The sequence below is a fragment of the Cyanistes caeruleus genome, chromosome 3 (assembly GCF_971803275.1).
Source record: "Cyanistes caeruleus chromosome 3, bCyaCae1.hap1.1, whole genome shotgun sequence".
Classification (NCBI taxonomy): domain Eukaryota; kingdom Metazoa; phylum Chordata; class Aves; order Passeriformes; family Paridae; genus Cyanistes; species Cyanistes caeruleus.
This window is the reverse complement of record NC_141703.1, coordinates 57,987,437-58,059,525: the sequence shown is the minus strand read 5'-3', so window position 1 is coordinate 58,059,525 and position 72,089 is coordinate 57,987,437. Positions and strand designations below refer to the sequence as shown.

Genomic DNA, 72,089 nt, shown 5'->3' with positions numbered 1-72,089 from the left:
ATCTGTGTGAATGTATTTCATTGTGAAATCCCTTGGACTACCCTAGCTCTAGTACATATTGGCAAGTGGGTAGCCAATTGCACCTGCCATTTGCATTGCTGTGGGAAAGAAATTCTTGTCCTTTCCTGTGCCTGGGGGCCAGAGTTGAACGCTGAGAAGCAGACAGCAGCCACAGGCTGGGGTTGCTAAGGCCGTGCTTTGAACAGACACATTGCTTAAACAATCTTTTCTGGACTGGAACCCATTTCTGGATGGCTCCTGGCTGTTTGGGGAAAGGGAGTTGTGGCTGTCCTAAATATAGCAGGTGTTTCTCACAGGTATCCATTGCAAGCCCCTGTTTTCATGGTCTTAATCATTCTTTCAGATGACTAAGGGAGTATTCAACAGAGGAAGATGTGAAAATTTAAATTTGGAAAAAAAAAAAAAAAAGAAGTAAGGAAACTGCTAGAAACTGATTTAAGGCTATATTTCCACAGCCTTTCTCTACCACGAAGGGGAGAGAAGCCTATGACATGGCATATAAAAAAGAAAGCAAGGGAGACTGACATATTAATCCCTCTTGTAAGCAAAAGAGTAAAGAAGTGTCTAGAGAAGTGCAGGGAATAATCAAATCTTTGACCAGGAACAAAAGGGAATAAACTGCTTTGTGAAAGGAACTAAAACAGATCAAAAAGAGGAGCAAATGGTCATGGCTGAGTCATTGTCTGTTTACTAGTTTGCCCCTGGGTTTTTACAGCTCTGAGTCAGAAACCCTAGAGAAATGTAGGAAACAAGATTTTACACAGCCTTTCCATACTCTATTGACACATTTCTATAACTACTGAATTTAGTGACAATCAAATCCTGAAAATTTTAACTTTGCTAAATGAAACACACAAACAAAAAAAAACGTTTTGCCAAAGTTATTTTAAATATAAACAGATTTCAAGGAGTATGTAGGCAGACTCTACAAACTGAATTTGAGATCCTTTATTTTAAAATCACTGTGTAGCACCTGGTGTTAGATACAGTTAAGATACATCTGATTAAATGAGCTGAAGACTGGGAACAAGACAGCTTACAAGTATAACAAATGTCTAGTTAGGTTTTAGAAAGCACTGATCAAAAAGCCCAGTTTAATTATGCACCTCATTATTTCTTTCTTTAACTGTTGTATCTTTCCGCATGTTTTAAATAAAATTGTTGAAATAAACTGTTTTACCAAAGGGTGCTTGAGTGTACAAATATGGTACCAGATGCCCCAGGATACTTGAGACAGGCATGATCTTGGCAGAGGCAACACAGGACTGCAGGAAATCCATGTCTAGACATCTAGACATCTAGACATTCAGCTGGAAGCCTGAAAGGATGACAGAAGGGTCCTAGCCTGTTTCTAGCCAAAAGCTTTTAGGCAACTGATTCCAATGCTGTATCAGGCTGACTATCATTATAAAGCATATAAAGTATAAACTTCATTCCCATATTTGTAAAGATTTAGGTCATAAGTGGCTTTAAATTGAAGAGGTTTATATGGTTTAAGTGAGCCAGAATTTGACAGTAGTGTTTTCAACCCACCACTTTTCTTTTTTCAACTATCTACAGCTAATCCAAAGTTGTATGTTGAAGTGTTTTTGCAAGTAGGAGAGATGGAGGAAGCTGTGGTCAAAAAAAAATCAGGTAAGAAAGGCCCTCCTATTGTGTCTTAATTCTCATGGCTCATTGTTCCTTGTTGCCATCCAACACCTTCAGTGCTGCCATGGTTCAACCATGGTGGACAGCTAAGAACCACACAACTACTTGCTCGCAACATTTTCTCCCCGCTAACCGCAAAACAAACCAAAAAAATTCAAAGAAGAAAAAAATAATTTCTCCACCAGTCCTCCCAAAACAAAAATACAAAACCCCCAATACCCACAAAACAAACAAAAAACACAAAAAAAACCCAAAAAACCAAACCAACAACACTAAAAACAAAATAACAAACAAACAAAAAAACAAAGCCAAGAAAAATAAAGCAAGATAAGAAAATACAACTGTTTCCCCATCAGCCAACTGGTGCCCAGAGAGCATCCAAGCCCTCACAAACCTCTCCTCACATCCCAATTTTTATTCCTGAGCAGGATGCCTTTTAGTAGGGATGATGCCATATGGTATTATTTTCATTTGGGGTCACCTATCCTGGCTGTGTTCCTTCCCAGCTCCTTGTGCACCCCACAACCATCTCACTGGAGGGGTGGGCTGAGAGGCAGAAGAGGCCTTGGCCCTATGTCAGCACTGCTCAGCAGTAAGGAAAACATCTGTGTTATCAACAGTTTTCAGCACAGATCAAAAAAATACACCCATAGCAGCTACTACAAAAGAAAAAAAACAATCCCAGAATTGTATCTTTCCCAGCCTAAGCCAGTGTTTATGGCATGTCCACTGCAAATCTGCATTCAATTACTCTTGCTAATATAATTTATGCAGCTTCTGAATTTAGGAATTAAATGGTTTCCATGCAAAAATAAAAGCTATCTTCTACCTCCTGTTTTTTACTGCTTCTACTTTTTACCTTAATTTACCTATTCTTTCTGGAATTTTCAAATTTCTTTAAAGGTTTTTTTTCCTTACATATATAAATATGATTCACATTCTTTGTTAAAGTACTTTGCTCTCTATTTCCCTGGATGGATTATATCAGAGTAAATTTTAATTGTCAGTTCTTCCATTATTTCAGTCTCCCTAGAATGTTTCCTCAGTGCTATAAAATATCAGTCAAAGTTTCACTGACTATTTCACATTCCCTCATAGTCAGACTTTCGAACATCAAACCTAGTGCGCTTCTTTCTCTGCTAAGAAGTCTCATAAGTACCCCAAATCTGAAGGGGTTTTTTTGCTGCATAGTGCATGTTCTCAATATCAGCTGTGTTTATACCTCTCTCACGTCATTGCTTTATATACAGAACTGCCTCTAACCATGCAGGCTATTTAGCAGAAAAACAAAACCAAAAGAACTAAATAAAAACAAATAGTCTTTTCCCATAACCTCCCTCCCAACAATTTATAGTTCCTTGGAAAAAAAAATCCCCTTAAATTTTTTGCTTAGTTTCCTTCAAAATCAGTATCAAGGTAATTACTTTTCCTTTGATAAAGATTAAAGCCAAGCTCTTAGACACCATGCTGAGTGTACTGCCATATCTGCTCTCACTGCCCAAGAGATCTGTAGCTACATCAGTGAATTACCTGACTGCCTTTATTATCCAAATTTCTATCAAAACTTTCTCTACTGTCATTCCAAGTGTTTATGCCATTTTTCTCAGCAGATTCTATTTCATTTCTCAGTAATGTTGCTATTCTTGCCTCCTGTTTTTTTTCTTATCTGTGCCTTATATCCTGACACTTTAAATCATCATGTTCTGTATTGATTCAGTAAAGTACACTGTTCCACTCATTCCATATTGTACATATAAGTGAAAATCAACAAAAGTGTTTATGGGAAGTGAGGAGGACTGACAAATATGTCATTCTCACTTCTCAAGTTTTGCCCTGATTAATGGGTGAGGACTCAACAATATGAATAACGATCGCTGGTTTCACAACTGTCTGTAGATGCCTGGCTGAATAGGATTTTGGTGCCTGAGTCCCTGGCAAAATCAATGAAAATTAGAATTGTTGCCCCTAAATAGCTTGGTATTCCTGGCTGCTGTAATAGCTACCAATAGGACAGATACAGGTATCTGTATGATATTTAAATATGTGTGAACCAAACTCATTATCTCATAAATTTGTAATGAGTTATGAAATGAGAAGGATTGTTAAGAACCTGATCCTTCAAAATCCTATGGTTGTTTTGGTCTATAATAATAAGTAGATAATTTTTTTGATTTTGATCACAGTTTTTCATCTTGTCTTTTAGACTCTCATGTAGACAGTGTTCTTCTCGGAAGAATTCTTATACTGTCTGTACCCTAGAGATGAAGTCTCATCATCACAAGACCTCAGAATCCTGCAATCTACAGTTCTTATGAGGAAATTAAAAGCTTCAGTGGATGGAAGTATTACCATGATGTTGACGTGAAAGAAAATGTTCTATATACATTCCCCTAACAGAAAAGTAGAGGGAAGAAAAAAAAAAAAGTGGCAATCTGACATTTACCCATGAAAAATGTCAATATCAAGGAAAAGACACATTCCACATTCAGTAGATTTTGATGTAAATTTATCAAAAAGTTCTATTAAAAATTTCAATATATGAAAATGTCCTTAAAAGGACAGACTAAAACTTCCAACCAAGATAGGTTTATTTTAAAAAATGCAAAACCAGTATGTATGTAAAACAAGAGCAATACTTTACTACACTAATTAAAAAAAAAAAGATTTTTTTTTTTTACAAAAAGCTTGGTTTTATCATATAATTTCACATCTCTTTTAATCTGTCAAATTAGTGTGCAAGGATTGCCATCCTCAATTTTTCACTGAGTATTGGTAACACACTGCCAGTTGTCTTTTTTCCTGAGGATAGGAAGCAATTGCAGTTTCAGGGGTTTCTTTTAATTATTATTTTGAAGCATCTCTTATATAGTTGCATTTGGTTTTGTTCAATACAGAGGTGCAGATCATTTAATTGGACATCTGCAACAAATTTGACCTGAGGGAGTAAAACAGCAACCATAAGATGCATGCTCCTGATAAAGCAACATAACTATATTATTGACTATTAAATGTAAACATTTATCTCCATGGTTACTGCTGCATGGCATCTTACTCTCCACATCTATTTATAATTCTATATTAAAGGTCTCTTAGGAAAAAAAAAATTAGAAAAGTAATACTTTTTGTATCTATCAACTTTTTAAGTGAACATCACTGTATTACCTATTCTGAGGCAAATAATTTCTCAGCAAAAAAAAAAATAAATTTCTAATACAACTTCATCAGCAAAAAAAAGGTGTTTTATGTTGACTATTTGTTTATGTTATGCACAGTCATTAATGCCTGTGAAAAGTGGGTTAAAAAGAGATGCAAAACTGTGATAGGGTGCCCATTGAGATGCTGGATGCCCCATTCCTGTAACCATTCCAGTCTAGGTTACACAGGGCTCTGAGCAGTGTGAGGTAGCTGAAGATGTCCCTGTTCATTGCAGTGGGGTTTGACCAGATGATATTTAAAAGTCCCTTTCAACCCACACCACTCATTCTGTTATCCTATAAATGTTCTACACCTATACAGAGAAGATGCAAGCAGCTACAACTACTGCAATGCAATAGGAGGCCCAAAGGATTACTTCCCAGTGGTGTTCTGTTGCTAAAAAACTAATGTTTATGCAGTGAGAACAGCTTCAGACCCAACGAAGATCTGAGTGGATGGTTAGTTAGTAGGTGAATCATTCAGAAGGAGCTTCCTGTTTGTGCCAGTGGTAGGGTTAAAACGTGGACTGAGCTTCGGTTTTCTCCCTCAGGATCTACTTGCAGCTGTTCCCAACCCTGTAGAAGTTACAAAAATAAGTAAAACCTCAGTTGCACTGCTCACTGCTCCCAGAAGCTTAAAACAACGAAGCATCTTTGTGCATTGGCTTCTTGCCTCCAAAAAAAAAAAGGTGGCCCATTTTTTAAGTCTCATACTCTTTTCTGAAATATGAGAGATATTTATTTAGAAGAAAATATTTTATGTTGGTCTAATAATTCTACACTAGTCCCTAAAAGCTTAATTTCATATTGTACTTTGTTCATTTCTGTTTAAGATTTGTGGCTGAAATATATAAGCTATACCAGCTTAATAAATTGCATTCAGCAGCTGATCCTCTGTTAATGTATGTGTACTCCTAACCCAGCCCACTGCAACACGACACAATTTATTGCAAATTTCAATGGAAAATATTGCATGTAATCTATATAATTTGGAAACCCAGCTAGGCCAGGAAAAAGTGTCTGGGCTGTACCTTACTCTGTTATGTCTGATTTATTTAATCACGGGTGTTTGATCCTTCTGGAAATGCCAAATACCTATTTAAATTTCATGTTTGTGATCACGAAAAAGGTATCAAGTACATATCAAATTTTCTAAGAAGATGATGCCAGCAAAACATACAGTTAAACCTTCTCTATTTCCTTTTTTCTGTTCATAATTTCACATTTCTCCACTTATTTCCTGGAACAATGCTGTTTTCATCATTGATCTAAGAGTTATACAAGATTCAGAACATGAAGAGTTAACTCATTTCCTTAATATATTCCCTTCTCTTTTTTTATCACCTCTCCTTACGGTCACTGGTCTTTATGTCAGCTCGTTTCTCTTATGCTATGCCTTTAATACACTTACCCTGCCACTTACATGACTGCTCATCTTCCTCTGTCACTTCTCCTAAGTCTAAAAACAGTCATGTGTGCCATCAGTGAAGCTCACATATTCATTTATCATTTGGAAGCAGACTGGGTTTTTTTTCTAAAATCTGATCCCTTAGCACTACAGCCAACCAGTTCTTGCAGTAATCATTTCCCACATTCTCCCCTCTAAAGAGGATTAATCCTATCTTTAATACTTTTCCCTTCCTCTGATAAATTGTAGGGGAAAAGGCTGTTTGTGGTCAGCACTCCTCAGGCTGGCAACTCTGCAATCTGGTTCAATTTCTTTTTCCTTCTTTTAAACGCACAGGTGCTGTATAATGGTTAGGCTCTACGAGCAATCAATCCCTTTTCAGCCAAATTGGTAGGGGAAGATATTTTTTGTTGGGACATTTAACTGGTACTGGAGAAGTACACATTTTGTTGCAGATTTTTCTGACTGACTGTGAACAGCTCATCATTTCTCTGTACCTCAGTTCCAAGTCAATAACGTAAAAGAAAAATATTTTCTTCTTCTCATCTTTTCTCAGAATGTTCATAGAAAAAAATCCACTTTACCTCTAATAACTATTAGTTAGAACTAGAAAGCAAGTATTAAATATTAATTACAATTATCTGCTCATTTCTCGAGGAGAATAGCAGCCGTGGTCTTTTCTGCCTACTTTTCTTGAAGCAATTTTAGAATAATGAGCAGTATTCTTCCTTGGTTTTTGACACAGAAGAGTTATATGAAGATACTTCTTCCACAAAATAATCCTTACCCTTTTCCACAAAAAGATGAAAAAAGTTTAAATAACCTTTTAAATGAAATATTGCAATAGTCCAGCACTTTAAGGATGAAAGTGCAGTTTTCTAAAAGGTCAGTTCAGTCCCTGAAAATGTTTTCAGTTTAGACAACACATTATGAACTCTGTAGTATCTAGTCAAAAATTTCAGCACCACTAACAATAGGAAGTAAATTCCAGTCACTCACAGTAAGATGGCAATGTGGTGACATTTGATGCTTGAATATGTGTGCTTTGAGTTACTGCGAGAACTGGCCCGCTGAGAGGAGAGAATCTTTCCCCAGCTAACTGCATGAATTTTAGATATAGGTGGAAAATAGAACCAGAACTTGTTATAAAGTGATTGCAAGTCATCAGCCCGCGTGGCAGTTTCCCCCACCTTCATTTAGCAAACAAGAATTGAAATTTATCAAATTAATAAATCCCAATGAAACCAATAATCTCACATTTTCTGTACAATTTTATTTGACAGATCTTTTTATCTTTTTCTTCCAGTGAGCCACTACCATTATGTTTTATTTTCCAGATATATGTCCTTGCTCTTTTAAAACTACAGCAGTTCCACTATGCAGTAAAGCTATAAATTTATGGAACATTTTTCTAAAGTGCCTTCTTGTTTCATAATTCCACTTCCATATCTTTAGTTGTTCTAAAATATATTGAACTGTCAGTGTGAGGGTCAGGAGATTAGAACACTTTGTAGCTACTCTGCCAGTGCCTTTGTTTAACTTGGAAAACAAGCTACACTACCAAGGGAGTGATGAAATAAAGGATACACGCAGTCACAAAGGCATAAAAATTTTAAACACTGTATACCACAAATATTTCTTAAGAGCCAGAGTGCTGTATCCACACGTATTTACTTTGGGCACCCACCAGTAAATGGTCTTAATTAAAACTTTTAAAGAATACAAAACAGCACACAAAGGTTTTGCAATTAAAAAAAAATAAAAAAGTTACTCTCTGCTCTCAGAGTTCCTGTCTCAAATAACCTGCTTTTTGACCTTGATATATTATGCACATTGTCTGACCCTGGTTTACCGTAACTTAGTTTAAATTTCATATAATCATTTTCTTTTACCTGGAAATCAGCAAACCTCATGGGACTGTCTTGGATTTTTTTGAGTCCTTTCTGGGTTCTCATAATATTGAAGGCAAACATTACATGTTTTCTTATCATTTCTTAGGAAACAGACAGAATGAATATAAAATGTCTCACAGAACTCCTAAAAGGACAAAAGATCATAGGATAACATTTATTAATATCTAACTTCAATTTATACTTAAAAATATGCTTATACTGACAGATAAAACTCCCCCTTTCAAATTAGAACAATATTATGAACATTGATAATGAGTTAGAAAGCCAGAATAAGGTGTGAAGTTGAATGGTTTTGTTTTGTGGGAGACCCGATAGTAAAATACTGCCAGGGAAAGAGACCATTTGTGATGGACATTTGCCAAGCCCAAGAGATCAAGGTGTTCTAAGAGGCAAGAAGAAAGGTGAATATTTTAGCTTATGTTAAGGTATATGTGACTTTGTGGTGACAATCCAAGACTTGTTATTTATGAAGTTTCACAAAACTTCTAAAGCCCCTGCCTTATTCTGGGAACAGTTTTTGGTTCACAGTTTGTCTAAAAATTATGAAGCTCACAGTCCAAGTACACTGGTGGAGCTTAGGAGTAGCCAGAAAAATTACAAATCAAGATTTACTCTTGAATAGACTTACCAGACATCTGCCTGCCTGCAGTATGTCATGCAAAGCTCAGATCACAGACCACCTCAAACAAATTGGAATCATCTGAAAATGCCTCTTCATTCTGAGGAATACATCCGAATCACAACACAGACAAATGATGGTTAGTGCCTCCCTCCATTTGTATCTAGGCTTGGGAAAAACATCTTTATGAGTGGTTATTCTATAATGAACTTCAGCTATTTTCCCTTTTTTTCTTACTTTACTTCTTGTCTCCTCTTGAAACATTTATAAATGTAAAACAATTAAAATTAGAAGAATTAGAATTCATTACAAGAATGAGACTTAGAAATCACGCACTGAACAAAGACCAGTGTGATTTTCCAGTTAGCTTAGTGCTGAAATGCTAAGTACTCTGAGGGAGGAAAGAGTGAACAAAGCCAAGTTCTTACTTAAACTTGTCTCCTATTCGTACCCCTAGAAATCTCTCTGAAAATGCTTAAATATAGTACATGTACTTTTTGGCACAGTTTTTACAAGATAAATCTTGATTTTTTTTAAAAAATGATTTTTACATCTCCTCCATATGGTGATCCTCTTGAATAGATGACATTGCCCTTTTATTTGTATTTTAGTGTTTCCCTGACCACACCCAGTAAGAGCCATTCTGCAGAGGTACCCTTTTTAGTCCATTGCTTTGAAGAAGTCACCTTTCTCAGAACTGTAGGTTTAGCTTCTAGCTCAGATCTGTCCATAGCACAATTCCTACACTTCAGACAATCACTTCCAGGCTTATTCCTTACCTGTATCTCATACTTAGCAGGAGGTCTTTATACAAATCCCTGTGGCTGATATTTCTACTTTATTCAGTATATATATTCTCCAACCCTTTTTGTCTCTAAACACAGGTGAATTACAAATCAATAAACACATGTAAAATATGTCACTTTAATTCTGTGCATTTCCCTATTGACTTGCATAGATATGTGCTGAGGATAAGTGTATGTATTTTGAGGTCCAGTTTTTGCCTAATCTGAAGGTGAGGAAAGACTTTGAACTTGCTGGATAGATGGAAAGCCATTATAAAGAGAGAAATTTGGTTTGTACTGCAGCAATTTAATACTGTGCTTTACTCAGAAAGTAATTTTACACACAAATCACTGTAAGCAAAATGAGTGTGTCTTGCAAGAAACAAATGTTCTGCAGGGCAGGTAATTCAGAAAGCTGTTCTTATTCACATTTTGATTCTAATGCTTGCTTTTTTTTTTTAATTGTCAATTTTCATAAGGTTAGTATGTAATTTGGCCCTTTGATCCTTTTTATTCTTTTTTTCTTTATGGCTTACTAGATTTCAATGGGACATCTCAAATCAAACAAAAGCACACACACAAAAAAAACACAAACAAACAAAAACAAACAAAATAAAAACACCAGCAAACAAACCAAAACACTTAATAAACAAACCAACAAAAAACCCTATGCAACTAACCAAAAAAACTTATAAAAGTGTCTATGATATTAATTTAATTTCCCCAACAGGAAACAATTGCTTCAACACGATGTAAGGCAGATATTACCAAATAAGTACAAATAAAGAGATTTTTAGTATCCCACTAGACATATATCTAATATAAAACTAGAGAATATTTCTCTTCTGATTCCACTTAAATATTGAGACAAACGAGTTATACCACTCAGTTTAAACCTCAGGACTAGATCCAGGCAGACAGACCAGTGAATAAGTTTTCTCAAAGCCTAGAAAGTAGCAAAAGTAAAAGTGCCCCAAAGGAAGGGAATTCTCACCAGGAGTTCATGTAGAGAGAAGAAAAAAAAGAGAGTACTCAAAAGAGACTTCTGATGCCATAGCAGAAGAAAGGATCTAAAACTATTGCTCTTAACTTTTGACCTGGCACTACAGTCCTTTGGGACCTCTACCTTCTGGATGAAAGAGAAAGAGAATGAAAAGATGGTTCTTAGTCTCACCTGGACAAATAAGTCTACTACATTCTTCAATTCTGTGACCTTGGCTGTGTGAAATTCCTTGCTGAGTAAAATGAGCAGCAGCAATATGTGCATATAAAGAAGATGTCAAAGTTCAGGCAATAGTGAAATAATTTAGGATTTCTCTAGATTTAAGCTTCTAAATAATGCAGATTTCTAGCTACCCGGATTTTTTTTAAGCAGCATTATTCTCAAATCACACTCATAAGAAGGCCAGAATCTTCAAACATCCACTAAAGCACTTCATTTTGGACATACAAATAGTTTTAGAAATCTGTCTCACTGAAAATTACTTCAGAGATTGCAGCTCAGCTTTCATTTGGGTGTTTGTTTATATGTAATCTGGATTTTTCTTTTCTAAGTAATTGTGTAATCCAGGGACAACATACTATTTATCTACATATCTAATCTTACTTACATAATGTAGTGCATTAATCCATTAATATGAGCTTATTTTGTTCTACTCAAACTAAAGAGATGTTAAGGATACCTGGTTGGAATTTTGATTCTGTTGAGGTTTACTTCAGCAGAGTGCAATCAGTTTCCATGTGTTTGTGCAAGACCTTGTGTCCTATATTTCTTTAATTTCCTTAAATTAACATTTTTTTAATTTGTCTGGAATTCAAATTTTATCTTTCTTAATAAAAAAAAAAAAAGAAAGTCAATATTTTTTATTTTCTGTGTATGAAGCTTACTTTTAATTCATTAAGCTATTATGTCATCATAACATATATTGGACTTTTAGGTAGCAATAAGAGGCTTTCTATACCTATACAAGTGAGAAAGAAAAGGGTGAAGAAGACATGTCCTGTTGCCTAATAATACCTCACCCCAGAACAAAATTCAATAAGGGATTTACGCTTGAGAGCTGTTAGTTATGCTGCTGATTCAAAGGCATGTCCTGCCAGACTAGAATTATAGTGTAAAATAAAAGGTGGAAGATTTTGGTTTGGTCTCTTAATATGACTCTCTTCAAAGGCTAAAACTTGTGATATTCATCAGTTCCATCTGAGATGATGGTCACAGAATCACACAACGCTTAAGATTAGAAGACAGCACTGCAGGTCAGTCTAGTCCAACCTCCCTGTAATACATCACTCAGGACTGTGCTTTGGATTTCTCCAGGGAAGGAGATATTGCCAGAATCTCTGAGGAACCTGCACAAGTGCTCCATCATCCTCACAGGGAAGTTCTTTTTTTATGTTCAGGTGGGACTTCTTGGTCCTCTTTGTTATGGGTGAGCTGGCTTTGGCTGGGGTAGAGTTAACTTTCTTCACAGTGGCTGGTGTGGGGCTGTGTTTGGGATTTGTTCTGAACACAGGGTTGATGATACAGAGATGTTTTTGTTATCCCTGAGCAGGGCTTGCACAGAGGCAAGCCCTTTTCTCTCTTCATACTGCCACATCAACAAAGAGGTTGGGATGTATAGGAGCCTTGGAGAAGACACAGCTGGGACAGGTGACACAAACTGAGCAGAGAGGTACTGCAGACCATGTGACCTCATGCTCAGTACATAAAATGGAGAGAAGTGGGGGTGAAAGGGGCATTTAGAGTGATGGTATTTGTTCTTCCAAGGAACCATTACACATGAAGGGGCTCTGCTCTCCTCGACATGGCTGAACACCTACCTGCTCATTCCTCATTCTGCTTTGCTTGGGTGTGCAGTTTTTGATTTCCCTATTAAATTGCCTTTATTTCAACCCATGAGTTTTCTGGCTTTCACCCTTCCAGTGTTCTCTGATCCTGCTTGTGGGGCTTGATTGCTGGCTGGGTTTAAACCACATCTATTGGGTTCATTGAACCCAAGAGAAAAGCTTCTTATAGTATTGAAATCTTAGATAGAGAATCTCAGAATATGTTGACCTGGAAGGGACTCACAAACATCAAGTCCAACTCCTGGTCCTGCATCATCCCCAAGAGTCACACACTGTGTCTGAGAGCATTTCTTAAACTTTGTCACACTTGATGCTGTGACCACTTTCTTGGGGCGCCTGATCCAGTACCCAACCACTCTCTGGGTGAACAACCTTTTTCTAATATCCAAATTGAACCTCCCATGACACAACTTCAGGCCATTCCCTCAGGTCCTGTCACCAGTCACTACAGAGAAGAGATCAGTGCCTGTCTCTCTTTTTCCTCTCATGAGGAAGTTGTAATGAGGGCTCTCCACAGTCTCCTCCAGGCTGATCAGACCAAGGGACCTCAGCTGCTCCTCATACAGCTTCCCCTCAAGGCCCTTCACCATCATTGTTGCTCTTCTTCAGACACACTTTAATAATTTACTGTCTTGTTTACACTGTAACACCCAAAACTGTCCCCAGCACTGGAGGTGAGGCTGCCCCAGCTCAGAGCAGAGCGGGACAGAGTGGGACAATCCCTACCTTGCCCAGCTGGCCATGCTGTGCCTGATGTCCCCCAGGACAGGGTTGCCCCTCCTGGTTGCCAGGGCACTGCTGGCTCATGTTCAACTTGCCATTGACCAGCACCCCCAGGTCCCTTTCCATAGCTCTGCTCACCAGCCTCTCTTTTCCAATCTGTACAAACATCCAGGGCTGCTCCATAATTGTCTGTCATTGAAGGAATTTGAAACCACATCTTCAATACAGTGTATGACTACAAATGAAATAATTTCCAATCTTAATGCTCATTTTGGAGTTGCTCCAAAGAAAGGTCAGATGGTGGATGAAAGGAGTGAAATTTTGGTCTGTCCATAAGCCAACATCTGTACTAAGTCAGCACAATATAGTTGATAGCCAATGGTTACACAAAATGTAACTGCAAACTGAGAATGGTGTTTCAGATAAGACCCTGGCTGTAATTGGGCACTTTTTTGAGATGGACTGAGCTCACAGAGGACAGAGCTGTGCTAAGGACTAACTGGAAGGGCAACTGCAGTGCTACTCCTTGGGACTCTGCTCTGGCCTGTGTGATTTTACTGCAAGCCAGCACAGTGTAAAAGTAATGAGAATGTTCAATGTAAGAAAAGGGGAATATACAAGTTGTTGAAAGTCCAGCTAAATAACTTTGTGTTTAGCACTGTCTGTGCTAAACTGAACTTCTTCAGCTGACCTTTATTTATATCTTGGGGGCTTTTTGCCTGTGTTTTAACCAAAGAGATAATTTATCCAGGATGCAAGATGGCATTTCAGTTTCTTTAGAAAATAATAGATAACTAGAAAAAGAGAGAAAACATCATCTGTTTTTGCTCTATTTTTTTAAAGCAGGATGTTTTAGAAACCTTATCTTAGTAAAACAAATAACCTCCTCCTTCAGCTGTGAACAATAGCAACAAAAAGAGCTCTACCATAGTCTTAAAATCTGCAGAATAAAAAACTCATTTATAGTCAGAAAAAATTGTAAAGCTTTAGAAGATGCAATGACTGAAGCTCCAGCCCTCAGTGAATTATGATAAAAAAGGAATATCCTAGTGTCCAGCTTTAATTGTTGTTCATTACCCTGAAAATGCCACATAAATGTGAAAGATTCAGCTACTGGATTAGCTATGTATGTTTAATTAAAGACACACCAGTTATTACTAGTTTCAAGTTGTTTCCATAAGAGGTCTTAAAAGGGAAATGCAGCTTGATTTTTGTGCCACAGATGGCTCCCAGTAAAGACTCTACAGCTACTGAGTTGGCTGCAGACCTGTCAGACCTGCCTTTTGCTCCATCTTTCCAGAAGTCTGTTTGCTTTGTGACAGATAAGAATGGGGGTAATTGTTGTTAACAGGCAAAAAGGAAAATCAGGGTATAAGTTTTGCTTATGATGTGCAATTTCTATTCCATCTTTTTCCCTTTGTTTTTACATTCAGTTTTTCTTTGGGTGCCCTTACCAGTTTCACATGCTCACTCTCCTCCATTCTTGTTTACCTGTGCAGAATGAATAACAAGTTATGCTGTAAGAAATGCTTCACCAATTCCCTGAAAGGTCAAAATGCTAGAGAAAATGTTGTCACTGAGCTCTAGCACTGAAGAATATCTTTGCCATCAACTTGGAAGATATTCTGAGGCAGTTATTTCATCATTTTTCACATTGCATAGAATGCAAGGGGTGAGTGAAAAAAAAATAACAAAGTAATTGCTATAAAATTAGTTTTCTTCACTTTGATTAAAAGTTCAGCTCCAACAAAATTTTCAAAGTTTCAAAGCTAAAGTTTCAAAGACTATTTTTTTGGCTCTAAAGGGAAGAAGTACTGAATATGTCCTGTGTCAGCTTATGTCTTAAAAGTATTCAGGAAGGACTATTCATGAAGTCCTACTTATGAATGTTGTAGACTCAAAATGCCTTAAAGGGAGAGATTATTTAACCTGAGTATATGTCATCCTGGGTAAATACCTAAGCTTCTAGATAAAATCTCTTTTGAATATTTTAGAAGCTTTTTCTGTTTTTCTCATTGTTTTTGTTTGTTTTGGGTGGGGTTTTTTTGGTGGTTTTTTTTTTATTTGATGAACCATTTGAGACAATAATCAAATTCCTCCTTTTTTCCCAGAAACTCTTTTTGTGAAATCAAAGTGAAATATCTATCCTAGTTATAGGCACTATCAAAAGTCCTTTTTGGCTTGAGCCACACCCTTTGGTCTTAATGAGTGGTCTTAACTTCCCCATTGAGTTTTTAAAACCAGCACATTGTCTAATAGATACCTGCTATATGTAATATTTAAATTTATTTGACATACAATTTTTTCTTTGTGGTTTTGAGTGGAGTTCAAGAGGGCTTTTGTCTGTTTAGGGTTTTTTTGGCAGAAGAAAGTTACTGGGGTCAACTTACAAGATTCATAAGTGACATTGATGTGCAGAGAGATGTTCACATATGTAGCAACATTATAATTGTATCTTTCATTGGAACTCCATCAATCACTGACAGCTCTGTACACGGTCTGGAGGAACATAGCAGGGGTTTTTCATCCATTTTGACAGCTATGTAACAGACAGCAAGATGTTATCTTTCAAAATCTGATTCTCCTCTTATTTATACCAATGTGGTTCCGAGGGAGGGAGGGAGGGACGGAGGGAGGACCTTAAACAAAAAGGTTGCTGCTCTGAAGTCAGGCTGCCTCTAACTTTGTATTTTACCTTGATCCCATCTCACTGTATCAAGGGTATAAAGAAAGGACTTTCCAGGTAAGGGATTTTGTGTTCATATGCAAGTGCATTGCTGAAAACTGGGACAAGAACATCCTGTGGTCCTCCAGCAGTTTTGGAGGAGGTTGTAGATCAGGACAATCTGAAAATCCTAGTGAGCAATTGAGCTCATTCTTAGCTTAGGTAGACTTTTAAAGGCTGGACCTTTGATTTGCTCTCCAGTCTTCATTAGCTGTATTAAGTACATAGGAAATGTATATATTTATCTTTCCTTTAGACACCTACATTCAGGGAAATTAAATCTAGATCTAAATTCCATTTCACCAAACTATTCTTACTAGGCTTATATCACTATAAGCATTGAATATTATGAAAAGGAAATCTGCTGCTAAATAACTACTACAATCAGGATTGTCTTGGCTTTTACAATGTGAAGACACAAATTACTTCTATCCCTGTATAAGCCTCAAAAAACATGGATAATCCTCTCCAGCAAAGAGAAGCCAACTTGTCCTTAGCTGTCTTATTGCTTATTTTTTAGAAGGCAATAAAATCAGACACAAGGGGGATGGACTTTTAAAAGTTGGTTTCTTTTGAAATAAACTTCAAACTTCAGACACACCATAGCTCCAGATGTTGAATTCCCATGCTTGCTGATTGGCAGAGTGAAGGCAAAAGCATGTTTTAAAGAACTTATTTTTTACTTAATACAAAAGGACACCTGTGTCTTCCTATCTCCTAAAAATATCCACCTTTTAACTCCCTTTCTGCTCATCTTCACTTCCATTTTGAAATGTGCTGCTCTTTTTCCATAAGTTCATCCTGACCACCATCCATCTCTCCATGAGAGTAAAGAACAGAAGCTCAGAAATCTCTGGAGTAGTAGAGCTGCCAGAGGAACTAAAAACAGATTTTAAAGACTGGCTTGCCCAGGGAGTCTATATGTCACATAAGACTTCCAGCAGGTCTGCTGAAATGTACCTTTGTGAGAGGAAAAGAGCTGCTTGGGGAGAAATCAGGATCCCAGTGAAAGATCTTTCTGTTCAGACCAGCTGCTGGGGTAGTCCTCAGAAAACACTGATGGGATTGTTTCAAGTTTTATGCACATTTGCCTAAAGTATTGGATGGGCACTTCTCTCAACAGAAAAATGAATTAACAAAATCACAAATGATTAAGAAACAAATAAAATAAATTTTTTGGTGGGACCTCATCCCACCTGCACTTGGATATGCAGATGTATATTTTAGTTCACCAGCAGCTGTCCTGGCAAGGGAAGTCATCAAAGCACTGTAAGGGTAGGTGACAGAAACAGGATACACAAAGCTCCCTTCTCATTGTGAACTGTAAATGCTAGAAGCTCCCATACAAAGCATTTTTACAGTTTAGACCTGGGACAGCTACTTTGATTACCTGTCTGTTGTTTTTTTTAAAAAAAAATCCAGGGTAAGTCAATATTGTCTTTCTACAGATTGGTTTCTCAATACAGAAAAGTGAGAAACAACTTCCTTCCTTTCATTTCTTCTGTTATTCTGGATTTGGGTTTTTTGTTTATTTGAGGGTTTCTATGTGTTGGAGGTTTTTTTGTTTGGTTTGGGGTGAGTTTCTCTGGTTTAGTGTGGTTTTTTTGTTTGTTTGTTTTTTGTTGTTGTTGCCTTTTTTTGTGGTTTTGTTTGGTTTTGTTTTTTTTAGTTGCAGCATCTCCAGACAGGAAGTGTAGTAAACAGTGGATTTTAATTTTGACAAATTCTACAAGCTATGGTCAAACAGCAAATTGTTGTTGTTGTTGTTGTTAGGAAAAAAGAAAAGACAAATTTTTATGAAAGACTATATGTCAAACTTTATTTCAAGGACTGAATTATCTAGCTGTTTCTTTTTAGTATTTATGTCAGAGGACAAATACTTTAAATTAAAGTATTTGTATTTTATTTCTAGTTTCAGATATTCAACTTCTGTAAAAGACACAGGCTGATATTTGGAGGTATCTGTGTCTTTACTCCCAAAGTTTTTTAGCTGAAGTTAATCAGTAAAAGGGTTCTTTATCAAAACAAACTTAAAAGAAAACAGCCCACCAACGAAACACCCAAAAACCCTGCAAGAAAAGACCTTTCAAAAAACACCAGCAAACTAGCATGAAGCTAAATTGAAGAGGATATATTTCCATGTGGTTTTGACAGCACTTGTCATAAGAAGCTCTATGGGAATGTAGTCTCTGATTCACTAGACCAGAATGTGTCTTCTTTGAAAAGGGGTGGTGGGATGGGAAATTCTCTGCAGCTAGTCTGTCCCTTTGATAAAACTGCTGAACTGTGGCATCTTTGCTAAAAGCTTACTGCTGTTTCTAGTGCTGCATGTCTTACTCCAGAGAAAGAGGCAGCTGTGAACTCCACTGCTACATGCCTGCTGTGTGATTGCAGCTATCTATGATCATAGTATTTGCTTTTGTCCAACTTTAACTTTTCAAGGAGTTTTCCTTTTTAAGGCAATTTTACAAAAGAAGGCGCTCATAAACACTGTCTGGGATTTTGTTTTCTTTTTTCTTTTCTTTCTAGCTTCCTTATTTTCTGCCCTGTGACATGAAAATAAAATCATACTTCCTCTGGTATGATGTACATAGAACATGATCCCAAAGATGACACAGAAAAGAAAAGACAAAATCCCCTTTAAGAAACTGATTTTTATACCATTCCTGGAATTCAAATCAATTATTAGGTCATTAGCTCTAAATGCTTTGTGATTATTCATATTTGTAGAGCAGTTATGATCCTATCAGTAAATCTGGACTTTCCTCCTACTGAGTTTTCTTTTAGTTCAGCAACACAGATGCATATTTGTTTTGCAAAAAAGTGTAGCTTCTGGCGCTAACAAACAAAGCAAACATTTTCTGCTCCTCTGGACTTGTTTTGGTGCTTTTTGTTTTGAGACAATCAAGAATTTAAGTACAGGAAGCAGTTGCTGCTGGAGGATGTTGTGTTTCTCTTTCTTTCCTGCCCGTGCCCAATACACCCCTTGTGGTAATAATCAAGGGAAACAAGACCAAAGAGAATAAGAAAGAGAAAATGAAGTGAATTGTAGAACTTGACAACTCTATGATTGCAGATACTCCACAAGAGCCATTCACAGCTCAGATCATTAGCACAAAGAAGAAAGGGATGTGAAAAGTTGTTCATTTGTTTTAAATTGGAATGGGGAAAGCTGATCTGTTAATCTCACAGTACACTGAAATTTCCCCTGACTTCAAAAAAATATGCTCCTATGATGAATTGATAGAAACATAAAAAAGAATTAAAGACAAAATGCTCTGAAACCACATCAGGGATTTATAGCTGGAGTAAGCACTAGCTGCTGTTAACTGGGGAAAAACAGGCATTCAGCTGGTGACAGATGGTTTGTGCAAACAAGTCTTAAAGGAAGAGAGCTCCTCAGGCTCTAGTAGTAGAGCCTTAGCCATTGATGGAATGAAGAGGTGCTAATAAGGACAAAGAGTGACTCAGGTCAGTTAGACTTTGGTGGTTAACTGTATATTCATTTTGACAGTTTTCTGTCATGAACGACTACAAATCACAGTCAGAGCTCAAGATGCCAGCACACCACAGGAAGGTGAAACAACTTAGTGAGTCACAGATTTACTGGGATGGCTAATGCATCTGAGATTTGCTGCCCTGTGGCCTCTTAGCTCTGAATCATGGCATACGTGTGATGCAGACTACATGAAACGGTGACAGCCGTGTGCCTGAGCAGCTAGTCTGGTTCAGACTGTGGAGGTATTTGGCTGAGACACTAATATGAAAAACAAAAATTGGTGTAGTCAAACTATGTAAAATAAACATTGTCCTAAATATTCTTGGAGTATAACACAGTTTAGGGGAGCAGCATCAAGGCTATTTGGAGGATGTGTAACACAAGGTCCAGTTAGAGAAAAACTGACTCAGAGAAAAACTAACTCAGATTATGCGGAGTAACCTGAATTATAGCTCATCATATTTGCAGTGTAATACCTACAATAGGATAGAAAATCATCTCTTTTAAGGAAGATATTAATATGAGATAGGTTTGAGCGGTTGCAGTGTCTGCCATATCTATGTTATATCAACATAATATTAAGTTCAGCCATAGCAGAGTACAATAAACATTTGTTTCCTATTCCTGCCATATCTAAGTCCTTTGAAAAATATCCTGTGTCAATTTTTCCATTGCTCAGAATTAAGGCTTGGACATTTTTTGGAGTAACAGTGGATAAAGTCAAACTTTGTTAACTTTTGCTTATTGTTGTCTTCTGAATTCAAACTGCATAAAATGTGCATTTGCTCAGGTTTTCATACCACTCAATGGAGCCAGTGCAATTCAGAGACTGCAGCATATCCTAACTATTTCTTCATTTTGCACAGGTGAGACAAAACATGCTGTGGAGGTTGAAGTGCTACAACCTTTTTATTGCATTTATTCATCTGGAAACTTTACTGAACTAAATAACTAGGATGCAACCACACAGGGCCTTAACATTTAACACTGAATACATTGAACCGAGTCCACACCAGCTGGCAACCAGCAAAGAGATCAAAACAGCAGTTAAGCAGAAATCAGAATTATTCCCATATAAATATGAAAAAGCAGGAAGTCTGTATTTTTCAAACCGGACAGACAAATTTTTCTGCATTCTTTATGTGTGATAATTCTATACATTGTTTTACCTACCATTCTTGCTGATGAGCTGGGTAGCTTAGATTACACACCAGAAATACATACTAAAAGGAGTTACATTAAAATAAATGAGCCTATTCTTTTTCAGAGATGTTTGAGAGAGAAAGGCTTAAACACTCACAGCAGGTGGAACTACCTTTTTCATTTAAAAATATTGCCAGGGAAAAGAATAATCTAATGTCAGGAATGGGTTATTAGGAATATTACATCTGGTATCAACTTTGGACTTTCAAAGAAACCAGAAAGACCTCAGTATCTACATTTCATTTACATTCAGACCTGACTGGTAACCTATTCTCTTTTGTTCCCTGTGTCATCCTTCCATACATGCTGCCCCTGATGTCAAATATCTTTTCTAGGGTAAATGTCAGAGGAAGATTTTTCTTACATGGAAAGTTTCATTGCCTACTTCTCCCTAAATCTGAAATGTCATCTGTTTTGCTTTCTGGTTAAAATGGAAAAAAAAAAAAAAATTAAATTTTTCCATGTGTCAATTAAAACACATATTTCAAAGAATCATGGGGTTGAAATTATGTCATAAAGAGTTGGAATCTCTGCATTTATGGGAACGTTCATAGGTGTATTTTGCCCTCCCAGAGGAAGCACACTAACCTCTGAGAATTGCTTTTATGTTTGAAGGCTCCTTGCATGGAATACAGACAGAATGTGCTGTTACCCTGTAGCCCTGTAACAGAGCACTACCATTGTAAGAAATAGACCATAAGATTTGCAGCGAGTTTGCAAAAACCTCGGGACTGAGGCTCGTCAGGCCTGGTTTGCATGAACTGGTCTTGATCTGCCTGCAACATTTATTCCCTCAGTTTAGCTGCAACATATTCTAATGCAACTCTGTAGTGTAGAAAAATGCAAGCCTGATAGTACAGCAGAGTCCCTGAAATGTGGGAATGCAGAATGCAGAGTAGAAGACCACAGAAGTGGGATGATAAGGCATTGAGTGCAGGCTGGTGCTGGAGATCCCACAGGAATAAACAATTCACTCAGTTACAGAAAGGCAGACCTGAAGCCATGAAAACTCAGTTTAGAGGTAGTAAACACACTAAATCTAACTGTGAAGTAATAAAGGAAGAGGAAAGGTGTTAAAGTATATTCCCAAACATAGGAAAATTACCTCAAGTGGACCTTAGAATAAGGAGAAAGACACAATTAGTATGAAGGTCACATTTCTTCTGGAAAAGGAGTTCAGCTGCTGCTGATTCAGTATTATAACCACTCTCCTTCACACACCAGAATGAAACCACAAACCTTAGGATTTCCAAGAACAAGGAGGAAGTGACAGCACTACCAGGAAAAGGGCTAGAAAATAGGAAGTGCACATATAGAAATTTCAACTATATATCTATTCTTTCCTTTTCCATAAAAAATATAAATCCTGACTAATAGTGACTCTATTGTTAAGATTTCAGTTAACAAGTTAACTTTAACAAGAAATTTTTGTCTTTATATGTGCTCATGTTTGGTCAAAACAAGGTTTTTGTAGATGCAGATGCATGGCATCGCTTTTACATTTTCACCAAGAGCATGCAAAAGTGGCCACGTGTAAATTTAGTATTTACAAAGAATGCCTGTCAGTGTCCTGCCTGTGGAGAGAAAATCAGCCATCTTCCAAAAAGAGAGTGCAGCTAAAGCAAAAACGCTGCTCTCTTTCCAGTGTGATTCATTCCAGTTGACAAGGATCATCTCAAAAGTGAGAGGTTATTTCAGTTTCCACAACCCATTCATCACTTGGCCTGCCAGCATCACAGCCAAAAAGTGTGCCAATTAGTGTGATATATTTCTATTAATTTCAGCATTAACTGCAAAAATTACTAGTCTGGATATTCTGAAAGTACTGTGACTTGAGCATATAATAAAACTGAGCATTGAATTAAACTAAATGGATCTTAATGATGCATATGAAAAAGTGCATAACTTTGGATATAAACATCTGGCTGATGACCAGTGAGGGACTGGCCAGTGTTCATTTGTAACACTGCTCACTATCAGATGAGGTCCAAACAACCCATTTCATCATGAACCAATGCCATTGACAGACATTCTTCCACAGCTCTGGTCAGAGCAGTTTGTCCTTCTGGATGGAATTTGATTTCTGCAGCCAGCATTACTATGGTACTGCTGGTGACATCAGTGGATAATGTGACCACAAACTGTTATTCAGGCAAAAATTTGCACATTGTTTACCCATTACTTCTCTGAGGGAATCTTAAATAATCTTTTCATTTGATGCAGTTTTCCTAATTTCATTTTAAATAATATAACAGGTTTTTTGCTTAGAGGAGATGATTTCCATCGTTTTAGCTAGAAGTGAAAATCTGCATGGAATGAGGACAGAAACTAATCCTGAAAAAATACCCATTGAGCCCATGATATTTTTTAAATCACAGTTGATCATATTTGATAGGGGGTTTTTTCTTCTTTTTTTTTTCTTTTTTTTCTTAATTTTTGTTTTATTAATTTGATCTCATCTCATAAGCCCAGTTTGATGTTACCTTTAGTTATTGTCATTTTTTCCTTCCATGTGAAAAAGCTTAATTCTACTGAGGACATTTGCAGTCCCACTGTTTTTAATGTAAGCGGGTTTTGACCCATTGAATACACAAGGCTTTAAACAGTCCATTTTAAAGGACATTTTTTCTTATGCGATGAACCCCTGAGGTACTATGCCAAGGTTAGGAAGCTGTGCATAGTTATTTTTGTGCTTTATAAAATCTTTAACATTTTTGGTGCATAAATCATTTTTAGCTTTACCTAATTTTGGAGCATAAAGGGCACGTCAAACTTTACTAAACTGAAGCCCCAGGAAACAGTCTATAACAATGATGGATTTTTATAATGATATAACCCTTAATGAATTATTGTAGTTCCTTAACAAGGTTTTAATAAGAAATTTCTTTTGCCAGCATGATTATTAGCTCTCTCATCTGAATAGCCCTGGGCCTGTCTGCCACAGAATTGTACAACATAATATTTTTTATGTGTCAATCATACACAACACTGCAAATCTCCAAGCCTGAATAAAAGAACTTACTTTTCCTTTCTTTGATTTATTTCCCTTTTTTTACAGTAAAGGTCAGGGGTTTTGAATATGTACCTTGAAATGAAGACATGTTGAACACAATACAACTGTTTCTCGTGTTTAATGGAAGCATACTCAGTGCTATTCAGACATTTTCCTATATACTAAAATGTCTGGGAGGAATTGCAGTACAAGATCTTTTTAAACTGAATGGGTGCTTGTCTGTGTTTTTATTTACATTTTTATGGATAATTTGTGCTCTTTTCTTCTTCTTCTTCTTTAAGGTATTTCTATATGTCTGATTGGTATTTTGAATACCTTGATAAACATTAGTCTTTTTTATTTTTGTGATGATACTTGTCACCATGTGTTCATGTGTGCGTACACATAATTATTTACTGATGGCCACTTGAGAAAATATAACTAAATTTTTAAAACTTAGCCTTAAAATACTAAAATAACATTCAACCTGCAAAGCTGAGCAGTGAAATGTTAAGAAATCTGTCCTATCTTTGTTCAGTCCTCTCGTGTATATGTTATGCTACAGTTATTAATTACTTGTTTAATTATTCAAGAGACACTAAACTCAAGCTGACTGCAAAGAGCTTCAGAAAAAACTTATGGGACTCACTCACTGTGTGATATAATGTAGTATGGAATTTCATGTCATAATGCAGTATGGAATTTCATGTCAACAAGTATAAAGCAATCATCATGGTTAAAACAGCAGTAAATGCTCAAACACTGCGATGGACTCTAAATTCATTACTCCAGTCCAATAAAAGGATTTTGTAGTCATTGGATATTTCTCACAAAACATCAGATCAATACCCTGCAGTGGTTGCAAAGGCAAGCAGAATGCTAGCAATTATTAAGGAGGGATTTTAGAAAAAAAAATGAAATACCATATAACCATAGAAATCCATAGAATTTCACTTTATGATGGTACTTGCATCTGGAATACAATATAAACTTCTAATCCCTCATTTCAAAAGGATATATGAGAACTAAGAAAGGTACAGAGAAGCCTGACAACAATGATTAGAAGTAGAGAATAGCTTACATCCAAGGACAATTTAAATGCACTAGGAGCCTTAGGAGGGAGAATAAAAAAAAAAAAAAAAAAAAAAAGGAATCAAAATAAAATAAATAATTAACTGAGGAAGACTGCAACAAAAAAATGATAAAGTCAAGAGCATTATGGAAAAGGGGAATATATCTCATGCCAGCAATCAGAATTACATGCAGATGATTAAATTATTAGGTGACAAGTCTACAAGTGACAGAAAAAAACATTTTTTCACAGGTCACATAATTTCATTGTGGAACTGATTGCCAGAAAATATTGTGGAGGCCACATGCATAAATGGTTTTTAAAAAGTGGTTATACAAATTAATGAAAGAAAAGCATCAAGAGCTATTAAACATGATGAAGTGATTCTCCAGCTCAGGAAATCCTTAAAGGATATATTTCCAGAAGCTGAAAGGACATAACAAAGAGAGAGCTTATTCCACTTTAGCACCGTATATTTCTGTTTTGTCTTGCTTTGTTTTAGTTGCTTGTGTTTAAATTAGTTTCTTTAACGTCCTTTACTGACTACTTCAGAGACAGGGTGCTGGGTTAAATAGACTTTGGTCTTAAACATTAGAGACATTTTTATCTTTTTATATTCTTTTAAGAGATTAAAATCTTCAGAGAAAGTCTTATAATTGCCTCTGTGTTTTGAAAGTATAATCGCGAAGTAATGCCAGGCGGTGTTGACACAAGGAACAAAAATATGTTTGTACAAGGTATTCTACAGTGTATCTATTTAAAGTCTGAAAAGGCATATTCTGATCATGAGTGGGCTGTGTTTTATTTTTTAAAAATATGTGACCTAACCAAATTTGAGAGGATTTTTATTAAATGGCAAAAGGAAAATCAATAGCAATTTCTACCCTATATTATAAGTACTGGCCCTAACCTTCAGTTGAATCTAAGCTTATCTTTTGTCCACGTTTTCTCTGTTGAAGCCTGGATATGAGAGTAGGCTTATGTGCTTCAGGCTGAGCCAAAAGGATAACCCCAAGATAGGATTTTGGACATATTGTTATAAAGACATGTTCACTTTCTTATATGAAGCAAGATCTTGAACACAAACATAGCATTTTTTGGGTTTGTTTTCCAAATATTAGACTTTACTGGGTTAGGCATCACTTGTGATCCAGACTGGCTTTTAATATTTACTTGGCCAGAAAGAAGATTGCTTAAAAGCTTGCAATGTTGTTTTTCTTGTTACATTCTGTTGTGTAGAAATGTAGGGCTGCTGCTGGTGCAGCCAGACTGTAAAACCACAATTTCTACTTCCATTGGGCAAAAAGTACCTCAGTGATAACATACACATTTCATTGCATGTGTTGCACAGATAAACTCACCTGAGATGTAGGATACTGTGCTCCTGAGTAATTCTGAATATTTCAAAAAGGAAGTTGGTTCACTCCTAGCACAAGGGCCTTCCTCTGGGATATGAATTAAAGTTTGAATAAAGAGGATGGACATGAATGTTTTACTTGTACCACCCAGCAGCTCTCTCACTCTCCTTCTCCCACAGGATGGAGGAAGAAAATGCAATGAAAAAATCTCATAGATTAAGGATGGGGAGTTCATTCACCAGTTATGACCACAGGCAAAACGGACTTAACATGGGGAAAAGGAGTTTAACTTATTGACAATTAAAATAGATCTAGGTAAAAAACAAAAACTAAGCCACTACCCCCTCTTCACTTTTTCCCAGGCTCAACTTTGCTCCTCTCACATGACCCTGCTTCTCAGGTAGCACAGAGGGATGAGGAATAGGAGGTTGGGGATCAAGCCATAACATCTCTTTGCTGCCGTTTCTTTCCTTTCACACTTTTCCCCTGTTCCAGCGTGTTCTTCCGCCCGAGCTTCAGCTTCCTTCAAAGCTTGTTTACTGTTTCATCAGTCTTCCATGGGCTGCATGGAAATACATCCTTTACCCTAGTCCTCTTCACAGACTGAGGAGAGCTCTGCTCTAGCTGCTGGAGCAACTCATCCCCCTCTTTCTTCTCTCAGCTTGGTGTCCACAGAACTCTCTCTCACACTTCTGCCCTCACTCCACACTGTCGTGCAGTGTTTTACCTTTTCTTAGAAGTGTTTTCCCAGAGGTGCCACCATCTCTGCTGTGAGAATGCTCTGCTGTGTCCTGTGTTGGGTCTGCTGGAGATGGCTGGAACCAGCTGGGCAAATGGGGAACCAGCTCCAGCCTCTCCTTAGAAATGCCACCTCTGCAGCCCTTGCCTGATGATGCCTGAGCACCTGCACCTGATAGTCTTCTGTTGTTACAGGTGCCACTGGCAAATAAAACACACCTATTTTATCAGCTTCTGTACTGCTTCAGCTGAAATACAGTGGAACTTTGCTTTTACTCTTTTGTATAGACGTAATCCATGAAACCTAGGGCCAAATGATAATTGAGGAATGTCTTTGGGGATATCATTTTTGTACTGAGTCTAGCTGTTATGGAGTTGATTTACTAATTAGTAGACTTTATAGTGCTGTGGTTTGGATTTGTGATCAAAACAGTGTTGAAACTCACCAGTATTTTATCTCTGCATCTTTAAGTTTCTCTCTGTTTCTTATTTTGCTGCCCCACGGAGTGGTCTTGTGCTTAGCAAGAGGTTTGGAGGAAACACAGCACAGCCAGGACAGCCAATGACATCTGATGCAAGGGATATCCCATACCAAGGACAGCCAATGGCAACTGATGCAAGGGATATCCCATACCATAAACACTGGCCTCAGCAATAAAACTGACAGGATTTTTTCCAAGGTAATTGCTGCTCATTGTTCTGCTGGTAGGTGGTAATGAGTGACTGCCTTTGAGCCAGACACTTCTATTTTTTTTCTTTACCTATAAAAGTGTCATTTTCTCAACAAACAAATGGTTTGGTTTGGTTTCACTTCACATCTTCCCTTCCAATTCTCTCCTGCATCCTGGTGGGGGGGAATCAGTGACTGAGTGGGGGTCAGCTCCCAGCCAGGTTCAGCCCAGAGGCAGAAAATTGGTCAGATTTTTGTGGAGACAAAAGACTTGTATCAGAGAGGGCTTTCTCTGCACTAGATGCTTCGTGCTTCATCTTCACAATGAATGAAAAGAAGCAGAGACTGGTAGGACATTTCATATGATTCATAAGATTGATGCAGGTAAGACTGATCCATCTGGTATCTTATTCATGGATTTATTTTGATTCCAGGTCCTGATTGGGGTGAAAATTAGGAGACCAGCCAATTTGCTGCTAAAGTAGTTATACACACAAGATAAAGCAGAAATATAAGGATGTTAAAAATATTGTGGGCTTTAAAAAGTTGGTTCGATTCTTTCTTTAAGTAGGTGTCTGTGTTGGCTCTTTTATGGTTCAGAAATCCTAGCAGGTTGAATTTGTATTTGTATAATCAATTATATATAACAACTAGGGCTAAGCAAATAGATACTATTTTATTTCAATAAGCCATTCTTGCAAGGCATTCTATCAGAAAAGTGATTTAAATTTTTCAATGCTAATGTTTGTTCAACTATAAACTTCTCAAGGGGAAAACTTTCAGGGATAAATACAAATTATTAACACAGAGTACTATAAGAAATTACTGATACAGGCACACAAAGATCAAGCATATGTCACCAACAGTAAGCTTCACTTTATAGTTTAAGCCTTTTTTGCATCTTATTTGCACCAAATTTATGTGAGAAATTTGCATAAGTCAGGAGAGATCCTTATTATATGATTCACTATAACTTATTAGGTATTGTTTCCATACATAAATGAACTCTGCTGTTGTAAAACACAAATGATTGTGCTTGATTGACCCTGAAGTTACATTCGTGACAAAAAAGAACGGAGCATCTTGAAAGCCATATGTCAACAGATGAAAAGGAGATGAATTTCATTATAAATATGGTGATTATTACTGGTCAGCATTGTGAGCAGCATATTTTTAAAGCTTGCAAGCACAGAAGGTGAGGAGGCAAAAATAAAAGGCAGAAATATTGATTTCATCCTGCAGCATTGTGCTTCAGCACATCATTCACTTTCAGCTCTCTGTCTCAGTGGCAACAAGCTTGAACAGCTTGAACTTTTTTCTCTATGTTATGGCTACTACTCTATGTTCAGAATTTTTTCAAAGAATGATGGGTAAGAGATCTATGACTCTTAAGGCAGAACAGAACCATGGAGTTCTTTTAAAATACATTCATGTAGCATAGCACCTTGGTTAAATAAGTCAAATTTGGTGGTGCACAGATTTATTTTAATACTCATGGTTGAGTATTTTCCTATACCAATATTTTTTCTGGGCTTTTTTCAGTAACATATTTATAAAAATGTGTATAATTGTAAATGTGTATATTTATACAAATAACTATGTAAAACAGAAAATATATTTTCATCTATAAATATAATGAATAATGAGGATTATAATGAATGAAAGCCAAGCAAGAGAGAAAGCAGAAAGAAGGTTAATCACTTATGATCTTTACCCAATGCATTTTTAAGCATAGTAGGCAAGCTATGATACTACAGTTTGGATGAACTACTTGGAAGAGGAACAGACTATGTGACTTTATTTTCTGACTGCAATGTACCGACAAAGATTTGAGATCTGACCTGGACCTCTTGTATTTTGTCAGTACCATCTATCCCAGATGAGTTAAAGAGGTGTTTCCCGCTGGCTGGGTCAGTAGGAGCTGTCATAAGTATTTCTCAGTCAGCAGGAGTCATTCTTGAGCCAGTGGGAGCTGTCACAAACCATTTTGACATAACATGTATCATGCTGGAAGTGAGATTGACCTCTCCAACCTCTTGCTATTATATGCAGATAATCAGGTCACTCCACCCATCTGGTAGCTCAAACTGAGCTCAGCTCCACCATTCAATCCCTGATACCACTGGCCTGACTATCCTTTCAGCTGTAGCAACCATGTACTTGTGAAACTTCATCCAAATCACATCCAAATCAATGCGAGTATTCTACTGTGACGTTATTGTGGACTGTAAAACACTGTCCTTTAAGTCATACCATTTTAGCCTGCAAACCATCAGAAGGTGAGTTTGGATAACATTTGAAAAGACTGCAGGGTAACTGCAGCAGAGCAGACCATCTGACACACTGTCTAGCACTGAAAGTGCCCTGAGTTTGGCACATAGGGTCTTTCGGTGGAGATTTCTGTGCAAAAATCCCTTACACTTCAGGAGGACCAAGTGCAGCAGAACAGACTACCCAATGAATAATCTGCTTCAGTGGATGATGGTAGCACTGGAGAAATTGATATATTTTACCACTTTTTAACCATGAACTTTTTTGCAAAGGAAGTGACTAAGCTTTCTCTTTCAAGAAAGGATAGTGGTCACTACTTTTAAAGTAACTTTTTAAAATTACTTTTCTTTATCCAGTAGGTCCTGGCTACTTTACACAGACTATGAGTCACTTGCCATAAATTTTGGTTTTTGGCTTAGAGGAGTCAAATGCCACAAAGTCTACCTTGCAGAAAAACCTTAAAGTACTACCTGGGAATGACATGAGTATGAATGAGGGGAAACTTCACTGATACCCTAAAAGTCTTTTCCCTGTTCCATATACGTTTAAAGATGAATTAGATACACAGTCTGTACTACTGGGAGCACCTGAGCAGGGTTCAGAACTTTGAACCCTGTTTCAGATTGTGATACTTATACAAGCCTCATCTCACAATAGACAGGCTGTGGAAGAGAGAGGTCTGTACCTTTTATCTAGTACTAGGGGGCTTGAGCATCTTCATGTGTAACCTCTATGCATCCCGCAGCAGAGATTTGAAGATCAGTCTCTGGGACGTCTGCGGTAGGTCAGTCTGCATTTCAATTGCTGGAGTAGTTCCGCTTCATGTGAGTGATTACGGAGTAAATGGTCCCTGAGACAGCACAAGAGTGTGTCACTCTGACCTCATGACAAGCCTCAGTGTATGTGATGAAGAAGGAACAGCCCCCTTTTATATGCTTTTATCAATAGATATATTTAGAGAAAGCTTTCTCTGGATCATGAATGAGGATTCTTCTCTTAGTCACATGGAAAGTTCAGATCAGGAAAGGCAAAAGATAAATGATCTGTGATTTTCCACTTCCAACATCACTATTCTCAGTTTTATTGTTAACAGCTAAAAAGGAAAAGAATAGGAAGCTTTAGGAGCTCTCCTTTGTGTAGTTCTTTTCAGTATCCGCTATGTATATGACTGAAGATTCTGAAACATCCTCAGAAAAATACTGTTTGGCAGGTAAAGAAATGGAAAAAGTGAGGCAACTTTATTTTTAAGACAAGAAGCTGGATATGATAACACATTTTAATTCATAGTTCTACAGAGAGAGTGAGACCAATGCTACTGCTAGTATGGGAGCCTGTTACTGTACCTGGAGGCATAGAAAGAACAAGAATATCAGTACATAATGGTGAAATGGGATCATGAATGGAATTAATTTAGAAATTCTGTGCATAACCTTTCTTCTTCTAGTACTTGGTCATACAATACCTTTTATTTTTTTGTTTCACTTGGTTACAATCAGTAGCATAGTCCAACAATAGCTAATTCCTCCACTGACTTCTGTTTCAGTCTATTTGTTCTAAATTGAATACTTAGTCTCATAATCCCAGTTGATATCCAGATTTACCTCATATTGTGTTTTCTCTATGTCATATTTTGCTACTTGATATAATTCATCCCTGTAGAATAGGTCATAGAATCATAGGATGGTTTTGGTTGGAAGAGACCTTAAAGATCAGCTGCCTCCATGCTCCCCTGCCATGGGCAGGAGCACCTTCCCCTAGACCAGGATAGTTAAAGCCCTGTCCAAAGCCCTGCATTATGTTTCTCTGGTCTCCAGGTTTTATGTGATCTCTTACAGTCTCTCTTCTCTTCCTCCTTTTCTTCAAGAATATTCCATGTATTCCATGTCTTCTCATAATCCAGTGTTTGTGGTTTCAATGGAAAATTAGACAAACTGTCAGACTTTAATGGAAAGCCAGCTCTGCCTTTCAGGTTGCTGCAAATAGCTATATGACTAGTAAGTAGTGTCTATTTTTTTAACATATCCGAGGTGTTCTTCATACTGTTGAATGACGGACTGAAACAGAATTCCAACATGGTTGATCACAGCTGTTTTGACTCACTTAGGCTGGAATGAAGCACTATGTGCTAAATTCCTATCTGGAAAGTCAATCAAGCGAAAAAAACCAAAAACAGAATCCAAAACAAACCACAGTATAAAGCTAATAGAAAACCAATAGAGAACTGAGAGCTAATAGAGAACCAAGAGTAAAAATACACCAGATAAAGCCTTGTCATCCTCTTCCCTACTCCCCATAACTTTCAGGGAGATATACTTTACCCAGACTAGACTTCTTCCGTTCTATTATATTAATTACTCAAGATACACCATCTAGCTGGGAAATATGTGTTCAAGGACCACTGAACACTGAATTTTCTGAGTCTATCACAATTACAGAAACATCTGTGCTAAATGACTTTGCCTTGAATCACTCTGAAAATTGCTCTATTCATCAGCTTTGTACTGTCTGTTTCTTGCACATGCTGAAACAGTAATGAGTGTTGTTTTTCTGTTTCAGTTCTTGTGAGTTCATATGACCACCATGAACCCCGTGTCTCACTTTCATGCGAAAATCCATTTTCCTTTTTCTATTTAATGGTAAATACCTGTTGCTATAATAGATTAACTGTAGTGACATAGAGCAGCAACAGACTCATATTTGAAAACTGCAGGAGAATGTATGCATTACATTGTAGCTCACAGGCCACACAGAGACAAAATAAAAAGAAATGCTTCCTTTCTTAATCTTGCATTTTTTATTACTTCTTTTCTTATTATTTCTTAATTTTCACTTATATCTTTAACCCATAACAAAAGTCACACAGATGGTTTATCCAGCATTATAGACCAATAATTCTATCACAATTAACATTAATATTCCTAGAATTAATTTGGCTACCTGGGACTTTTGGAGTTTATTTGGTCTGACCTCCTTCAAGTAGCATTAGCTGTGAAATGATATCAGGTTACTTCAGCTTTTGTCCAGCCTTTGGCCAAGCTGCTTGTTACTGGTTTAACGGTTCTTTGTGCAATGATAGTGCCTGTATATGGAATTTCCATTGTAAATGGTAGCCATTGCCTTATGTCATTTCTCTGTGACCCTCTGAGAAGAACCTGCCTCCATGTTCTATTTAACCCTCATTAGGTGGAGGAGGAAGGCTGCCATCACATCTCTCCACAGAGCTTCTTTCTGAGTCTAGGCAAGCTCAATTCCCTCAGCCTCTCCATGCGCATCCTATGTACTAGACACCTAATTTGGTGAGTTACCCCTTATTCATGTTGATCTCTTGATGAATTAAGAGATTCAAAACTAGATATATTATTCTCTGTGCAGTAACTGAAGATGATTTGTGGAGGTCCAGAAAAGTCTGCTTTGCCCAACATTAATTTTACACCTCTGGAGGAAGTATGGGTTTACGTAGAGAAAGTTTTGTAGAAATTCTTTGAGACACCTGGAAGAAAGACGATGAAAGGAGGGATAGGAGACTAAATATGGAGATAATAGATCAAAATGGAGAAAATTATTATTTCCAACTATCTACTACAGCTGTTAACATCTCTTAAAATCAGAATCCTAAGTGAACTGAATCAATTTTTCTTCTGAGCTGCCACACTTCTGAAAGTCAGTTCAGTATAGTTCTAGATAATGAAATCTTTATATTCCTGTTTATCACCTCAATTTTGTAACTGAGATTCATCCCTTAAAAATTTTTCTGTGTGGCTTAATTCCTACGTGGCTGTATGAATTCACACAGAAAAGCATTTCAGAGAAAAAGGTGTTTATTTTACCTATTAGATATTCCCAAGATTACTGAATAATCTTTTGCTGTTTAATTATTTTCTGACACTTTCCTTTATGATACCCATTATATGCTTTGTTGTCCAGTATTTCCATGTCTTAAAAACATCTCATTACTTACAGAAATCTGGGAATTAACTAAAAATAATCATAGCAATGTAGAATTGTCTAAAAAGGAAATAAATGGATGAAAATTAATCCTATGGTATGCAAAGATCTGGAAGAGAAGCACACAGCCAGGAGGTAAAAGGAACAAAGGTTTTTTCCTAGCATATAGAAGAATACAGTCTTTTCAAACAATTTTAAATAATCAATTGTAAAATTATTAGCTGACGGTTTTACAGTTTTATGCTTTCTTTCACTTACAAAGATTTAACAATAATTCCTTTTCATCCTTTCAGGATGCTCTGAATTATATATGGAAAATCCTTTCTAAGCATAATCACACATTCAGAGAATAATGGCCTTAGGTTGATCATCACAAACCATACCAGAAAGATTCCTCAGGTGATTGGCATGTAGAAGTTTAATATAATACAGCCTGAATTCTGCCGTGCTTATGTAGGCAATAAGCACCTGGGCTTATTGCTACACTTGGGCTAAACAAATGGACTGCTGTAAATTGTGTTTCAGGACACTGTCATTTTGAATGCACCAGAGTTCCTCAGCACTTTCTTCAGCTAGCACACTCGTGTCAATCATCCACCTTTTGGTACATCAGGGTTTTCATTAGTTCTATAACTGCCTGACCTTGTGCCAGACTCAAGCAGACAGGTAGTTCATAACCCTTTACTGTCAGAATTAGCATTCATGATACTACTTAAACTGCAGAGCAAATTTAGAGTTCATTATTAAATGAGGCATATGTTACTACACTTATAACTGATTCAGTCTAGTTATTTTTAGTTTGACCTTTTCTGTATTCATCAAATCAGCTTTGAAATAGACATTGAGGTACCCTTTACTGTTAGTTATAAAAATTCTTAGAGTTGTTTTTTTTTTATAGACTTTTCTGGCAAATCCTCATATATCACTAGTTTAGTGATATCTTAAACACCTCACTGTTAACTTAAGTAAAAAGAAGATCTTGTGGATGTTAATGATAATTTTCTTCAGCTGTATCATCCCTCTTTGGCTTTGTTTTTTTTTTCCAAGAGCTGAAATGCTAGTGTTGTCAGTTCAGAATAGGATGAAAACCTCCACCAAGAACGGCAAAAAAAAGTGTGAAGGTAAAACTATAGACATTATTAAAGTGAAATTATTCTTACTGTAGTGTCATAGATAAAATTTATGCATTATTACTCTGATTTTCTGGCTATCACATTCTCCTCCTCCTGAGGTAAGGCACTGAGAATGGAAACAGTAAAAATTCAAACCCACTGGGACATGACAGGCTTAAGAACTACTTCTTGTCATTTTCCTTTCACTGCCTTGGATTTCTAAATTCTAACATCGAAAAGTATGTATCTTTAAATTCTGTAAACTTATAAGGTATCACAAAACCTTAATCCTCAAAAAACCTCTTTTTGCACTAAAAAACACCCCTCACATTTATCACTGAATCCCTCACACACTGATTTTCAGTAATGCAAAAGAATAAAGATTCTGAAAATATACGAAGAATATATACTTATGAAAGCACTATTAGAGTGAAAAAACCATATCTTTAGCAAATAGGTTTAGAACTAAACTATTTGTATATGCAGTAGTGTTAAATAGATGTTATTTTATGCTTCACCTGGAGTCCTAAGGACAGCATGTGACTATTCACATGTTTAGAGAAAAGGAAATACTTAGAAACTTACTGAAGGTCAAAACTTTAATTCTCTAGTTTATCATTCTTCCTTTTTTTTTTTTTTCTTTTTTTTTTTTTTTTTGTAACTGGTTATGCAATCAATCTTGTAAGTAAAAGATGAACAGCTATAACAGAAAAAAGTTTTAGAGATATTTACATATCCAACTTCTACTGAAATAAGTGGGAACAGATTAATAGTTTTAAAAAATCAGTTTGTGCCATCATTGCCCTTATGGACCATTGTGAAATGGAAACTGCTGCATTTTATGTTGAATAGAGAATTCAAAAATTGCATCCTCCCCTTTTTCTTTTTTTGGCAGGCACTGGGTTCACTTATTACCACAGTAATAATTTTGTGCTCTATGAGAACAATTTTATTATACAACTGCATATGAACGCACTTTGTCAAATTAACACTTAGGGGCCCATGGAAAACAAGAAATCATAAGAAACTGTAAGTGTTGAAACACTGAAATGTACTGTTTGAACTACAGGTTACTGTATAATCTAACTGTAGTTCATTCCCTTAACAAACCCTAAAATCTCATTTAGCTGGATGTCATATTCTCTCTTCCGCATGATATAGATGAAGGCTTCAGTTCATAACCAACACGATGAATGTAGGAACCTAATTAAGACAGACTGTCTCACCCTCTGGGAAGGTTCAGAAGCACTGCTCTTTCCTGAGAGAGTTGAGGAGTGTAAGAGAATTCGATGAGTAAGCAGGAATTAGTTTAGGATAGCTGTTTGTCTCCCAGCACTGTACACTTGAACTGCAAATGCACCTTCAGCTAGGTCAGGAGCCCAGTGCAGTCTGAACCTGGCTTGCAGCCTTCAGAAAGGTGTGCTGTGGTATGAGCAGGAAGGAGGCATGCTGGGACAGAACTTACTGCGCAATTATCTTTTTTTTTTCTGCAAGATTTGTACAGGTCACCAGCAGTTACTTTTTAAACCTCTTGAATGCTCCATAACCACCTGAAGAGATGTAAGACTTGTTATTAGTTTTACACTCTTATGAAACTTTGCTAATTTTTTTTTTTCATTGATTTCTGCATAAAAATTCTGATGCATTAAAAAATCCCTAAACTTCCAAAGGTGGAAGTGTGTGCTTGTAACTTGGGTACCCACTGTATTTGGCTTAAATTTAAAAATCCACCTTTACCACCAGCACAGCCCAGGAGGGCACTCCAGGGTGCTTCCTTTAAGCTTCTTATCATTAATTCCAGAGGGAACTGGAAAGAAATCCTGGAGTTTACACTTCAGACTCAGACTTTCAAGATTCATCTGAGGATAGAGGCTCAGGTTTTCTATTAGGTTCTGGCTATCCTTGGTTGCTCCTTTAAATGGCATTTACATGGAATGTGAGCAAGAGGGTTCTTAGATCTGGTCTGAGGATGGCTTTAGGTGGAAGATAAGTGCAGAACAGGCATTCTGAATGTACTTAAATTTAGGCGTGCTGGAAAGTTCCAGAACAATCAAAAGGAATCTTAAAATTACTTGCTCTCTAAAAACCAGTGAACTGAACTGCTGCTTGGGCTTTAGAATTGTGAAAAGATTGTGAAAACCACAAAATTTATCAGCAAACCCCAGAAATATTTTGGACTTTTATGTAATACTTATGTCCAGTCAATAAAAAATATATACATTCAAAGCCAATAAAAATATTTTTTTTTATTTTTAGAAAATATTAGCAAATTATGTGAGCTCCTCTGTACTTTAATTTCAGAGGATAATATCTTTTCCCTACAATTTAAATTAAAGTAAGAATTCAGATTTCTAAAGAAATACAAACATATATGTGAAACCTGTAGTAGAAGGAGGAAAAGCAGTCGTTATGCATGTTGTTCTCTGCAACAATTAAACGAGAAACTTTTTTCATAGAAATGAGAAATACTGACAGTAATTCCAAACTTTTAAATGAGATGCCACATCTTGTTCCTCCAAACTGATTATCCAAACTTATCATCGTAATATTAAAAAAGTTCAAACAAAAAGTATTCGTTATTTAAGACCAAGGAAAATCCATGACTCTTTGAACTAATGAGTACTGACTATTGGTCATCTTTTAAATTCCTTGTCTCATAAATAATATTTTTTAATATCATTCTATCTGAATATTAAGCTGATATCAGGTAAAGAATATTAAAAACCTGAATTTAATTTTGTTGGGGCTCCTTAAAAACTGCAAGAAGCTTCAGACAACTTTTTTTCTACTGACCTAACAATTTTATTTGGTTAATATTTATTTACCCTTAATATAGTTGAGAATTATAAACATGAAAAAAATAAAATCCATCACTTCTACAAAAAAGAGCATTTGAACCATGTTCTGCTTGAACTTCACTCCAAAGTTCTAATGTTTTCATTATATTTTTTAACTTTACACCTTAACATATGTAATATACATATATTGAAACCTTTAAACCTTAACAAGGTCTTATATGTGGTAAATCAGTTCTCTATCATGTAGACAAAGCAGAAAACATTTTTAAGTTAGTTGGTTTTTTTTAAAGATATTACATGGAGTCTTTGAATACTTTAAATTTCAATGTTGTCAAAAAGCTCTGAATATTCCTATTCCTTAACGCTGCTGTTGCTTTTTTTTTACTTTTTAATTTGGTAGAAATAGCAGTTTCTGAAAAAATTGTCTTGTCTTAAAAACTTTCTGAAATTTTTTTTCTTTGTCTTCAGAAAAGGATAATGGAAAAAATAAATTATAAAAATTGGTGTAATCTTTGCTGTCATCCAGCTCCAAAGCATTTGAATTTTGGACTGTTCAGGTCAATGTTGATATATCTGGTACCCTATGAGACTCCAGTCCCTCCCTCACACTTCTATTCTCCTATGGGCCTGATTGCCCAGCATCCTCCCTCACATATTGCAGCCTTCCATCTACCTTTCTCCCTCAACCACCATCATGTCACAGGCAGTCCATGAAGAAAGCCTGGTTTAACAAAAAATTAAAAACTAAGGAAATCGAGCTTCAGCTCATAAGAGGAATAACAGCTATGTTATAATATGGGAGCTAGGCTAGCGTAAAATAAAATGTTCTTAAAGCTTATTTGTCAAGCTTTCTATGTTAACAGAAAAAAAAAAAACCAAAAAACCAACAAAACCTGCCTCATTTTGCTTTCTTTTTGTGACCAAAATAATCCGAAACATTTATGGTACAGTTGTCCTGTAGTGTGCAGGAGTAAGAGCTTTGCAATCTCACATCACAGGCATAGCTGTAGCTCTTCCAGTGAATTTTCTCGTGTGTTCAGTCTAGAACTCCAGGAGCTGGGAATCACTCAGCAGTGGGAGGTAATGCAGAGAGCAAGGAACTATCATGAAGTGCTTGTTACAAACCTATCTTGAAGACAAGACCCTTGTTCAGATTTCAAAGATATCTCCCTTTATTTTTCTTTCCTTCTGCCTTTTAATATGGATGAAGGGGAGTGAAGTGAGGCCAAAAGAATACCAGAAGTCTCTACAACAAAATTACCAGGTTTAGTTCTATTCTTTCTTATTTCTCCCCATCCTATGCAGCAGACTCTCTGAGTTTGCTCCTGAGGAGGAGGAATAGCAGTGATCTACTGTTTATGGGCCACATCCAAGTAAATCTCAATGGGCTGAGCTGAGGACAGACTTGCCTGCAGAAATCAAAACTCCAGTGCAAACCTTGCTGACTTTGCTGACAGATTCTTTAAAATTGGATTGAAGCCAGACTTCAAAGACTAAAGTGAGTTAAAAAATAAAGCTTTTTTTTTTTTTTTCCCTTTCAGAGCAGAGTTTAAAACTTTACCTGATCTGAAGAAGTGAGGTTTTTTATGACACCAGTTTCACTTTGAAGTCCAGATTCTAGACAAGGCACATCAATTTCAAAGTGTCTATAGGCATAAGCAGAGCTGACTGGGCTCAAAATACCAGGATGTAGGTATGGTGAGTACTACACATGTCTACCTGGTTTGTTGATTTGTTTTTCTTAACATAGGAAAGAAATTTGTAATTTTGAAGGCCAGGAATTATCAGCATCAGAAGGTTTAGAATAATCAGATAAATTTTAGGGCATAAAAAAGAGAATAGATTTATTTTTTTTCTTCCCTAAATGTTATAGTCTTTCTTCATCTGTAAATATATTAATTTATTAGAAGTTTTAAATTAATTACTTTAGAAAACCCCCCAAATATATATGTATATATTCACTTGTTTAAGAATTTTGCCTCAAGTGTTTGAATGGATTAATAAAAGAATTTCCTCTCTAATAACAAATCTTTCAGGTCTGGAAAGGGCAAATAAAAATAAACTTAGCTGGGTTTCATTCATAAGAAGGTGAAATCATGATTCAGTGATATTGATGACAAGCTACCATGCTGTCAATTGTATATTTTTGTATGTCACTAATTGTATCAGTATATGAAAAATAGTGAAACAGAAAAATTCTAATTTTCCTTTTAGCTATCAGTATGTGATGGTCAAAGCCTAGAAGGTGAGAACAGAATACCTGCTTTCCAATTATGTTTGTATTCATGTATGCATACACACTTGTGTTTATCTTTTTATAGAGAACACTTTATTTGACATAGCAGTACTGGTTTTAAGCAGTTTTGACTAAGCAGGTTAAATAGTTAAGGAAAGGACTATATATGAGGAATTGTTCAAGATTACCTATACATGACTGAGATTTTTTTTTATTTACACCATTTGCCTGACTCTCAAGTTCCAGAGCCTCATACAAATAGTGTAAGGGTATCTGGGAAAGTCAGGGAGGCCAGCAGGGGGTTCTCCTGCTACCCCAAGAGGACACTTCTTTCCATTCCCCCTCCATTTTTTAGGTCCTGTCCTTCTGCCTGGTGCCATAATAATACATTATGGAAGACACTGGAGGGGCTTCTCTATCCACACCAACTTAAATGACTTTTCAGGGAAGATTTTGACACAAAATATGATGTAAAATATTTCCACAAATTAAAGTTTTATTACATCTGGTGTATTCTCTATGTTCATTGGTTTTGTAGTTCCATTCAGAAGAATGAACAAGTTTATCCAGAGTAATTTTTTTCTGTTTTTAAATCAGACAGATTATTGTTCATGGTTTCATTGTCTCAATTTTGTTTGTAGATTTCATCCCTTTCTCTTTCATATTTACACTCCAAAACAAAGTTCTGGCCACTGCTTCCAAGTCAGGACATCCTTATGGTAAGTCTGTGAAACTTTGTTTCCAAAAATTACATTCAGAGGGATCAGGATATATGAAGAAATCATCATTCCAAATGACTGGTATTTCCCCATGAGTTTGTCTCTCATGGAGACGGAGAAACAGTCTAAACAGGAGGTGGACTTGAGCAATGAATTTCACCTCCAGATTCAAGTTCTTGAGCATTTTTCAGCTGCAGTCTTTTTTCTTCAAGCCAGTATGCAAGAGAAAATTGATTGGTTTCAGGTTTTGTTAATAATGGTTGAAAGTACTTTAACCTCAATATCAAATATAAACACATCAAAAAATTCCGCAAAAAATCCTCACAACAACCCAACAACAACAACAAGCAAAACAAAGCAATCAAACCAAAAAGCCTTCCCAACACTAAGACATTTGAATAAAGAAAAAAAGATGCTACCATGTTTTGTCTGTATTATTTCTACACACCAAGATAGTAGAAGAAAAAATTAATGTTGTGTGATGTGTTTAAATTGGGTTTTCAACAAGACCTTGGACAAAGTCTCAAAATAATCTGTTCAGAAAACTCATTAGACAAAGTGGAGAAGATGTGGTTGCCTGAGCACTGCCATTTAGAATAATTTCAGACTCTGTAGGGCATCACATCTAATTTGAGTTGTGACTCTGGAAAGTCAGCCACATCATCTGGCCCTGTGGAAGTATCCTAGATAGAAAGTGTCACAACAGGAATTAGACAGTGATGTTTATTAGTTCCCTTGGTAGGGAAAAATGAAACTTAAATTTTCAAAGTTCTGTAGAGATCTGGAACAAGAAAGTTCTGTTTATAAGACAGAGATTTTGATTATTTTTCTACTCTGAATATCAGTTAGGTAATTTTTCTTTCCCCATTCACCACTATCACACAAGAAACTGATATCTTGCGTGAATACTCAACTGTCTCTGTTGAAGGGAAACTTGCCTATCACACTTGTATATATAATAGCTCTGGAATTCCCCATCAAAGCTCTCCACAGGATTTTGAAAACCCAAGGAAATAATTTCCACCTGTTCACAAGAGTGAATTGATTTCACCAGAAAGGGCTCTGGCAACTGGTCTAGCCTTTAAAGTTTAAGTTGAAAAAGTTAAAAAGAAAGATTAAAAAAAAAAATCTTAAGAAGACCTAAATAATTAACTTATTGAGTAGTTTAAAAAGAGCTTGAAGTTGATGGTGTCAGATTAGTTCACCTTCCTTGGAAACTACTTTCACCTTTTTTTTGCCAGCAATGAAAATGTACAAAGATAAAACTGAACATTCAATGGAACTTAGATATTTGGAAATCAAACTGCCTGTTAGCTTCTCTAGTGTTTCTGAAGTTTGATTATTTTAAGGGGTCATGATCACTATTTACTGTGGGCTTTTTCATTATTTTCATTTCTAAATTATATTAGCATATGCAGAGTAAGCACACAGGGGAAAAAAACTCCTACAGGAAAAATTAATTCTTCACTATGAAAACTGTACAAATTTAATCACTTCTGTAAAAATGATCATACATTTTGGAGTTTGGAGTTTTGTTGAAAAACTAATTTTGTGTCTTGAGAAATTTTTATGATGATTTAAATGTTTTCATTTAAAACAATTCCACTCACCTTACCTTGGAATTGTTCACTCCTACATCTCATGATCACAATGAAAGGTTTATGCTGGCAGAGAGCACTGCGTGCCCTGTTACACTGGTTGAGATAGACTCAGGTCCCGAATGCTTACGGATGATTTGTTCATGTATAAGATGCACTCATACATCTGTTGAGGAATACTCCTGGTCCAGGTAGCTCTGCTGGCAAACTGCAGAGTGAGATGCAGACTGAGCTCAGGGTGGGAGCCAGACACAAGGGGCTGTGAAATACCAACGTTTGGGATGACAAAGGGCACCAAGGTGGGGGATATCATTCAGGGGAATGGACAGCAGGAACTGGGAATCACCAACCAAACAAAGGAGGTGAGAGGAGATGGGTGATGACAACCAGGTGGAGGGACAAGGAGAGGGGACAGGAAATGAAGACGCGTGAGGAAGAGAGAACCTTTCCCATGAGAGAATACCATTTGAGGGTATAAAAGCCCAGGGCTTCCTTGACTGGGGTGCACCTTGGGGGCACCAGGCTATTCCTGTGTTACTGTGCTGTGAATGGAATGGCTTTATGGAACGAGACATCTGAGAATCTGCTATGGGAAACCTGGTCTGACTGTGGAGTGGGTGTGTGGGGAGCCGAGGAGGACACGTCAGTCATGGGAGCTGCCTACCACAAAGTGGGAGTCTGGGATAGTGGGAGTGAGACTGATAGGGACTCTTGCGAATGGTCACAATGGGAAGTTTCCTTAACTCATCAGTCATACAAGCAGAGGAGCTTTCTGATGTACCAACATATGTGAATTAAAAGTAAGAAAATTATATAATTTTGTCTAAAATGTGGGGTTTGGGTTAGGTGGCTGTATTCTTTGAGATAAATGAACAGAAATAAGCAGAAAGTGTCTGTAAACTTCTTTCTACTTGAAAATATAAAATGAAAGCCCAGTTTCTGCCTTTTGATTCTTTCCACCATGCTGCTAACTGTCCTGCTGGCCAGATAAACTGTTTATAAAGAAAACTTTCCCTTCTTCCCTCTAGCATTGCTCACAACACTGGCTCAGTCACTTCATTCCTTCTCTAGCTGCAGTATCTACCCCATTGTTTCATTTTTGTTTTGGGTTTTTTGGGGTTTTTTTGACCTTCTACTCTTTGAACATTTCCTCTCTCCCTTTCATTGTCAGCTCTACAGTATTTATTCTCCAAGTTATCTCTTATGTCAGTATTTTTGAACTCACTCTTTTTCCTCTGATTTATAGTACCTTAATAGGACTCTTTCTGGAAGTAAGCCTCAACCTCACTCTTCATCACTTGTCATTCATCTGTCTGTGTGCAGACATCTGCACTTCATTCCCCTTAGACCTTCTTCAAGCATCCCTTTCTCCCCCGTCCTATTCAAAGCTTTCTGATATTAGGAGCATTAACTGTAGTCCCAAGAGTTATCCTTATTCTAAACACAAAAAGTATCCTGTCCATTCCTTGAAGGATTGTTTGGAGATCTTCTTTCTCTTGCTAGTATTATATACAAACCTCTGCCTACAAGCACTTTTGTACTTCTAATTCTAATATAAAATTCTCACTTGTTGAACATACTTGTGACTTGCAATTTTACCAGTCTCTCTTTAAGAAGAGCATCAGTATGACAGGCTCTGACCACAAGTATGTTTGATAAAATACTCTGTGGGGATAGAGCTGGTTTGGGCTGATAATGAACCAGCCTTAGGCAGTAACTTAAGACTCTAGGAATCAAGCCTGTAGGTAGGACATTAGCGAGCCTGTTCATATAAGGTTGTGCTTCCAAAATGGTCTTAGTTCTCTCCCCTGACTGGTTGTTGTTTGCCCTATTATTTTTTTCATATTCCTAATCCTGGTTTGTGGTTGGAACCCTGCCTTCGGATCATCAGATCTTTCTTATATGTATACTTTGTAGCCACCCTTTTTTTCACCTCTTGTGGTTGAGTCTGTACTGTGTGTTCACCTTTTGCTCTTTGTTATTTTGCCATGAAAGTGGTTTTACTTTTTGTGTCACCCAATCGTGCCTGTCCTTTTACTTGCCACACCACTCCCGGCTGCCCCGGGTGCGAGGTCGTGAGAGCCAAAACATGACGATATTCTAATTGCTTATCAGCCATAAATTGGGTTTTATAAGAAGACATTTCCTCTCTCTAGAACACTGTCATTTTTGGCCAGAATGAACATTTTGCTACCTGCAGTTACAGTTTAATTTTTCAGATGAGCACAAGTATCATAAAGATAAGCTGCTGCCTTTTGATTATGTTTGAAGTACTCATGTTTTCTAACTTGCTCCTATCTAATGGATACCTGTCAAGATTTCCAGTGTTGAGTTTCCCTGAACCCAAAGAAATTTTTAAAAGAAATTATAAAAAAAAAAAAAATAAGGGAAAGAAAAATATAAATAAGAGACTACATTGCAGGCTGATGCCTGCAATCACTACTGCCTAGAGGCAAAAGAAACATGAGGGAACAGCACTATGATGTCTATAAAACATGAGACAACACAGAGGTATTTTGGGGAAACATCAGCAAAGCATTTTTTTATGGAAAATATTTTCATCATGAAGTCCAATGATTATAAGATGTAAAAAGCAAAAAAATTTCTGACTGAGTCTTCCTATGATAATTTGTCAAGTTAAAATGCACTAAACTGTGCCTTCCTGTTGCCTGTGAAAAAAAATTAATAACAGCAACTAAAACAAAGAGTAAGAATTTATTTCATGAATGTCACTGCAAAGAAAGGTGAAAAACAGTGAAGTAAGTTGCTCATTTTACAGAATCATAGAGTAACCAAAGTTTGAAGGGACCTCAAAAGGTTTCAACTTTTTATAAGTTTCAACTTTTCAACCACATCCCTGGGGAGGTTGTTACAGCAAATTATTCTATTCATTGTAAAAAAATTCTTTCTTACATTGAAACGAGACCTCTCCCAGTGCAATTTACAGTGTTTCTCCCCTATTTTCTCCAGTTGCTCCTTCCGAAGAGAGAGCCTCAGTCGTCTGTAGAGCCAGCCTTTAAGCACTGGAATACTTGGATGAGGTGCCCCTTGAGCGTTCTCTTTTCCAGGGAGAAAAGAACTGACTCTCTCAGCCTTTCCTAATGACCCTTCTTTGGACTGTCTCCAGTCTATCCAGATTCTTCTTGAGTAGTGGCAACCAGAACTGGACAAGGTATTTCAGGAGCATCCTGACAAGCATGGAGCAGAGTCATTCTAAGGCAATGAAAATAGTTGCTGTAAATGATAATTCATCATTTATCAGGGAACAGTAAGATGGCATTATACATGGAAAAGAAATGATTATAAAAGAATCTGAAAGATCTAGAATAAACAGAAAGTTTCTTTTCTTAAGTTGCATTTTTTCTTGTGTTTTCTTACCTCCTCCTATTCATGTTTTTTTTCCATGATGCATTACCCTTCTTATACCCACAGAAATATTATACCTTTTCTACATGGCTATTTTATAACTTTATAGGAGCCTTCATGTTTCATTCTCTGAATCCAAATGTATTTTGTGACTTTTGTTTCATAAATAAATATAATAATAAAAGTAGCAGTGAATATCTGCAAAGAACAGACCTGCTTTGTCCTTGCAGAGATATATAATTGTAAGTGTTGAGATGAATATGCAGAAGGTAAATTAAGAAATTGTTTGGGTATTGACAGTGGTTTATTACTATGAAACACAACAATAAAAAAGAAAGAAAGAAACAAAAAAAGTACCCAGAAAAATAGCAGACGCATAATGGTATCCTTGAGAGGATACGTTAGGAAAGCTAGAGCAGCAGAGGTATTAAAGCACAGTAGTTTAGATAATGAATTCAAATAAATTGTCTTCATCTTTGTGCCTTCATTGTCACCAAAGTACACTGTGATAAATGAAATAGATTTGTCTGATGGAAATCATAAACATTCATATTTAATAAACAGTTATTAACACTTCTATAATATTGCTCTTTTATGTTCATTACATGCTCATTGCAATGCAGCAAGTTTATTTCCTATCTCATTTCTCCACTGTCATTGTGTATTGCAAACCTGTGCAAGACAGGTCTATTTTTTATGTTGTACTGTACAGTATGTGAGTAACGCTCAGATCTTAATGGAAGTGTCACATCATTTTCAGATCAAATTATCTGGTTTTAACAGCTGAGGGGAATCAAATTAATCAGTAAAATTAGAATACAAACTAAATACAAATGTTGTGGTTCCCAAGATGTTGACTGAAATACTTGGAGGTCACGTTTACCAGTTATCACATTAAAAGGCTTACTGGGGTGCTCTATTACTTGTCATTAGTAGTCCTATATTAGGAGCATGCATAAAGGTTCAAACTGCTAGGCAAGAACATGGCTCAAGTGAATTTAATGGCACAAATAATAACTCAGATTTTATTTTTTTTCTTATTAGTTTCTTAGAAACTGAGGTCCAGGAACAGAACAGAGACGGTCAGAATATTTACTCCATTTTTGCCCTTGACACAAGCAAAATATTTACTTCAGAAAATCAAGGCTAGAATCTTCTAGAAAACAACTTCACAACATTTTGGAAGAATCTGGACAACCATCAGTATGTCTGGACCTATTCCTTTATATATCTCTTTTCTAATTTTCTTTCTGTGTGACTAAACTACAGGAGTGTGTCTTGTTTTTCTAGAATAATTCATAAACTGCCAGAAATAGGACATTGAGTCCAAATGTACGAGACTCTTAGAATATATGTTAATCTTTACCCTCTTCTCTCTGCACTCCCAATACACCCAAAAGCTGCTCATTATCTCAAAACCATCTGCTTTCAGTCTGCCATGGGGTTTACAATTACTATATCAGGAGCACAGAAATAAAGACAAAAAGATATTGTGGTGGGTTGATCCTGACTTGATGCCAGGTGCCCACTAAAGCTCCATTAAGCCCCTCCTCAGCAGGACAAGAGAGAAAAAATATGGCTAAATGCTCATGGGTCAAAGAAAGGACATGGAAAGATGCCTCAGCAATTACCCTCATGAGCAAAACTGAGTAAGCCTGGGAAAAAATAATTGAATCTATTGCAAATCAAACCAGAACAGAATACAGAGAAGTGAATTCAAATATAAAAGCACCTTTCCTCCACCCCTCCATACTTCCCAGGCTTAACTTTATTCCTGATTCTCGATCTCCTCCTTCTCAGTGGCACCGGGGGACAGAAATGGGGATTGTGGTCAGTTCATCAGTTCAATTTTCTCCTGCACAATACTTTTTTTCCTTCTTAACTTTGCTATCACAGAGATGCTGGTACTGTCAGTGATGGGCTCAGACTTGGCTGGAGGAAGGTCCCGGTTGGAACCAGCTGGAGGTGGGTCTGTTGGACAAGGGGGAATCTTCTGGTAGCTTCTCACAGATGCTGCCCCTCTAGCCCCTTGTCATGCAAACCCAACACAGATATTTCAGCTTGATAAAGTTTTTTAGACCAGGAGACTTTAGAGGGTCCAGGGTTAAAAGCCAGGAATGGCTTGATCATTTACTCTAAGCACAGAAATAACGTATGATACCAACAGTAGTTGTGACATCAATGACGCGTTATATACACCAGCACACAAAAATCTAGACAAGTACACACACTTTTTATATATACTTATTTATATTTTTATTCAAATTTATATTAATATATTTTTTAGATCCTACTTTTAAATGCTTTACTTCTTTTGTTCAGGCATCCATGAGGAATCCTAATGTTTTAAAAAAAGGCACAAAGGCTCTTCTGATGTTATCTTCAATGTTACTTGTTCTACAAGAAAAACTTGACAGAGTTTAAACTGTGGCATTGTTCATTTGCATAACTTATTGATCCTAAAGCAGTTAGACATCTGCTATTTATTGTCCTTGCTTTACTACTGGCCATGCAGGTGAAGAAGATTTTGTGTAATTTTGATGGAACAAGGAGGATTCTCAAGTACATGTTTTACAATAATTTCTCAGATGTGAATAGAAATTAAATATATATAGATCTTTTTCCTTCCCAGAGGAGAAAAAAAAACCCACTAAAAAAAATAAGTGCAGTAGTTTTACAAATGGAGAAAAAACATGATTCTTCCTTTCATGCCAACGTAAAAACGAGGAAAAAACAATTTCCCAAGTGATGAAAATAATCATCCATATAGATAAGAATAGAAACATATCTTCAATGTTTGCATATAAAGAAGTATATGAACTGTTTAGTATATTAAAATCAAATTTCAGCAGTGTCAGAATGCTCACTAATCAATTTCAGATTAATTTTCTTAATTGAAACTAATTCCAGTGATACTTTAATGTTGAACAGCACATGCTCAGGACATAATTTCTTATGCAGGATTTCCCCATGGGTATAAAACACTCTTTTTTAAAGTAGTTAAAAGATTAATGCTCATTAAGGATTAGAGGATTTTCAAGCTTCATCTTTTATAATAATTTTTTCAGTTAGTTGAGTGTCAAGACCCCTGAATATTAAGCTGTCTTTCAAAAAATGATACTGTTCTTCAAAAGATTATTTTTGACTCTTCCGTCTTCCTCCAGTGAAGTAAGTCAGTATGCAATCATACTAATTCATTTCTTTTCAGAGATGACAAGTGTTTGAAAATCTATGTAACAGTGGCATGCTTTTTATTATTGATACTATAAGAGATGCAAAGTTTATTGTCTGAGAAAGACATTTGCAATCCAGCATTGCCGTACAAATAGTGTGCTGTGATAATGATCACATATGCAAAATTAACTTATCTTGATTTACTGCACTTACTTATTTTCCACCCTTTTCCACCTGCAGCATCTTGTTATAAATCCCAATTGAAATTTCTTTCAGATTTTCAAGTTATGATTTTATGCAGTAAATAATAAAAATAGGGACTAATTCTTTGTGGAGATCCAGATCAACCAGCACTTTTTGACAACTGACATAGTTTGCTGTATATGAAGATGACAATTGCATTCTACCCAGATACAAATGTTTTAACCCATACTTTGGAGTACCAAGGTGCAATTTTTACATCATAAAGGTTTTAGCCTTTAATTTGAACCTTCTAAGTTTGGAAAACCACCACCACTTCCATCTCTGATTTGTTCTGTGTTTTCTATTCAGAATTGTTTAACCATGAAGGAAATAAAACACTTCAAAAAGTGATCCTTTCCCCCAAAGCATGTACAGTGTGGGCAGCAAGTCCTCAGCCCTGATGCTTTCACTGTAGAAATGCGCTCACATTGGACTGCATTGCTCATTAATGCGGATGTAAACCATATCACCCAGGTTTCCCTATAGATGGATGAGAGAGGAAGGAACCACTAAGACTAACTCAGAACTTTTTATGGCTTAAATCAGCCTTAAATTTTGTTGAAATATGTGAAGTTAAGTTATGGCTTAGCCAGCATTTAACAATCTTTTTAACCTATTTAGCATGCAGAAAATAGAACATATGCATTTTGTCGAACAGTGTGTGATGTTTTTAACATATAATACCTTGAAAAATTCCTCAGAAAAATCTTGATAATAGAAACAGAGCAATTGTATTTTCCTATAAAAAACACATGAATTGCCAGATTCATTGTCTTTCTAGCCTCTAGTACAAATATAAATATGAACACCATCTCAGACATTTTCTACTACTTGCTCAAAATTTTTGTCATGCTAACAAGCTTATTGGTCACACCACTTTTTGTTTCTAAGCACAAGAACAGCACAAATATTTTTTTCTAGAATTTATCTCATACTAAAATTATTATCTTATGATCCCCTCATCCCAGTCCTGAACTGAAGATAAGGTGAAATTTATTTGATGTTTTCTATATTAATATTGTTTTTACAAAAATACTACCTAATTATTCCCTTATAACCAGAAATATTGCATTGTTTCCATGTGATTTATCTATCCATACCTATACCTATAATCTATATCTGTATCTATATCATCTATGTCTATATCTCTAACTTTTTTATCCTATACCAAGTAAGAATTTTGAACATTTCTTCATGTTTTGAATTGTTGTTAACAGATTGCCTGTTCTGACTAGGAATGGATTTACAGATTTATCAGGATTTTATCTCTGGAACATTTATTCTAAATGTGTTACAACATATTAATAAGTAACAGTTGTCTTCATAGCTTATTCTATTAGTCACAGACTTGACATTTTAGAATAATTCAGGCTGATATTTTCAGTCTTGTTTAGGTTGAAAACATAACACTAACTTTTCAGTTAAGTTTTCATCTGTAAGCGTTATAAGCAGTTATTTACTGATGATTGCAAAACTTATTGTGTAACCAATACATCTTTAAATGTATTTATTACGTTTTAAATATTACTAAATATTTAAATACGTCTTTAAATACAGTTATTCTATCAAGTGCCATGGAATAATAGTTATTCCATCATGTAGTTCTATCAAGTTACACTTTTTAGCAATAAAGCAGGTACTGAAGCTATGTTCTTACCCACTGCATTTTGTTTACAGCTTCAGAAAGCACTTCTAATACATAGCATTAAATATCAAATTCAGCAGTATGGATTTCCAGTTGATAGCTAAGAACTTCACATAAGGCCTAGACAATCCAGGAACTGTCAGTATGCAGGTCTTCCATATGAAACAGAAAATAAAAAATAAACAAATATAAACATAGAGAAAGTACTAGCAACCAAAAGCAAAGACACATTTATACACATATATCACATTTTCATCTAGGCTTACTTGTGCATTTGTGTACACATATTATATGAAGATCTTTGTAGTTAAATAGACAAAATATAGTTAAGCAGTTTTATAATCCTATTCTACGTTGTTTGGCGAGCCACTGCATATTTTAATCTGAGTGGATATGTGACCTATATGAAGTATCTTGATTTTGGACTAAATTTTCTTCTCCCAAAATCAACTGGTTTGTAAAATGATCATCACATCTGAGTACATGCTGTAATTTCCACATTCTTCATTTTTGCAATGGGTTTTAGCAGTTAATGCTTATTTTAAGCTTCATAGCCTGGCATTATTAATCTGAACTTTAAAGAAAGTACAGCTTGTGTCTGTGGGTATTTCCAGTCATTTGAAATTAATTTGCCAAAGGAGCAAATAGCTCAATAATAGTACACAGGTGAGGAATTTATCTGGAAAAGGCTGTGCATACAGTATCTGGTGTATAAAAATCCCTTCATAAATTTCACCAATATGTTCATGTCTCGGGTATCTCAAAGGTCTCAAATTTCAGGTTGTCTCTTACTTGAGATATGCTGGATAACCCTCCTTGTCAATCACCAGTTATTGAGAGATTCTTTCTCTGTTGTACAGTAGGATACTAGCTCTCAAGATAGCCCTTGAAACTGGAACTTATATCCCACAATACTTAGCATAAATAATAATTTGGATCTTTTACACTTATCTGTGTAAAGATCTCTTTACATGCTAACTCTTGGGTGGGGGTATTTTTGAGGTAAAGTCATCTGGTTAACTGGTTGCTTAGAATTATTCTAAACATGATTAGACAAAAAAAAAAAAAAGACATTAATCCAAATTTGACAAAATACCTACATTATTTATGTTAAAAAAAAAAGGAACAGAAAAGAAAAAGATGTTCTTGATCTATTTATGCTGTAATTAATTTAAACTGAAAAGTTCACTTCCTGCAGTGAGTGACTTGTAGAATTCACTTTCCTTACAGATATTTTTCCAGATTTTTTTTTCTTGATGCTACATATTACATTTAGAGCTAATATTATTTTTTTAAGGATAGTTCATCTTCTCTCCTTAAACTTTTTTACATCTCGTCCTCTTCGTCCATCCTCTCATTCCACCACTTACTTAACATTAATAAACTAATTAAATTAATTTGTTTCCAAAATACAAATTGATAATTTCATTTCTTTGGAGATGCATGTACTGCCTTTTGAAACCATCTATACTTGAATGGTCAATTAACTCCATGACTAAAGGAAAAATTAGATGGGCAGTTTGTAATTTTCAGAATGAATTGTTTCTGTCTAGTGATGCATGGAATAATTTTGGTTGGGAACGACCTTTAGAAATGATGTAATCCAATCACTTGTTCAAAGCAAAACTAGTCTCATAGTTAGGTCATGTTGCTCAGGGCTTTGTCAAAGCATGTTTTTAAAATCTCTGAGTTCCGAGACTGGACAGCCTCTCTGGGCAGCTTGTTCCCACGCTTAGTTACTCTCACAGAGAAATATTTATTCTCTCATATTTATCTGGAACTGCCCTTACTGCAACTTCTGGTTGTTGTGTCTTGTCCTTTCACCATGCACCTTTGGGAAGAATCTTCCTCTCTCTTTGCAGGAAGCTGAAAACAGAAATTAAAATTTTCCCTTAGCTTTCTAGTCTCTATGCTAACCAAACCAAGTTCTTCCAGCCTTGAGCATCAGCTGCTCCAGACAATTATCCATCCTGGTCATTCTCCATGGGATGGACTCATTCCAGTTTCCTAGTGCCATTCATGTATGGAGGCAAGTTCTCCAGATGCAGGCTCACAGGTGGCAAGTGTAGCAGCAGCAACACTACCACCACCACTTCGCTTGTCTGTCCTAACCTGGAATTTTACTGCATTGAAAACTAAATGATCATCAGATTTTTATCATAGTAAGTCCCTCCTCCATTAATAGAAATGAAAAAAAAATACCCAAAAAACCCAAGCCAATAAAACTTGCAATTGTGAAATTTTAAAAATTGTGTGGATAAATGACTCCATCTTTTTGTCTTTCTTTGTCTTCTCACCAAATGCAAATAAGCCAAATGATTTCACATATAAACTGCTGCACATAATGAGGGTAATTACCATAAGTCATGTAGTTCAGGCTGAATATCATCTTAAATTCAAGACAAAAAGTTTTTATATATTATTATTAATTAAATAAGGATAATAAATTATTTAAATCTGAAAATAAGATGGAAGCCATTCAGGAAAGAGGAGAGGACACAAAATTTTTTTGTGTCTCAAAGCCTTTGCATGTGGGTAGGAAGTGTGTGCCAAACTTCTGGTAGAGATAAAAGAGCAAAGAGAGATGGTAGGAAATCAAAATAAGAGGTTGCATGTGGCAAAGAGAAGAAGCAAGGCTTTTGAGAAACAGTTTTAAGGAAGGAGTGTGGAAATGAAGGTAAGAATACAAATTAACTGGGATAGAATATGGACACATATGGCCAGGAGGGACAAAAACTGAAAGACAAATAATCAAAGTTAATGGCAGCTTCTAGCAAGCCTTACATGTCACCATGTAGGGTGGGGTTTCTGCTGCTTTATATTTTCAAGACCTGCAGGTCTTGAGACAATGCATCTGAAGGACAAAAAAATTGCAGCCAGCATCCTAATGGTTAAGCAATGATTTTATTGTGAGAACTCTGCAAGATGAACTTGCACTCAAATTATCTTTTTGCACATGCATGAAGATTGCAGTATGTTTCTGAACTCTGAAGTTTAAGGTTATTGTGCAGTTACTCAGGACAAAATGTTTGCTGAAAGGGGGAACAGAAAAAAAAAATCAATCCCAACAGATTAGGATTTTAGCAGAGGGTAGTGCTTATTAAGGGAATCAAATCTCCAAAAGCAGGTGGTCATTTATTAGCTGGTAGCAGTTGGAGTCAATGATGTAAGAGTCATTGCAATGGTATTTTTAGGTGACCTGGGGAAAGTATTCAAAACCACCCTTTTTCTCAGCTCACAGATGACCATCTCAACATATGCAGCATTTAATGCTATTGTTCTGCTGGTTTTATATCTTGTTGGATATGAAACATCTCTTTAATATCTTACTGACATTCTAAATGGCCTTTTCTACAGTTTCTATTGACCACTTGCAAAAGTGGCCACTTTCATCTGTGCACAATTTGGTCTACTCTGCAACAGAAATCAGTTAGGTATCACCTTGGATGGTTTGCTCAGGATGTTCATCCACAAATATAAACATAGAGATGTGCAACAGGGAGCTAATGGAACTGTCTAAAACTCCCAACCAAGAGCTTCCTGTAATAGTAAAATATTTAATTGTGAAGATTCAGTGGAAGACCTTGTATGTCAAAACAGTTGCACCTGCTGTGTAAGTGACTGACTGGGGAGTTGCTGGGTCATATAGAGAATTAATAACTGAAGTGTGCTGCATGTGCACATAGCTGCAGCCCTGATATTATGCTACCCTGTAATTTGGACTAAAGAATGAACTTGATTTTTTGTCCTTATTACTTAGTTATCATTTAAGTCCTGTGACTATTCCCATAAGCTCAGGCAGGGTCGGTATATATTTAGGTTAAATGAAAGCATTGGGTGGGTTTTGGTTGGTTGGTTTGTAATCATATTAGCAATATTGTCTTTTGTCAGATATAATTTGTTTTTCCCCTTTTTTTTTAAGAATGATTTATCTTTGAGGTACCATTTCCATAAAGCACTCTGATTGCACTTCAGATCCAAAATTGTTTGGTATATGAGTTGTTTTTTTCCTCATAAATCTCAGATTTTTATGAGGGAAATAATTCTGGTTAACTTTAGTTATAATGTACAACACAAGACCTAATATGCATTTGTAAATAGGCAAATGTGCTGTTTATATTTGCATAAAATCCTACCCTGGCAGGTAAAACAGCTACTAATCTTATGCAGCTTCTGAAAAGAGCTTACAGAACTCCTTTTCACTTAAGTATATAAAATCAGAAGTTTTTGGGAAATTAGTGCATTTCTTGCACAAACTTTATGTTAAAATATAATTTTACAAATATTCTTAATACTTTTCTGTAATATGCTCTGTCTTTGAAGTAATGATTAGATCTAGCTGAAAAAAATTCTGCTCAAATAATTTTTTGATCCTGGAAAGATTCAGTTACAATATAACATTTTTATTAAAAAAATACATATTTTATCAAGGATAATCCCAGTTTATATAGAAAAAACAAATTTATGTAAAGGAAAATATTGTTATTTGGAAAAACATAATTGGAGGTTATATACCAATCCCCTCCATAGATTAGGATCTACACCCAGACTGGTTTTTATCTTGCACAGCTAGCCAAATATTTCATGATACATTATTTTCATCACAAAGAGATGATATTGTGATATTGATTCAGAGATGCAGCTCAAATGATATGAGAAAGGCTGTCTGAGGAATAGAAACTAAAATTTATAGGATATAATTTTTGAATTCTACTCAGAACTCATTATTTTTATTTTCTGGTTGGTTTTGGGTTTTTTTGCCCCACTCTTGACATGTTCCAAAATCTTCCTTTAGGAAACACTCAAGTCTTCAGACTGAAGCAACCCCTGATGTACAACGGAAGTTCGGCTAAGCACTCAATTACATTTTGAAGAATCACACCTTCTTTAAAAAGGAACCATAAATTCCAACTTATGATAATTTTATTATCCCCATCCTGTTACTAATGTATTCATGATCACAGCTCTTTAAAAATTATTTTATGACAGGATTACTCATCAGCGTCTAACACACTCTTGCCTAAAAACAACAGCATTTTTAAAATATTTACCTAAGACTAATGAGGACTTCAATCCTAAGCTCTGCTTTCAGCAAATGTGTAGGCTTCTGTTCCAAAAATAAATGTGAAAAGAGTTGTTAAATATCTTATTAAAATGATGACATTTGGAAGATTTTAATTTTTTTGAGAAAGAAACGCAATTGCATATCACTTAAGGGTGTCAGTCTAAAGAAGTATAAAATTGAAACAAGTTCTGCATGCCAATAATCATGCAAGCATAGAATAGTTTGCATTGAAAAGGGACCATGAAGATCATTTAGTTCCAATTCCCCTGCAATGGGCAGGGACATCTTCTCTGACCCAACCAGGCTGCTCTGAGCCAAATCAAACCTGGCCTTGAGCACTTCCAGGGACTGGGCATCCACAACTTCTCTGGACAACCTGTTCCAGTGCCTCACCACCTTCACCGTAAAGATGTTTTCCTTAATCAAAGCCTATCCTGAAGCCTAGGTAAATTAAATCTGTAGCTCTTACACCATGAACTGATGTAGTTGCTCCACCATAAAAAGCCACTAAGTTGGTCAGACAGGATTTTCTCTTGCTGAAGCCATGCTAGCTGTCTTGAACCTGTGGTCTGAGTTAACCACTGTATGTGCACAAACCAAGTGGCTTTGTACCAAAATAAGCCCTTCCAGTCATGTGCTTAGAAAGAAATTGTGAAACTGTGGGTTGCTCTTAAGCAGCTGTGGCATTTCTGTTCTGCAGATGACCTTCTGAAGATTTACCAACCAGTTTTAATAGAAAGACTTAGGAAAATAGATCATAACTGATTGCCTTTTTTTGGAACGTGATAATATTTGACTTCAACTTGTGATGTGTTGAAAGCAAAAAATGGGACAAAGAAATGAATATCAATGACAAATTATTAACAGTCTTGGAAAGCCAGATTATTCAGAGCTATAAATGGTCACTAGCAATTTAATAAGGAGGCAGATAGGCTGGTCTGAAGTTTCCTTTCAGTACATATTGCATGCAAAAAATTTGAATGGCTAGAATGTGCTGAACATCATAACTGGAAAGACAAGCTTTTATTAAACCTCAGGATAAAAAAATGCTCCATAAGATAAATAGCAATTTAACTACACAAGTTATATCCCAGAAATGGAAGAATACAATTACATGTACAAACCACTAGTATTTACAGTTCGGTACAAAGTATTTATTTTTGATCACACTATAATTAGTCAAATAGTGTCTAACTTCTTGTGATAGCATTCACAAATATATTTCATATGTGCAGTTTTTATATTCATATTTCGTATGTGCAAAATAGGTTTCATAAAGGTAAAATCCGCACTCCATATCATTCATAAATTTGCAGTAAGTTGGAAAATATTTTTTGAATATACAAGTTTAAGAGTTATTTCTTTTTAAAGAGTAAAACTACCTCATTTTCCAGAGATGTTTTTTCTTAATCTAAAAACAGAATAAAATAAAAATATACTATTCCTCTATCATGCCATTGGCAGGGCAGGGTTAATTTTTTTACAGTAGCTGGGAGGGGCTGTGGCCACAGTCTGGATGCAATTCTGTACCACTTCATGTGCATGCTAGTGGGGAGAAGGGCCAAAAAACCGTGGTGGACAGAGCAGTCCAATATTTGCTAATTGCAAAGGACTTTCTGTATGAATAGTTTCCTTTTCTTATACCATTTTCATTAATATTGTTGTTACTGTTTGTTCTCTTATTTCATTGCTCTTTACAATAAATTTTTATTATCTCAATGCATGATCTTTGTATTTTTGCCTCCAGTTGGAGGGTGGAGAATGCTGCACATGGTTTTAGCTGGAGTACTACACTGAAGAACAAGCATTTCTAAACCATGAGATCTTGGAAGGGTAAAAGGCAGAAAGTTTCATAGTTCTTCTTAAGATTGTATAGTTATTTGCTCATAACTTGGCAAAACTCTCTCTCAGGGACTCGTAACTTGGGAGCACTTCCCATTCATTTGGTTGGCATTAAAAAAACGAGAGTTTAAAATATAAACAACCAGCATATTATAATGGTAATAACACAGAAAGAGAACAGGTTAAAATTCAGAGGAAGATTTCACAGTCATTTATGCTCCAGAACAGAAGAAATAAAAAAAAATGAGAAGATATGCAATCCATGGCTGCATCTTAGTCTCACATATGTTTTGGAAAGAAGCTAATTCAATGTGAATTCCTGCTTTTTGAAATTTATGGGACAATTTCAAACAGAAGTGGAAATGATGATACAGTCAAGAGGGAAACATGAAAGTAATATAAAATATCTTAAAAACAGTAGTCAGAGGCTTAATAACTGGGCAAATGGGAAAAATTCACATCTGGATGTGTATATGCACAATAAATACTGAGAAATAAATTGTATATGATGTCAAAGTGAACAAATGAGATACACTGGAGACTTTCAAAGGTACAGCAGGCCAGAGCAGGACTGCTGCCACTGACAGATCAAGGGCTTGATTCATTGTGTATGGCCCAAAATATAGGCCACATTTTCATTCACTGTCATGGCTGCTCAGGGGGAGATTAAATTGCTGGAAACATACGGTCACTTCAGGTGCAGATCTCCTATGTAGAGATGTGTGCATGGTTTTTGAATTCTGAGAAGAAATTATTAAAAATGGAAGATGCCAAATATAACAGCTTATGTTCTGGATGTGATAGCTACACTGGCTCCCCACCAGATATTCATTAACAATGAGAAATTAAATTATTTTGGTGTTGGTTTGTCAAAGTTGTGAAGGCATAGTCTGGTGCATAAACCAAAATGATGCCAGTAATCAAGGTTCACCAGTTTTAATTAAAGTGAAGAATAAACAAATATCCAGTTGTCAAAGGGCATACTTTGGAAAGCAAAGGAAGCAATCTGTTAAGCCAACAAGAATGAAAACAATGAAAGGATTTGTAGAAAAATCTTGGAATGATTTTAACTAAGAGATGTGAAAAAAGATCTGGTATTTTTTAACCCTGAAAAAGTGCTGAAAAGACAAAGGTTCACATCACTTTTCTTAATAAACACTTTAAACAAGAGGTCAGAGAGCAGAAGAGAAGCAGGAGTTTCAGTAAGGATTTTGGGTTGCATTTTTGACATAAAATAAACTATCCGTATGTATTCCTTTGTAGGTACTTAGAAATTGAATATATTGTGGGTTTATATGTGTGTTTATATTGCCAAGTTACCTGAAGTGGGGACATTAAAAACTTCATTCTTGAAACTTACAGGAATTTTGCAGTTTTTGTGATATCTGGAAAATGTCAAATAAAACAACCAAGAGATGCAAAGACTTTTAGAAAGTTGCACTGGCAAATACATAGTGAAAAAAATGGAAAATCATCTCATTTCCTTAGGACGCTAACTTTTCTGAAGGTGAAGTCAGATCAGAAAGTAAGGAATGAAGTAAGAAAGGCAAAAAAATTACAATACTAAACATTGCTAATTAAAGTAAAATAAATTGCATATTTCCTTCAGACATTAAAACTGAAAGAGGAAAGCAGAAGGGGATCCCAGCTCTTGTGTAAACTGGAATGAGTCTAACCAGATTTACTGTGGCTTAAAAACTGAAGCTATAATTTGCTTCTATAATTTATTTATAACTTTCGGCTAAAGAAGTAAACCAAAACATGGAAAATAAAAATGAAGACATGTATATGGAATTCTATCTGTCCAGATAGAAATAAATGTAGAGAAGAACTCACTGAAATAAAGAGAAGTGGGCAAACTCTGTCCCACAACTCAGAAGTTACTGGGACATCCTATTTCATCTGATACAAAATTGAGTAAGTTTGCCGAGCATCAAGTGATAAAACGTGAGTGAAAAGACAAAACCACTGTACCTAAAAATGACCACAAAGTCATCTTAGAATTGAAAAAACTATTCACTTTAACCCAATAATATGACTAATACCTCTGCCGCACCTTGACTGGCAGCATCAATTACTAAAAATTCAGCTCAAGTGTTCTAACAGAAATCCAAGGTAATTACAGTAAATTGACAGGATACTTAATGAATTATATTTTTTTCCAGTTGAAAAGAGAGAATCAATGGCTTACAAAATAGTTGTTCTGTCTCTTTTCACTGAAAGAAGGAAAGGAAAAGAGAGACTAACAAGATAAGATAGTACGCACTGAAACAATCTACAAGCCACTATGCTTGCCTGATATTTGGACCAGGTGTTGGCTCATGACAAGAAGCAGACATGACACAAGTGTTAAACATATATTTTCGTATCCTTTCTTCAACATGTAAGGAACATTTTTTAGGGGGATTGTTCAGGTAGAAAAACAAGACTAAAAAGATTTATTTCAGTTCAGATTGACTTAAACATTTGATGAACCACATTTTCCAGCTTTACTCTGAAAGCACAGAATATTGTTCGCTACATTGCTTTTTTTGTTCTTTTCTCTACAGACCCTATGAGTACTTGTCATAGTTTGAAGTCAGGCATTCACTAAGAGCTTAAAAAGCATTTGGGAAAAGTTTGTGTGATTAATTTCACGTCATACATTATTCTGTAAAAGCAGGAATATCAAATCAATATTCACTATTTTAACTATCAATCTGTTAAAAAAATATCTTAGAAATAGCTCTGCTGTTTGAAAATTCTTTACCTCAGATCTTGTTTAGCTTCCAGCATTTCAAACCAATGGAAACAATCTCAATTTTGTCATTTTCTAACTACTTAATGTTTTTACTTTTGTTTCTTAATAGCAGAGTAGGAACAGAGAAATTGTATCATGTGGTATCATATCAACAACTTCATTTTTAACCAACAGGGTAAGAAACCTTATACCTCTTAGTAACTGAATATAGTAAATAGTACTGGAGTATCTTAGTTCCTACCAGTGCTGTAAATAATTTCTTGATGTGTCTACATTGCTTAAAAAGGTGCAGGGACAACAACTTCCTACCAAACCAAGCAGTACAGAACAATTTCCATCATTACTTAGATCACATTCCCTTTGGTGCATTTGTTTCAGACAGAACACTCTGGAGCCATCAGAACAGGAGGTGAGTAGTAAACTCCCAGATCAGAGGGCCAGTTCTTGAACCCAAACTGGTCCTCTTCTATTTAGCTGTATAAATAGGAGCCCATTCTGGTCTGGGTTCTCCACGCGGTCACAACTTCCAGGGCACATATACCTGCTCTTACAAGGGGTCTTCCATGGGTTGTGGGTGGACATCTTCTCCAGGGACTGGAACACCTCCTTCCCTGCCTTCTTCACTGATCTTGGTGCTGCAGGGTTGTTTGTGTCACATATTCTCAGCACTCTCTCACATTTCCTATTACAGAGTAGTTTTTACTCCACCACCGGAGGGGTCAGCTTTGGCTCTCAGTGGGTCTGGTTTGGATCTGGCCTGCATGGGGTCTGTCAGACATGGTGACAACTTGTTTTCACAGAAGCCACCCCTGAAGATCCCCTTCTACCAAAACCCTGTAACATAAACTCAATTGCAAAGATTAATAGTTTCTTAGATATTTTGAAGGGTGTATATATAAGTAACAAAGCTGAACTGGGAATCAAAATAGGATACATTGCAGTGCCTGATACTTGTGTGCCATTAAATCTTACGGCAAAATTGTTCCTACGTACATAGGATGTGCCACCCCTTGTACTGTGGCATGTAGTGGTCTTTTAAACTCACAGGGTATTTATAGATTTCTTGCTGTCAACAGTCTAGTTAAAAATCAGTTCCAGAACCTGACTAGTTTAATGTTAAAATCATTCTTCTAATAATGATCTTAAATGCATTCATGGTCTGTCTGTATGAAGTGATTCATGATATAACAATCACTTTTTGAGTGCCTACTTTACGCTACCTGATTTTTCAAGATGACACATACAAACTCAATGATGTTTAATGAGTGCAGTCAAAAAAAGATGAGCACTAAAGATTAATTATAGACTGCATTGAATAGTCCATTTCTTCCTTTCCTAACTTACTGTTTGATACCTCAAGAAATTAATTGAAAAAATTATATTCCCCAAATGCAACAGTACTCCAAGTAAACACTCAAGTGAAGATTCAGTCAAGGGCAAACTTTCTAAATAATCATTACATTGTTGCTCTTGAATTCTGAGAAAAAAGTCTACTGGCTTGACATTACACATTTTTTTTTAATATTCATTGCACCTCCTTTTCAAGGTTATAGGGTCAACTAGCTAATCTTAGTGATTCTGCAATCAATATTGAAAATGCTGAGTTGTGTTCATGTGGGGGTATTTGAGTTTTGTTTATTTTTTCTTACCAGAACAATATCCAACAACAGCAAGCTGTTTGGTTGAATTAGTATGATGATAGAGAATTCACAATTTTTTATTTTTTTTTGTGATGGACCATTATATATAAATTATATGCAAATGCATATGCTCAATGAATCAGATAAAAAAATTAAAAACCCTATTAATTAATCTAATGTAATGTAATCTAATGTAATGCCCATCCACTAGAAATATATCCTTTGTAAAGCCACAGACATGTTTCAATTGTCTCTAGTTATGAGTGTTTTGGTATTCCATGACCCAGGGAAAGGGGAGGCTAATAATCTGCATCCATCCATAGTACATTGAGTTGTGGTTTTATTAAGGAATGTGATAAGGACAGTTAAAAAAAACAAATATTCAAAAAGTTTAAATTGAAACTTTGATTATTGACTGAGATTATATTAGGGCACCACTGTTCTTTTGAAGGTGCTATGAAATAGGAGAATTTTTGTAAAAATCTGCTTGCAAAGGGCTGCAATGAAGCAAGATGTTGCTGGTGATACAATTTATTTGGAGGTATCACCCTCACCTGGTGTTCCCTGTCCGTCTTTCCTAAAGTGACTGTATCCTTTCATTCCCAACAATCTAGTCACAGGGGTAATTCCACCATATCTCTGTCATGTCAATGAGATCACAGCCCTACAGGCATGCACATGCCTCTAATTCCTCATGTTTATTCCCCCTGATGTTTGCCTAGAGGCAATTTGGACCTCTCCCTGCTGGCTGGAGTGGCTGGAATTCCTTTGTGCTTCTCTTCAGGTGCTCTCCTGATGACTTGCAATTTCTTCCCACTCTCTCCTCATCTCTTCTTGGCCCTGGCATTAAAGTGGTAGGAGAGGGATGGACTGAGGGCTGTTTCCTCTGGGAACTTTACTGTTCTCTTCACTATGAAAATTCAGACATCTCTTGTAACAACCAAATGTAAAAATAGTGTAATGGAACGTTTATTATGTCAATTATTTTAATAAATTACTGATGGTTTTTTCTGTTTCACAAAGCAACAGTTAATAAGTCATTTCATGAAGTTGCTGAAAAAATAGAAATTTTACAGAATTTGTACATACTTTAATTTATATATATTTATATATACATATATTTGTATTTATATCTTTTTCTCTATATACTGATTAAGAGTATTTTGGGCCATGATCCTCTATGTGAAAAAAATATCTCAAAATATGCCTTAGATGTGAAAAGATTAACAGGTTTTATAATAACTCCTGGACATGGACCCCAGACATGCTTTTGAGAGGGAAACAGATCTTTATAATGTGGTCTGTGGTCCTGCATATATTATGGATAATTACTTTTGTTACAGTTATAGATAAGGATTCATTTTTATTAGTAGAAATAAGCAAAAATTAATGGAAATAAATCTGTGAAAGTTGTGGAAAGTATGGTAACCATTTATTTTTAAAGAAATAATATGAATGTTTTGCAGCAGCTTTATTAAATAGTCAGCTGATCTGTACTCAAAGTTCACAAAAAATCGTATTTCTAAATGTCTGCCATGATGAATACAATATATTGAGTGTACAATGCAACTTCATTACTGTTTTGTATCTTTCTGTATATAAAGAAACATAAACCTCATGATCAACTTTCATTTAAAGAAAGAATATTTTCCGGATTTTCATCTTGTTATTGAGATTGTAATTTTCTTTCTTGCAGAAATTCACACTTTCTTTTTACTCAATTAAACCGTTAAATTTGATTCCTATGCCAAATCTCATGCCTCTGAATAAATGTGAGAATCAGCTTTGGCACCTCTTCTGCACAGCGTACAAAGGTTTATAGCATTATCACCTGCAGTCAAGGTCTTCACATTGCTGCAGTTTCTGTTTAAATGCTTATAAAACTAATATAGAGTAGAGTCATTCTCTCTTGATCTCCATTAAGCCTGACATGCTTAAACAGATGAATTGACTTTCATATTATTGGAAAGCCAGGTGGTAAAAACCCATTTGATCTGATCCTTTATAGAAAGTAGAGTAGAATGGGACTACAGTTTATGAAATGACATATTTCAAAATAAACACCTGAAATCAGATTTGATGTTCAAAAGTCAAGGGTCATTTTCAGAAATACTAAAAATTTACCAGTTTGGATACAGAGTATCTTGAAGTTCTGGAAAAAAATAAATCCATTCTTTGAAAGACAAGGTATATTTCAAACACTATATAATCTTACCTAGACTGAATTTTCTACAATAACCTAGAGAGGCAATGGTGTTTGAATGTAAATTTTCATGGGTGACACACACAAAATATAATACACCTGTAGGTATATTCTATACCTATCGTATAAATATAATCTTAGTGCACCCTTGTTGTGGTCTCTGTAACACTTGTAATACACTTAAGTGCTTTTTTTTTTTAACTTTTCCCTGGTTGACAGACCTACCCAGACTTGGACCTAAAAGCAATTCCCCATAAGCTGTAAATTAGTGTGCCACTAAACCACTGAACCCTCCGTGACACTATCATGGTTTTAAACACAGCTGAAAATCAAGCACCACACAGCTGCTTGCTCAACCCCTCACTCTCTCCCCTCACACCCCAGGGGAAAGGGAAGGAGAATCAAAGTAAAAATTGTATGTTGAGATAAGAACAGATTAATAGTTTAAAATTAAATAAAATACAGTAATCATGGTAAATGTTAATAAAAAGGGAAAATTAAGTGATGTGGAATGCAATTGCTCACCACCTGCTGACCAGTGTCAGAGCCCCTTTCCCAAACCCAGAGAAGCTGCCCTTCTGGATAACTCCCCCAGTCTACATACTGGGCAGGATTTTCTGTGATGTGGACATCCCTTTGGTCAGTTCAGGTCACCTGTTCCAGCTGTGCTCCCTCCCAGTTTCTTTTGCATCCTGCCTCACTGTCAGAGCATGAGGCAATGGAAAAACATCCTTGACTTAAGACAAACACAACACAGCTAAAAGCAAAAACATTAGCATGTCATTAACACCATTCTCATTCCAAAACAAAAACACATCACTGTAACAGAGAATGAGAAGGAATTACCTTTTTCCCATCTGAAACCAGGACAAACAGTTGGGTCTGAAGAATATTGTCAATATGGGTCTAGTCAATTGTGCCCTCTGTTACATAATGGAACAGGTTTTTGATGGGAATGTTAGATGGTAAGGATCACACACTTAGATTGGTTTTATTCTCCAAAGTAAATTACTTTTATATCTAGTATTTTGATTTTACCAGGACCCATAAGTCATTCCTGCAAAGTTGATTTCTACTCAATGAGATCTAAGCCTTGTCCTCCCAGCTGGTCAGACTCAGCTGTGGTTAATCCCACTTTGAGAAGTGCTCCTCTAAGCAAGTACTTCCAAAATTTGGAAGCTTTGCATTATTCTGTGTTTGGCTTTTTCTTCAGCTGCTGGTACTGGGCCAGGTACAGCTGCATCACCTCCTCAGGTCCCTGCTTTGGGGTCAAACCCTGGCCTCACCAGTACAGCTGCTGTGGCCTGGAGGAATGGAATGAAAGGGTGAGGTTTAGCTACCTTAAGAGCCAGAGCACAGGTGCCAGGCTGGAAGTGCAGCCTTCGACTACAGTAGCAACTGCTGTGGCAACTGCCAAAACTGTGGAGAGCCTTCCAGAACCTTCCAATGGCTGTCAGAGAGCAGATCCTTCCAGGTCCCTTCCAGCTGAGATGATTCTGGGACCTGTACCATGGCACCAAGCCTTGTTTTCCCTTACCTTTTTGTCCCTTTGTCCTCTGCAGGGTCGCATCATATAGATGCACAGCCTAGATGTAGTTCCCCCAAGGTCAGCGCTCCTTGCTGCCCATTCAGGTGTCCTCATCCTCCAGCCAGGGCCTCACTGGCTCTGGGAGGGAATCCAGCCGGCCCAAGCCTCCCTCCTGCTCTTTCCCAAGTGCAGTTTCCCTTGCATTGCCAGGCAGTATTCAGGAGTCAGCAGAAACAATCCCACTGAACTGTGCAACGAGGCCTCCACCCTGGGCACACCTGTGATTTCCCCACCCATCCCAGAACCTTCTGTACCTTGGCTGGCCCATCCCATCCTATCCCAGAGCTCCACAAGCCTGGGGCAGGACAGCCCATCTGCACTGCCTTGCGTTGCACTGCATTTATCCGCCAAGCTAGTAATTTTATCATGGAATATTATCAGGCTGCTCAGGCATGGCTTCCCCTTTGTTAACCCATGTTTATGGTTTCCAATCACTGTCATGTCCCTTGTGTGTCTAGAAAGGTTTTCCAGGTTTATTTGCTCTATCATCTACCCAAGGACTTAAGCAAAGCCAACTGGCTTGTGGTTCCCCAGCCCTTCCCTCTTCCTCTTCATGAAAATAGGATTGATATCTGCTTTCTCATAGTCCTTAGGAATCTCACCCAATCACCATGGCCTTTCAAAAATTACTGAGAGTGGCCTTGCAATGATGTCAGTCAGCTCCTTTGACTTTTATGGGTGAATCCCAAGTGGAGTTACTTTCCTTGCAAACATAGCTTATTAAACCAAATAAATAAATAAATAAATAAGTTATATCAGTGTATCATAAAATGGAGCTCAACTTTCAATACAATAGACTCTGGACTGAAATATTTTCTTGCTTCTTCATTAAACAACATTCAATCCCAACACTTTAAATCCAATTGTGCATTTGCACAGTAGAACAAAACCAGAGCTTAAAGTTGCTATGGTTTCCTAGCAAAGGATAAATGACTGAAATTATATGGGCTTCAGAAAAAAAATGGTGATTTTACAAGGGTTTTTACGTTTGTTTGCTTTTTTGCTTGTGAATATTAGCTGAATGACCCTTCTTTTTTTTCCTCTCACTGCCTCAAGGATTTCAGGTGCCTGTCTCAATGCTGTGGTAGCTAATTCTGAGATAAACTGTCCTGATGACCCCTCCTCAGCCCACTGCTTAGTTCCAAGGAGCAAAGCCCCTGACATTTTAGTTTTACATGTGATCTGTTTGACTACTGTGTGCTTATGGCATCCAGCAGAAGTGGTATTGTTTATTCAGCTCCTGCCATCGTAAAATTTACAGTGGAGTCCAGCAAACTGGGATATGTTTGTTCTCACTAAATAGTACTTGCTTTTCAATGCAGAAGCTGTGTTGTTGCCGTTGACAACCACAGCCTGCTATTAGCATGCAACCATTATGTTGCAGAAGTATTGAACACCAGATGAAAGTGTTATTTGCTGTTAATTTGTAAACAATGCATAGCATGAGCATCAACAAGGAAGATTTTCTAGGAGGAAAGAAGGATTTAGGTGCCAAAACCATTGTAGATTCTGTCAGGCTTAAGTTGTCAGACATAAAAATACACATATAGGAAAACCATTTTAATTATCATGATAGATTATGTAGAAATTTTACAAATTCAGAAAGAGTCTGCAACTTCCAACTCCATTTTGTCATTTAACTTTGGACTAATTAAACACCAACAAAATTATACCAAGCAACTTTTATGAAATGTTCATTAATAATTCTCCTGGTAGAGGTAGTCACATCATAACTGAATGCCAACCCTTCATTAGGGACTGGAAAAAAATTTCCCTAATAGAGAAATTAACTAAAATGCCACAGAGTGTTGTTGGAATTTTTTAACTGATCATGTTGAAGTCACTGATGGTACAAAGCTACCCTCAGTGGGATAGAGGAAAGTTGATAAATTTTAGAGCAACAAAATCTCATAAATTGTCCTTTGATTTGAGGCAACTAACTTTTAATTGGTGGTAGCAGTTGGAATTATAAAGCACTAACAACCTACATGTTTAGAATTTACTTAAATAATGTTAGAATTGGAGAATGGCAATGAGTTGAGTCACCTACCACTACAAACTGCTCCAGATCTTGGCCAACTAAACACATCAGAACATTTCTCTACATTTCAAAAACACAAAAAAATACATTGGCCAGACTAATTTATCATGTTTCTTGTGATTTTTAAATATTTTTATGCACCTAAATGGAATTATATTAGATAAAGACCAAGCTTTAGAGCTACTCTAGATAAAATTATGAAATATTGAACAACTAAGGTCAGAAGAGTTCAAACTTTTCAAAATATTCTTCTATTTACCTCAGTGGACTTAAGATAATTTTCACCTAGTGCATAAAAAAATGAATACAAATCTGTCCTGAGGTGATCATCCAAATCTTTTCAGAAGCTAAGTTATCCTCTTCAATTCCTCTTGCTAGCATTTACCAGACTTTTGCTGATAATCACTCAGGGCTTACAATTTACTCTTATTAGAAGCTACAGGAATAGGTTCAAGAGGTGATAGACAAGATGCCACATAGATGAAATTCATATTTGTGTCTGATTTCCAAAGCTCTGTTCAAGGAGGTCTGAAATGAGAGTCTCAGAGTAGGCAATGCACCATCTTTGTGATATCCTCTGTCCTGTACTCACTCCTTGGTGTATCTCTGGAGATACATGTGATCCCCCAAGTCGGGTCATTGGCCAGTAGTATGGGGCTATTTCTTCATTACCATCAGATAATTCTTAACCTTGAGCATTTCCATGGGATTCATCCACATCCTCTGCAAATACTGTGGTTAGTTTATCATCTTGCCCACATACCAGGTCACTAGAAGTTGGCGTTGGTACATATTTTTCTAAGGACTTGAATATCACAGGATACTGTAGGTCATATAAGCACATCCTTCAGAATTTCCTAAATATACCACAGTGCATGTCTCACATATGCCATGACAATGTTGGCCATCTGGAGTGATTGTTTTACTTTGCAGATCAAATTTGGAGATAAGATACTAGGTTCTGTGCACAGGATATGTAATTCTGTCCCAGTTCCAGCCTTTGCCGGAATTCTTCCCTGATGTCTGTTTTCCTCAGACACAGGTAAAATCTCTGTTGAACTCTCTCTGCATATGATCATCCCCCTCACAATCCAGGTAACATGCCATCCAAAACTATGAGTGTAGTCAAGGGGTGATACAAAAAGTAGCCTTATCTGGGTTGTGGGTTGTGCTTGAAGAATATAGCATATTATTATATGTTATAATTATATTATATATATATAAAATTATAATATATTATTAATATATAAGCCTCTTCCAGGAATGCTTGTTATGAGCTGGTTTCTCAATATGGATATTAGTCAAAGTGTGTGTTCCTCAGGAAAAGGTTCATGCAGTTGACAGTGATGATAGAATCAGGTGTCTGATTCTACTGGACTATTGAACTCTGACTAAATGCATGTGCCTCATCTGCAGTGGTGTTTAGACATGTTGTAAATTCCTAAAGTAGGGTAGATGAATGACACTCAATGAATGACATTACATTAATACAGCAGTTGGCCAAATGGGACATTGATAACAATTTAAAAAATATTTTCTGCTCTAGAAACCCTAATGCATATAAGGATGGGCTTGTGATGTCTAAGTAATTTCTTTTTTATCACTTATAATCTAATGAAAGCAAAAACCAAGCAACCCTTGTTGGTGGATAAGGAGTATGGAGATTACAGGAAATAATTGGAATTACTGAAAGTGATAGTCTGAAAGTATGAGAGTTAACTACTGACACATCAAAGGAGTCTCTGTCAGCAATCATAGTGGCAGCTAAGAAGGAACGAGAAGTGGATTCTTCTGATCTGAACCAAGGCTTCAAACTGTACCCTGTCAGTAAAATCCTGGGTGGTGGAAAAAGTTGTGCCTACTCTTTGCTGATCAAAGTCACACCAGCATTTGATTATGTAATAGATTTATTTCAAGACTAAGTTATTTTTATTGAATAAAATAGAGCTAGAATTAACAAGTACTATTAAAGAGGTAAATAAATCCTGAAGAATAAGTGAGGGACCGTATGACAGTAAATTTGGATCTGTTATGAATTCAATATGCACAATTGGAAAGAGGAAACATTTCAATTGATTTTGAAACAAATGGGCAACCCATAGAGTTTACCACATTGCTCATATAAGTATGTGCATGTTGTGAAATCTAGATGCCATGAAATAGTAGAAGGCTATAAAGAGAGCAGTTACAAAGTTAAATAGGATTAGAGATAAAGGTACTGCTTAAGTTTTCAGCAGGTGTGTAGTCATGAAAGTCAAAGATAAACCGTGCAGTGATGACAGAGACAAGTCCATGACCTAATGCATGGTCAAAAATAATACAAAGGTTAGAAAAATATCAAAGCTGATAGAATAATAGCACCAAGAAGAAAATTATGAAAGATTGAAGCATGATTTCCTTTGTTCTTTAATACCAAAAAAGTAATGATACTGCATTTCTAGCTGAAAATACCAGGTAAGAACAGTGTTAAGCTCCAGAGTGAATAACCTTACCTATTTGGAAAATTAAAGAAAAAATACATATCTCTGATTCTAAAACTCTCATTATATTGCCTAGTTTCACTTTAGTCTGTTAGGGTTCTTACCAATTTTATGTTTCTATTGTCTTTGAAATAAAAAAGAAAACTAAAAATGAGATTGAATGCAGCATGGATTTGCTAAAGTTTGTTGAAAAACGTTAAAGAAATAGAAGAAGATAACTCATTCTTTTTGATAAATTATTTTTTAGACAAGAGAATTGTATTAGGATTCATGTATCTGGACTTCAACAGAAACAGCACCAGATGGAAATTATCGGCCTATGTGAAGAAAATGAAGATTTGTACTGGATAATTGATTATTTAAAGAACTGTTTGAGATGTTTTTCACCATATGTAATGACAGAAAGGAAACTATCATAATTAAATGAGGCTAACTTTGGAATAGTTGACACGAGGAAGACAGAAAATTATTATTTAATGTTTTTACATGTAGGGGAATTTATTATTTATTTTTTTTTACCTCTTAATTACCTCACTTGACAACTCTAAGTTGAGAAACCACTGTGAAAACAGAGGACTAATTAAATGCACTAGGAAAATGAGAATAATCTTGAGGAGCAAATCAGATTAAATTTAAGAGCATTAACTCAAAATTATCTGAAAATTTGATTTCACTTACAAATTATGAGATTTTCAATTGAAAAAGAAGAGGAGGAGAAAAGATTCAAGCTACCCATCTCCAAGTACAATGATATTTAGTTCAACTCTTGGATGGCACATTTTAGACATTTACACCAGAATTGATGATCCCAAACTCCTTTTGCAGTCAGCAAAGAGAAATAAGCACTTTTAGGAAGTGAGGATTTTAACTAGTTTCAGGCATCTGCCTTGGGATGAGATGAATTGCTCCCTGAGACTTTCTTCCCTCTGTGAAGCAAGAATAAACTCCTAACTAAGGTTTAAAAAAAATAAAAATGCAGTCTTCTTGCAGTCAAGAGAATACTATCTTAGTTGGCTACAACATGTCATCAGATGTTCCAATGAAAATGGTAAATGAAAACTTAGAATGTATTAAATTAGGCAGTAGAAACAGAGCAATATTGAAGTTATCAAATACACACGTGAGTTTTCATCTGAAGTACCCTGAACAAGATCATGATCAGAACATGATCAGAAGAATCAGGAAAAATTCACATGTGAAACTTTTTCAGTTTATTAAATGGATTGACAATACACTTGACTTGATAGTCCAAGAAACTCTATCCTGTTAAAGTCTCTGATATTGTATAAAGGATGCTATTGTTTTGTGAAATATTTCAGCAAGTAGAAATTAGCGCCTGCAGAGAAAATGTGTAATAATACTTTTGCAAACACTAGTGCTTCAAGAACCGTCTTAAGTAGAGAAAATGATACAAAATTTGCTACAAATTGGATAAAACCTAAAATGTTATCAAATTTTGGGAGCATTCACATTCTAAAAGAAAAGCGGAAGTGAAGCTTTAAGATTCAGTCCCATTCCTAATTAAAAAACATGATAACAATCTTTTATAATGAAAAATTATTTTCACATGAATTATTTAATTATTTTTACCCTAAGTTAAAATACTAATTAGTAATTATTGAACATGTTTGCTAATAAGTAGTGTTTTCAAGTTATGTTTTAATAGCTTTTTATTTCATACTGTAATCTAATTGCAAACATAAATTGCACACAATAATTAGTAATACTGAGAACTGATACAGCAGGCTAAAATTTGGTTTACTGAAATTTGCCTTTAACAACAAGTTATTCAAAGTGAGATCTTGCGCCATACTTTGAAGAACTAAATTCAGGCAGTAAAGGAACCTTGCAAGGTAGCCTTCAAGCTCAGAACACCTTTACTTAGGTGTTTATATGTAAATTTCTGTTCATAGGCTCATTGTCTAAGTTGCCATGGATATCTGTAGAAATCAGTACAGTGAATGGA

General features: G+C 36.2%; 1 long non-coding RNA gene across 2 annotated transcripts; it reads right to left on the bottom strand.

The window, feature by feature from the left end:
* Positions 1-47,741: 47,741 nt before the first annotated feature.
* On the bottom strand, positions 47,742-65,881 carry LOC111933480 (uncharacterized). Of its 2 annotated transcripts, none has more exons than XR_002866754.2 (5): positions 65,355-65,872; positions 55,576-55,631; positions 52,315-52,390; positions 50,537-50,676; positions 47,742-49,618 (listed from the first exon to the last, which is right to left on the bottom strand). It is a non-coding gene; the product is annotated as an uncharacterized LOC111933480 (long non-coding RNA). The 2 variants fall into 2 exon arrangements; XR_015284572.1 differs by lacking the exon at positions 47,742-49,618 and adding an exon at positions 60,713-61,005 and having other exon boundaries at positions 50,441-50,676; positions 65,355-65,881.
* Positions 65,882-72,089: the final 6,208 nt, after the last annotated feature.